At 34.6% G+C, this 72,089-nt stretch overlaps 4 protein-coding genes across 4 annotated transcripts in view; 1 reads left to right on the forward strand and 3 right to left on the reverse strand.

The window, feature by feature from the left end:
* The window catches only part of LOC145130969 (DEA(D/H)-box RNA helicase family protein), a 7,720-nt gene extending 207 nt beyond the window's left edge, over positions 1–7,513 (reverse strand). Inside the window, exons 1-20 of the mRNA XM_079065716.1 lie at positions 7,355–7,513; positions 6,234–6,586; positions 5,968–6,156; positions 5,815–5,883; positions 5,623–5,729; positions 5,370–5,451; positions 5,119–5,292; positions 4,894–5,042; positions 4,506–4,601; positions 3,923–4,025; positions 3,774–3,836; positions 3,599–3,660; positions 3,145–3,241; positions 2,941–3,059; positions 2,811–2,853; positions 2,286–2,387; positions 2,117–2,206; positions 1,937–2,011; positions 920–1,209; positions 1–14 (exon numbers count right to left, since the gene is read on the reverse strand). The exon at positions 1–14 is cut by the window's left edge and continues 207 nt beyond it. Coding sequence (XP_078921842.1) covers positions 1–14; positions 920–1,209; positions 1,937–2,011; positions 2,117–2,206; positions 2,286–2,387; positions 2,811–2,853; positions 2,941–3,059; positions 3,145–3,241; positions 3,599–3,660; positions 3,774–3,836; positions 3,923–4,025; positions 4,506–4,601; positions 4,894–5,042; positions 5,119–5,292; positions 5,370–5,451; positions 5,623–5,729; positions 5,815–5,883; positions 5,968–6,156; positions 6,234–6,560 — 2,251 coding nt within the window. The 5' untranslated portion in view covers positions 6,561–6,586; positions 7,355–7,513. The remainder of the gene's footprint in view (positions 15–919; positions 1,210–1,936; positions 2,012–2,116; positions 2,207–2,285; positions 2,388–2,810; positions 2,854–2,940; positions 3,060–3,144; positions 3,242–3,598; positions 3,661–3,773; positions 3,837–3,922; positions 4,026–4,505; positions 4,602–4,893; positions 5,043–5,118; positions 5,293–5,369; positions 5,452–5,622; positions 5,730–5,814; positions 5,884–5,967; positions 6,157–6,233; positions 6,587–7,354) is intronic.
* A 14,729-nt stretch (positions 7,514–22,242) lies between these two features.
* LOC145130230 (uncharacterized) lies at positions 22,243–35,951 on the reverse strand. Its single transcript, XM_079065065.1, has 7 exons — positions 35,780–35,951; positions 24,322–24,367; positions 24,180–24,242; positions 23,818–24,092; positions 23,516–23,737; positions 23,226–23,420; positions 22,243–22,698 (listed from the first exon to the last, which is right to left on the reverse strand). The coding sequence occupies exons 4-7, from the start codon at positions 24,001–24,003 to the stop codon at positions 22,243–22,245; spliced, it is 1,059 nt and encodes a 352-aa protein (XP_078921191.1). The 5' UTR covers positions 24,004–24,092; positions 24,180–24,242; positions 24,322–24,367; positions 35,780–35,951.
* On the forward strand, positions 26,773–27,514 carry LOC145130231 (uncharacterized). Its single transcript, XM_079065066.1, has 2 exons — positions 26,773–27,019; positions 27,102–27,514. Exons 1-2 carry the CDS (start codon positions 26,773–26,775, stop codon positions 27,512–27,514), a joined length of 660 nt encoding a protein of 219 aa, XP_078921192.1.
* Positions 28,492–30,378, reverse strand: LOC145130232 (uncharacterized). Its single transcript, XM_079065067.1, has 2 exons — positions 28,854–30,378; positions 28,492–28,694 (listed from the first exon to the last, which is right to left on the reverse strand). The coding sequence occupies exons 1-2, from the start codon at positions 30,376–30,378 to the stop codon at positions 28,492–28,494; spliced, it is 1,728 nt and encodes a 575-aa protein (XP_078921193.1).
* Positions 35,952–72,089: the final 36,138 nt, after the last annotated feature.

Here is a 72,089-nt window from a genome sequence, read left to right on the forward strand (position 1 = left end):
ACCTCCTCTTGTACCTATACCACAACATTTTTATAACATTACTAATAATAATAAAAACAAAAAACAATAACATATAGAATATACTTGATAGTTTTTTTGATTCTTATATTCATGAGTAAACTACATTTTTTTTTTTTCCGTGATATAGCTGATATTACAATTTTGGTCTTTGTTCCAAGTAAAATGACAATTTTTGGTCCCTGAGTAAAAGCTATTTTACTTCGAACAAGGACTAAAAAAACGTTACAAAAACTTTGAATATTGACTCAAAGTGCAAGAAAAACTTTTTGGAACCAAAATTGAAAAATCAGCTATGCTCAGGGACCAAAAATGTAATTTACTCTAGATTCATATTACACTTTAGTAACATAATTCTTGACATATTAATATTAGTCTTACAATATTATAAAACCATTTTGTTGCGTGAACTACAATACTATAAGCCTATAAGCACCTTAAACGACTTGCTAATAGTTCTTTTGGAGCTTAAATTCATAGAACACTTAAAAAATAGTAAAATTTGTCCTTGCATTTTTTACAATAGAGTAAATTACATTTTTAGATTATGAGTTTAGCTTATTAAAGTTGTCTTATAATTTTGGTCCTTTTTGGGTTCTTGTAACATTTTTTGTCCATATTCCAAGTAAAATGAGTATTTTTGGCCCCTGAGTAGAGCAAATATTTGCAACTTTGGTCCCAAAAAAAAGACCAAAGTTGAAAATTCAGCTAGTTATACTCTGGGGACCAAAAAGTAAATTACTCTTATCTTAATGATATTAAAGTTAGTCTAGCTCTTTTGAAAATCTTTATTTTGTGAACTACTACTACTACAAACACAGTAAAAGAGTGGCAACCAATATCTCAAAACTATGAAAAGACGAAAATGCCCTTGTTATGAAAAACAGAAAGTGGGAAGTACCTTGACTTGCTCTTAAATGATGATGACTTTTTCCCACCTCCATGTGCGCTTCTTTTTTGCTTCTTTTCACTCATTTCACTTTGGAAAAGTTCCTTCATTTCTTCAGGTCTTGATTTATTTAAATGTGAAGAAGAAGAAGAAGACTTCTTGTTATTTGGTTTTTTATTTGTTCTGACAACTTTCCCATTATCTGCTGCCTTTTTAGCACCTTTTGCTGCTTTTGCACGTCTATAAGCCAAATCAACAAGTGAAATTCCAGGTTTCTCTTTGTTGTTGTTTCTACCATTTCCCTGAAAATTATAAGGTCTTATTACTAAATTCTCACAAGAGGGTATTTTGGTCTTTTAGGAAGAATGAAAGAATTGTAGTTTGTCCATTTGGCAACCAAACACCCCCATGGAATGGAATCAAGAATTCCTACTCCACCGATTCCATAGATATTATTATTTACAAAAATAAAATTTTAACATAGCAAAAGCTAGTTAGAATCTAAATAAGATCATGATAGAAAAATTTAGGGTTAATCTAAAAAAAAAATAAAAAACAAAACCCTTATATTTTGTGTTTTTTTTGGATTAAACCTTCAATTTATTTTTTGCCTGAAAAAGACCTTGTATTTTTTTATTTTTTCCGAAAAAGCCCTCAACTTTGTATTTTTTTCAAAAAAAAACCTTCAAACTTCTAAATTCTTCCAAATAAACCCACAACTTTTAGTTTTTCACGAAAAACCCTCACATTTTACAATTTTTTTGGCAAAAAATGACTAAAAAGGACAAATCCGAAAAAATGAAAAAATACATGGCAAAAAACAAATTTGAGGTTTAATCCGGAAAAAACACAAAATATAAGGTTTTTTGTGAGATTAACCCAAAAATATAAATTACTTATTTTTCTTTAGAGAAGAAAATAATAATTTAATTAAAATTATTAAATTACTAAAGGGATATGTTTTATTGAAAATTAGTTATATCAAAAAAATCCATTCCATTCTTTCTCCAATTCCATCAATCCACATACCCCATTTTCCGCTTCATCCTCCAGCATCTCTCTAGATGCTTCAAGCTTCCTTCTTTTCTTTCTAGGAAGATTTTTCTGCCAACAAAAGTGGTTAAAAATTGTCAGTATAATAATTCAATTTCTCAAGATATTTTTTTCATATTAAAAAAATCAAAAGGGGAAAAATAATTAAATAAGAACCTCATATTCGCGCTTTTTCTTTGCTTTCTGCTTACGCTCTTCAGCTTCTTCAGCACTCATGACCTTCTTTTTAGAACCTTTTTCTTTTTCCTGAAGTCCAAAATACAAGATTACATTTGACTATTAATTTATGGAAAAATTAAATATAAATGGAAATATTAAATATTACCTTTCCAGCATTAGCAACAAGTTTTTTCTCTTTTTCTGTAACAAACCAAGTCCTCTTTGGCCTAGAAAATATCTCATCCCTGTGTGTAATCAAATTCTCTGCCTGCAAATCATAAATACAAAAATTACAAAAAAATAAAATTCTTTGGTCCGGAATCGGAATCCAATTCCATTCCGGTGTGTGGTTGCAATGACCATGGAATCTAACTCCAAACATCCCTCAATTGTATTTTCATTTTATTTATTAAGGCATTGTATTTTAAAAATCTACTCAAATGTAGCATTTGTAAGTCTATTTTTTCTTGCTGACATTTTACTTTTACAAAAATACTCAATTGTAGCAATTATTTTCAACTTTTTTATTATAAAAAATTCTACTTTATTATTTTAGTACTTGTATCAAAAAACAATTTACCTAAAAACAGTGTTTAAATAGTTATGTGAATGAAAATTTTAGGTAGGAGTAATTTAAATAATTAAATTAATATAATTGAAAAGATTAATGAAATTGAATTCATGTCAATACCTTGTCTGCTTCCATTTCAGCCTTTCTTAGTGCCATTTCTTCCCTGGACAATGAACACATTAATAATTAATTCTATTACCAAAATAGAAATAATAAAAATAAATAAACTAAATTGAAAGATAATATAAACCTCTCCTCTCTAAGAATTGAAGCTACTTGATCCTCCATTTTCTCAATCATATCACACCATTTATTTATCGATTGCTCTGCAACAATACGACTCTTCAGCTTTGATCCAGCTCTTTTCACCTGTGTCATAGAACAAGTAAAGTCACATTTACATTTGTTGAGGGTAATTTGGTCTTTTTTATGTTACAAGTAGAAGTGTACTCACAATGGCTTTGAGGAGAGATCGGTCATTATCCGTGACAAAAGTAACAGCATACCCTTCTCTCCCAGCTCTAGCAGTTCTACCGACTCGATGAACATAGCTATATATATATATATATATACAAACATAAACATAAATAACTGAATAAGTTTTTTAAATTTCTATTTGTATTTAGTAGTTTCTTGTTTATTGTGTATATATATAATCAAACTTGTTGAGTTTATTTACTGTAAATTACATTTTTACCCCTGGGGTTTGTTTGTTTATACGGATATGGTCTGGTTTTTTAACTTTTTTCATAAATGAAAAGTATTTTTGTTGAGCTTTTATAGTCCTTCAAATGTATGTCATTAAGCCAATAATAAAAGACATCCACTTCAGAGACTGAAAGCATGACAAAAGTACTTTTCATGAAGTTTAAAAAAAAGAGAGAGAAAAAAAAAAAAAAAAAGCTTGCCTAGTGAGATCACGTGGGCACTCAAAGTTAATAACTGTTTTGACTCCAATAATATCAAGCCCCTATAAAACCATTAAAAAGATTTACAAATTTAACTCCTTTATGTCACACATATACAACCCAACAAATTCAAACTATTAAAAAAAAAAAAAAAAAAAAAAAAGTGGAAACTTACACGAGCAGCAACGTTAGTTGCTATCAAGAAATCCACTTCTTGCCTTCTAAAAAGTTCCAAAGCCTGTAGGGGCAACAAGGTAATTTACACCAAATACAAGCTGCATGAATTATTTTTCTTTTTTTATTTATTTTAAAGGGTGAACTTACATCTAGACGTTGTGCCTGAGTGAGATTTCCATGAAGCTCAGCAGCTTTAAAGCCAGCTAAACCAAACAAAATCTTCAACCTATGTGCAGCTTGTTTTGTTCCACTATCATTGGGAAAACTAAATATTAGTATAAAGAATCATATGCCCAAAAGATTTACTTTCATAAACAACAATATAGGAAAAAGGCAAAATGTAAGATTTTTCAAGAGTAAATCGCAAAAAAGATTGCCAGAAAAAGACCTTGTATTTTTTCCGAAAAACCCTCAACTTTGTATTTTTTTCCCGAAAAAGAACCCTCAACCTTCTAAATGCTTCCAAATGAACCCTCAACTTTTTTAGTTTTTCTGGAAAAAAACCCTCGCATTTTACAATTTTTTTGACTAAAAGGGCCAGATCAGAAAAATGAAAAAATACAAGGTCTTTTTTATGAAAAAATAAAGTTGAGGTTTAATCTGGAAAAAACATAAAATATAAGGTGTTTCCATTTTTCAAAGTAGAAAGTTGTGAAACATAGAAATGAAAGCAAACCAATAAAAGTATAAAAAAATATAATACTATTTCTTTAATTTAACCCATTGTTACCTGAATATGATGACTTTGGATGTAAATGTCTTGGAACACAATGCAAGAAGAACAGCTTCTTGATTTCCTTCCCTCATCCTCCGAATCCTTACAACCCTGTAAATAACAAAAACTCAAAAAATAAGCAAAAATCTTTGTTATAAAAACTAGTAGCTCTATGATAAGCCCAAACTAATCCTAGATAGAGTGCTTTCATTTGATTTGCTTTACTAGAGTTATTTTGTTATCTTTTTGGCTTTAGGGGTAGAATGGTCTTTTGGTATTATGGTTGTTTTGTTAGGTTAGGTTAGGAGCACTATCCCCTGAGTCCTGTTTAATATTTATTTCCCTTTTAAGGTTTTTGTTAGATAGCTAAGAAATATTAACAAGTGAAGATTGTTGCACTTACTCTTCAGTCAAAGTAGCTGGACGTTTTGTAGTGGGGTCAGCTGAGAGTCTCAAGGGTTTGTTCAACAATAGTTTGATAAGCTCATCAACTTGCTCAGTCATAGTAGCTGAAAACAGCATTGTTTGTCTACGTTTAGGACAAAGTCTCACCTGCAAAAGAAAACCAAAACCAAAAAGAATGAGAAACTTTATAACATTAAATTCAAGAACTTAATTAACATTTTACCAGTTCACGAATCTCAGCATCAAATCCAAGCTCAAGAAGACGATCTGCTTCATCAAGAATTAGAACTGCAAGATCATCCAAATCTACAGACATTGAATTGCGTAAATGATCTATCATTCGTCCAGGGGTAGCCACCACTATATCTGGTAGGGATCTCAATGCTGCTTCTTGAGCCTGACATGTATATTTAAAATCATTTTAATAAAAAAAAAAAAAAAAATTCAAATGTGTTCAAAAATCAAATTGCACACCTTTGTTGAAAGCCCACCAAGAACAAGGCAACATCTGATATCTGTAATAAACTGTGCAAGTTTTCCAATCATGCTATGAATCCTGTATAATCAAAACACATTTTTTATAAAAATCAAAAAGGAAAGGTTACATCACTTTAGTTAAAAACTATCTTAGATACATTAGATATATAAGGTCTTTTATGATATTAACCCTAGATATTGCAAACAATATAAATTAACATAGAAAAAAGATTTTAGATTTAAGACTTACTGAACTGCTAACTCTCTTGTAGGAGTAAGAATGAGAACTCTTATTGCAGGCCTATGTTTTGGACGAAACAACAATCTCTCTAATGTTGGCAATGCAAAAGCAGCTGTCTGCAAATATTTAAGCCAAAAATCTGTTAAGAATATAAAATATTCTAAAGTTTTAGAAATGATGAAAGATTTATTTATAAAATACCTTCCCAGATCCAGTAATTGCACTACCACATATGTCACGTCCAGTTAATGCCAATGGTATACAAGCTGCCTATAAATAGAATTCAAACCTCAAAAACATTTAGAAAATATGAAAGAAGAAAAATGAAAAGGTTTAAAGTAAAATGATTATAACCTGAATAGGTGTTGGCTTGTTGTACCCCAAGGCTTCACAAGCTCTGAGCAATGGCCTTGAAAGATGAAGATCCATGAATGAATTCGCATGAAAAGAAACACCATCTGCTTTTGCAAAGAACTGTTTGTTATCTCCACCACCACTTGCTGTGGTGGGAATCTCATCTTCTTCTTCAGGTTTAAAATCTTCCTAAAAAGTGTAGTGTAGTGAGTTGGTTAAAAATTGGCTCTTTCAACACTCTAAATAGAAAAAATTAGACAACTTACCTGGCGATCTGGTTCAGAATCAGTAGGATCATCTTCATCCATCTCTTCTTCTTCTTCTTCTGGTATTGAATCTGAAGGATTACGTTGCTGCTGGATGAACTTTGAGATTTTATCATCAATGGAGGTTGTGCTTCTTCGGGCATGTTCCTCTGCAACTGATTCAGTGTATGAAGAAAAGTCCCATGGAGATTGTGTTTTTTTGTTATGATTTTTTCCTTTTTCTTCTACATCACTGTTTTCATCATCCTTCTCTTCATCACTGTTGAGATCTTCATAGTCATATTCCTCATCGCTTGGAGGTTCAAATGCAAACTCTGAATCCACCATTGTTAGCTTGTATTGAGAGCGGAAACCTGGAATTTGAATTCTGATGTCAATATAGTATAGCATAATCCCAAATTACATTACAACTATGTAGAATCAATGAAACTAACATAAATTCTGTTTTATTCAGATAGCAGGAAGATTAAACACTATAATTTCACTCCAGCCAATTATAAACATATGATTTTCAAGGAAACAAGGGAAAGTTACTTTCAAGAAACTATAAGCTGATAAGTCATTTTTAGTGTTTGGCAAAAAAAACTGCTTATATGTGTAAAATTACCAAAAAGGGTTTCCTTCTATATTAGTATGACTTAGTTTTCTTATTATCCCTAATTTAATTCTAGTAACCATTAGTAGCACAAATCAGTTCTCATGTCAGCACAAAAAACTCAGCAGCACAGTGAAGCACATGAACACACAAAGCACAAAATACTCAACAGCAACACAGTAAACTCGATGGCAGCACAAAAAACTCAGACAGCAGCACAATGAAATCGACATCAGCACAAAAAGCATAATATTCCATGAACACACAAAGCAATCGTTCACATTCTTTATTCACAATCACAATTCAAATTAAGGAAATTAGTTCAACTGGGGAAGAAGTAATGAAATATGGAAAGCTACAATGGAAGGCGAAGGACGAAAATCCAATGAAATCGACATCAGCCCCAAAAAAATCCACAATTCTTTGAGTTCCAATAAAATCGACAGCCACACAATTTGCACAAATAAAATCGAACCAGAAAACGAAGGGAAAAGAAGGAAGAAAGAACGCAGAAGCAGGAACAAACCTGTGGGGTCGAAAACCGGGGTTGCTGTGGGCTGTGACGATCTCCGACCGGTGGGGAGGAGCTGGCTAACGGCGGTGGCTTCACAGGGGACGGCTTGAGAGGCAACTCGACAGAACAGCAATATGGAGGCGTATGTTTTGTGCGTCGATGTATAATTTAGGTTAAGGGTATATCTGTCAATTTCTTTGAATGCAGCAATAAGGAGTTCTTGTAATTTTAAGGGTACGTTGCTTATCAAAAATTGACTATTGGAGGTTCCAACATGCGGTTTCTAAAAAACTTTTTATTCAAACACTTTTTGCCAAACACCCTCTTACGATGTTAGGGTTTTCGTTTCTACCACCGCTCTTTTTCAAATAATATATTGCAATTAAAATAAATAAATAAAGATTTTTATGGTTTTACTCTAGATTTTATTTTACTTAATGATTTTTGTATGTTTATATATTTAAAAAATGGGTGTTCAAAAATATCAGTATCTAAAAACCAATTCGAAAACCCGAAATTCGAATTAAAATTACCTAAAATCTCAAATATTCGAAATTTCGTATATCTGATTTTTCGGATTCGGATACGGATATTGATTTTAAAGAATTTTGGATATCCGAAAATCTGAAAATATATAAATAATATTTTTTATTTTTTATATAATATAATTTTGCTTTTTCGTTTTGTGATTAGATGGCTTAGGATTAGTTTCTCATTTGCCCTTTACTTGAATGGTATCTAAAATCTAAAGCGTGAAACATTAAACCCTTTTTTCAAAGATTATCCTTTTTAATATACATTAATCCTCAAAACTTAAAAAAAAAAAGGATTCATCAATTATGTACTTATTTTATATTTTTTACACCAATGTTTCATTGTTTCTTGATGTTATTCTGTTTCTAAATACTAGAGATTGAGTCATTTATTTTTCTTATTTGAGGCCAACGTCAATTGATGTACATGGGTGGTGTATAATTCCAACATTTAAAAAGAATTTTGAAGTTTTTTCAAACCATGAACATTGACGGTGAATATATACACATCAATATGAACATTTTCCAATTGGTGATATTTTGTTTGGCTACTTTATGCAATGTATACAATACTTTTAGAAGTTATTTTTTGTAAGTCCAACATTTTTGGATATCCGAATATCCGAATTTGTATCCGAAATTTTGGATATCTGAAATTTCGGATACGGAGACGAATATTAGTATCTAGCTATTTGAATTTTTGGATATCCGATTTTGAACACTCATATATTTAAACTATGTAATAACTTTTGTTCAACATGGTTGACAAAATAAATTAATCTAGAGACTACAAAAAAAACGTAGTCATTAATAAAAAACAATTGTAAATAATATTTTATTGAGCCTATCCTCATTATTTTTAATTAATATCTAAAATCATTTCAAAACATCATCGATACTTTTTAGCTCAAGATTAATAACAAATTTATCATGTTGTACAATGAAATATAAATTTTAATAAAAAAAAAAAACAAGATTAATATACTTTGTTTGTTTACATGATAAGATTGAGTGATTTTTTATACTTTGCGATTATTTTTCCTTCGATTATAAATAAATTCATACGAAAGAAAGTGTGAAATGATAAATTACATAATAAGTTACATAAAATAAGATCCTTATTTTTAAACATCTAAAGCAAATTAAAAACGCTAGATACATATTGATCAAATTTGTTTAGGCCATAATCAAGATAAACCACTTAGAAAAAATATAAATGTGGAATGGGAATTTACCTATATATATATATATATATATATATATATATATATATATATATATATATATATATATATATATATATATATATATATATATATATATATATATATATATATATATATATTAAGATTTATGGAGTCTTGAATAAATTGACAAGTTCCTAAGAATTCAAGGGCCATAAATGAAACCTGTAAATTAAAACAATTGAATATTGAATTGGACGCAGTATCAATTGTTTAATAATATTGAAGTGGACGGCGGCTCTATTTTGGACGGCTAAAGAAATCAACGCATTCTTTTTTTCAAACTTTACGGCATATATATATTCTAGTCAAATATAGCGGCAATTTGTGTAAACAAAAGAAAAAGGCTTACGGCTCTCTCCTATATATATATATATATATATATATATATATATATATATATATATATATATATATATATATATATATATATATATATATATATATGAATTGTAAGAAGAGCGATGTAGCGTAGAACAACAAAAGTGCTGAGTGATATTACCATTTGTAATCTTATAGTGAGTTAATATAAAATCTAGTTGCGCCCGTGGACGTAGGATTTACACCGAATCTGAACCACGTAAAATCTTTGTGTTCCTTCTTGCTTTATTTCCTTCGTGTGTTTGTGTGTGTGATAGTATGTTTCCGCTGCGTGTACCCGGTCCGATTCCTAACAACTGGTATCAGAGCCTGGTTAGCGAGGTTTGGAGGGTACGATCGTTTTTTTATCACGCACGAGTGTACCTGATTTGTATCTTGTTTGTCGTAATGGCTGAAGACAAGATTATAATCGAAAGGTTCAATGGTTCTGATTTTAGCTGGTGGAAAATGCAATTAGAAGCATTGCTATGTCAGAAAGACTTGGACATGGTACTCGGAGACAAACCGGAGAAAATGGAAAAAGCTGCTGAAGATGCGTGGAACTCAAAGGACAAGAAAGCCAAGGCGGTTATTACATTGTCGTTGACGAAGAACGTTGCTTTCAACATCATGAATGAAACCACGGCACGTGGTATGATGGAGGCTCTGTCAAATATGTATGAGAAACCATCGGCGGCTAACAAGGTGTTCTTGATGAAGGAGTTGTTCACTACAAGGATGAATGAGGAAGGCTCAGTTACGGTTCACATTAACAATCTAAATTCAATTCTGTCCAGATTATCATCTGTGGGAATTAAATTTGATAACGAGACTCAAGCATCACTGCTACTAGCTTCTCTACCTGATAGCTGGTCCGGAACAGTTACTGCTGTTACGAGTTCCGTGGGGACCAGTGGTATGACTTTTGAAGGGGTTAGAGATTTGGTTCTTGGCGAAGATATCAGACGCAAGAATCAAGGTGGATCTTCCTCTTCTGATTTATTAAATGTCGGAAGAGGTAGAGGGAATAGCAGGAATAGTGGAAGCAGTGGGAGTCGGGGAAGAAGTTCATCTAGAACTAAGAAGAATGTGAAGTGCTGGAACTGCCAGGAGGTGGGACATGTTAAGAGTCAATGTCCAAAGAAAGAATTGAACATTACCGGTGCTGAGAGTGTGTCTGAGGATGATGCATTGATACTCAGTATGGAAAGTTCTGTAGACTCTTGGGTCATGGATTCAGGGGCTTCGTTTCATGCCATGGACAACGGGGAAACGATGGTGAATCTAAAAGAATGAGATTTTGGAAAGGTACGTTTGGCAAATGACGAGATGCTTCAGGTAACGGGCATGGGAGATATTGATTTGGTTACTTCATTGGGAACTACATAGAGCCTGAAGGATGTCAGGGTGATTCCGGAGCTGAAGAAGAAATTGATTTCTGTTGGTCAGCTGGATAAACAAGGACTGGAAGTAAGGTTTGGTAGTGGTAAATGGAGGGTAGTCAATGGTGATCTGGTGATTGCTCGTGGTATGAAGTGTGGGTCATTGTATATGGTTGAGGTACCTGCTGAGGGAAGTATGACCGTCCCTGTTAAACAAGACAAAATCTGGTTCGCTAAATCTACGGCTAAGAGAGTTCATTTTGCAAACATGAATTCTGGAGCCAAAGAGATGTTAGCTGAACGAGTTGGAAAGTCTAAACCATTCAGGGGATTCTGTGACAGTGGGAGCACGGGACGTGTTTCGGGTACAGTTACAAAGAGTCGTTGGGTTTTGAAGACTAAGACTGAAAAATTCTCTCCTGTTGAATGTTTGCAAAGTTGGGAGAGTGTTAGTGGTCCTCGGTGTATCTCTGGATCTGGTGGAGTGTCCAAACCGGTTGAGACAGAGGATGAGTTGGTGGCGGGATTAGCCACGGCTGAGTTGGAGCTAGTGGGAGCTTCAACTGGCCCTTCTAGTAATTGATGATGAGGGGCGGCTGCAACTAGAGAAATCAGACTAAGTTTTAGCTTGTTCTTTGGAACTGGAAGCCTAAAAGGACTTGGTTGTTTTTTTAAGATTACTGGAGTAATTGAGAGTTGAATGGCGGAGAAAAGCTAAAGTTGTTCAAGCCTCCAAGTGGGAGATTGTTAAGATTTATGGAGTCTTGAATAAATTGACAAGTTCCTAAGAATTCAAGGGCCATAAATGAAATTTGTAAATTAAAACAATTGAATATTGAATTGGACGCACTATCAATTGTTTAATAATATTGAAGTGGACGGCGGCTCTATTTTGGACGGCTAAAGAAATCAACGCATTCTTTTTTTCAAACTTTGCGGCATATATATATTCTAGTCAAATATAGCGGCAATTTGTGTAAACAAAAGAAAAAGGCATACGGCTCTCTCCTATATATATATATATATATATATATATATATATATATATATATATATATATATATATATGAATTGTAAGAAGAGCGATGTAGCGTAGAACAACAAAAGTGCTGAGTGATATTACCATTTGTAATCTTATAGTGAGTTAATATAAAATCTAGTTGCGCCCGTGGACGTAGGATTTACACCGAATCCGAACCACGTAAAATCTTTGTGTTCCTTCTTGCTTTATTTCCTTCGTGTGTTTGTGTGTGTGATAGTGTGTTTCCGTTGCGTGTAACCGGTCCGATTCCTAACAATATATATATATATATATATATATATATATATATATATATATATATATATATATATATATATATATATATATATATGGGGTTAAGTTCTATAGAAAACTAAAAAAACTAAAAAAAAACCTTAAAAATAAAAAAAAAATGCATAAAAAAATACTTAGACATCACAAAACTTTTTTTTTGAATTTTTTTATAAAAAATCGCAGCTTTTTCTTAAAATTCGCTAAAAAAAAATAATAAACCAAATTTTTTTATTTATAAAAAAAATTCAAAATTTTTTTCAGCGAATTTGTATAGAAAGTTGCGATTTTTTATAAAAAAAATTCTAAAAAAAGTTTTGTGATCTCTAAGTATTTTATTTATGCATTTTTATGATTTTTAGGGTTTTTTTTAAGATTTTTTGTTTTCCAAATAACCCTTCCCTATATATATATATATATATATATATATATATATATATATATATATATATATACTAGATTATTCCCCGTGCGTTGCGCAATAATATATTTATATAGTTTTTTTAACGGCAAACACACACACCCAGACAATTATTTAATCATTCTCCTAATTCTATAAATTGTGATTTAATATTTATAAATGAAAAAACAATGTTAATAAATGTATATAAAACATGTATTGATTTCTATATATAACGAATAATAAATAATATAAAAAATAAATATTTGATGGTTTTATTGACCATTTTAAGGTTTGTAAATTGTATGTTAATTTATGTATTTAATGAATAACAAATATATGAAAAACATAAATACTACAACTTTTAATAACATAAAAACATTACAATGTCTACTATAACATTTGTAACAAAAAAAACCTTATTAAACACTGATAAATAATAAAAAAATATATATATAATACACATACTATATATATATATATATATATATACACACACACACACAAAGACACATACATAAATACATACACGCTATTAAAATAATCATATCACTATTATTAACTTTGAAATAATTATATTTATACGAAGTTGATATAAAAACTCATTATAGCATGTTTGATGCCTTTAAGACATACAACAAAAAATTATTAATAACATTAAACTAATTATGAAAGAATACTTATTGTTCCAAGAAAATTTCGCATAGTAATAACCATGATGCGACAAAAAAAAAATTTCAACTCTTCATATTTTAATTAAAAATATCTTAAAACTCGTGATTGTTTGTGAGAAAATTTATTTATATATTACTAACTAGGTGTGAGACTCATGTATTATATGGGTTTATTTAAAAGAAAACTTAAATGTAAAATTCAAAATATTTGAGAAGATTAAATTTATAAGAAAAGTGAGGAAAATATTGAATTATATAAATTAAAGTGTTTTTTTCTCTTTTAAATTTAAACAAATTATTTAGATAAATAAATAAAAGAATTAATGAAACTTTGATTTATTAATTTTGAAATTATAATGAAAGTTCATTAATGACATTGATTTGCATTTATTATTAGATTTAAATAATATGTGAGATTTAATAAAATAGAAAAACCATAAAATGACATGTGAAATAAAAATTAATTTAAAATAACCATAAAATTACATGTGACAAAATGAATAAAAATATGACATGTGACAAAATGATCTTTATTTATTAGAGTAGATTATTATTAGATTTAAATAATATGTGAAATTTAATGAAATAGAAAAAACCATAAAATGACATGTGGAATAAAAATTAATTTAAAATAACCATAAAACTAAATGTGGCAAAATGAGTAAGAATATGACATGTGGCAAAAAGATCTTTATTTATTAGAGTAGATACGAATACAATGTATATAAATGAGAGGAAAATAAAAAGTCACTACCAATTACTAACCATAAGTTACAAAAACTTTTGAGTTGTAGTGATTAATAACTTTATATTTGAAATCATAAGTATACACAAATTAGAAAACTTTTTTTGTTGTTGTGAAAATTTCAAATGAATTTGATTTAATTAAATTTTCTGCGTTGCGCATAATAGAATTATATATATATATATATATATATATATATATATATATATATATATATATACACACACACACACACAGAGAGAGAGATAGAGAGAGAGACACACATACATACACGCTATTAAAATAATCATATCGTTATTATTAATTTTGAAATAATTATATTTATACGAAGTTGATATAAAAACTCATTATGACATGTTTGTTGTCTTTTAAGGCATACAATAAAAAATTATTAATAACATTAAACTAATTATGAAAGAAACTTTGTTAAGCTTGTAAACTTGTCATTTTATGCCACTTCATATAATATTTGTACAACTTGCTATAACGATGGACTTGAAATTAAGCTTTTATGATACAAATTATGGAGCATATAAATATAGTTAACATGTATTGTTTTAATCAATTACAATATATGGTTCAAACAACCTTTTATACATGTACAAATGTAAATATAAAAGGAAACAAAAATCTAAGAAAAAACAAAGCATATTGAAATATTCATAACAAAAACGAAGAGATAAATACAAATAGGCTAATGATGATGTTATCACATGTAACTTCGAAAATTGCAAACCATAACTCGAATTGCACATCACTACTGGAAAAAAATATAACACGGTCAAACTATGAGTAAAAAATAATACATTCATCCACAACCTTGACTTGTAGAGCTCTTTTAGGGATTTCATCACTGCTAATACATTCTAAAAGAATTGTGTCTATTGAAATTTTTTCTTTTCATTTTCTTATGAAATCTTTCTTACATGTAAGAGTTTATATAACATGTTTGGTGTTTAATGCTAAATTAATTACTTAGAAAACATTTGAAAAATTATTTGAGAATATGAAAGACAATGGAGTTTCAAATCAATGTGGTGCTTAGAAATATAGTCATTTGAGAATATGAAAAGACAAAAGAGTTTCAAATCAATGTGGTGCTTAGAAAAATGCTTCTATTATAAGATACTAGGCGAATATCTGCGCGTTGCGCAGAATACCACAATATATTTAAAATCTTTACAAATATATGTTTTTTTTAAATATATCAATGACGTTGTTGTTAACTCTTGTATAATAAATCTTATAATAAGTTGGTATAAACATTGTTTGTTTTGAATTATATGATAATGTAGACATCTTTTAAAATTCTATAATCTTAATTGTTTCAATGATCTCTACCTGCAGTTTACTCATTAATAAAATTAAATATAATATATGTTTTAATGATATCTATAGTTGTTATGATTAATTAATACTAAAAAATTTATTTGCTTAAGATTTTAATTTCTATCATTATAATTATTTAACACATCAAACAATGTTTTTTGTTTTTAAAGGTAACAATAAAATTTTTGTATATAATGTTACTTTTAACTATTGTTGTTGTAAGTTATTTAAAATAATATATTTGGAAACTCTTGATTATTTTAATTTGATTTCAGAAAATTAACTTTTTTAAAATGTATTTGATGAATATTGTTAGTTTATTTGATTGTAATTATTTAAAATAACAAACATTGTTTTTGTTTTAAAAGATAACATTAAAATTTTATATAATATTACTTTTAACTATTCTTATTGTATGTTATTTTTAAACTATTTATTTGAAAATTTTTAATGATTATAAAAAATAGATTCATGTTTTTTTTATTAATTTAGGATTACAATTTAGGTTTAACACTATAATTTATCATTTTTAACTATTTACAAAGTAGTCTCTTGAATTTTTTCAAGTTTAATTGAAATTTTGATTTATGTTAACATTTAACATTATAGTGAAATTAATAATTTACCTATTTTGCATAAAATCATAAATTATATAAAAGTTCTAAATTTAAAATGACAATTTCTCACATACGATAATATATTTAAATTAATAAGTTAACTATAATATGTTCAAAATTTAAAGTCATAAATTTATAAATAAAAGTAAAATATGATATTTTAATATTGTGGTTTAGTTAATTTATGATTTGATTAGTTTTTACATTAATTTAACATTATTAACCAATTTATAATAATTGTTAGAAGGAAATTAAACAGTCATGGAGGTTTCAAATGCATGTGGTGCAAGTAATAATGTCTCTTTTACCCGCGTGTTGCGCAAAAACACATATATAGTTGAAATCTTTACAAATATTTGTTTTTTTTAAATATAACAGTAATGTTGTTGTTAAATTTTGATATAATAATTCGTATATTAAATTGATATAATATATTGATTATTTTGAATGACTTCTACTCGTGAGTTACTCATGAAAAAAAAATATAATATATGGTTTAATGTTATTTATAGTTGTTGTTATTGTTAATTACTTTTTTAAAATTTACTTGCTTAAGGTTTTAATTTCTATAATTATAATTATTTAAAACATCAAACATTGTTTTTTTGATTTCAAACATTGTAGCACCTGGTTCTTGGTACGTATTCTTTCATTAAGTCTTTAAAATGTTTTGCAATTTTGGCTTTGGACTCAGCGAGTTGAAGGACCAACTCGCCGAGTAAAAGCGGGAGGAGACGCGGGGTTTAAGCAGTGGACTCGACGAGTCGGGTCCCGGACTCGGCGAGTAGGCCCTGTCTGAACAAAAACCCTAACCCGAGGGTTTGCACCCTATTTAAACACCTTAACTCGGCCTCCTTCGTCCCATTTACTCCCAGAAGACCCCCATAGCAAACCCTAGCCGTTATTGAAGCAATCTAAGGCATTTGGAGTGATTTTGGTGCTTTTGTGACCCAAGGAAGGAAGTAAAAGCTTGAAGGATCAAGAGGAGGCTAGAAGGATCCGATTTTGAGCATCATTTGCAGTCTACAGAAGGTATAAAGTCTATACCTTGCTTGTTCTTTTGATAGATCCCATTTCATGGAGTTTTAGGGCTTTTCTAAGCCATTTTGGTCACCAACCATGATTGCAAGCATGGTTTGGGGTTGATGTTTCGGATCTAGGTCCTTAGAGGGGTTACAAGGCAGAAAGGAGTGGCTTTTGCACTCAAAGAAGGCCCCATGCATTGTAAGAGCTTGTTTTAGGACCTTTTGAGCTCAAAGTCCCATGCAAGCACGTAAAGGTTGTAACTTTACGTGCTAGATCGCTTGTAGAAGCATAGATCTATCTTTTGATCAAGGGTTGTACATTAGAAATCGAAGATTTAGTGAGAGGATGTGACCAACTCGACGAGTCCATTCTTGGACTCGGCGAGTCCTAGGGTTCTGTCCCATATCAGTTGAGGGTCAAAAGGACCCAGTTGAGTGTGGAAAGGTTTTAGGGAGTCCCGGGGAGTGACCCAACGTTCTGGACTAAGCTATGGTCCTGGAATTCATGGGACTCGACGAGTGCATGAACAGACTCGGCGAGTCCAAGGCAATCTTCTTAAGGATGAAGATGAACTCGACGAGTTGTTCATCAACTCGGCGAGTCATGGACAGAACTTGTTCATCAGATGAAGGTGAACTCGGCGAGTCGGATGAAGATTCAGTCGATGTTCAATTAGAAGGAAAACTCGTCGAGTCATCGCCTAACTCGACGAGTAGAGACGGGTATAAGGACAAATAGAAGGATAGGGACTCGGCGAGTTGGCGAGCCAACTCGGCGAGTCAGGTCAACTGGAAGTTGACTTTGACTTTGACTTGGTCAGGGGTAAAATGGTCATTTTACCCTAAGAACAGTTAGCAGTGTATGACTAAGTGTTTTGTGGGAATTATAGCCGGAGGATTTCCGGAGCAGCAGCGGCAGCAGTCAGAGGATTCCCGCACAGATCAGCAGCTACTACGAGGTGAGTTACCTTCCAGTAGCGGTGGGTCTACGGCCACAATGCCGGCCCACCAGTAGGGATCGTATGATAGATGTTTGTCTTTGTGATATTCATCTGTGTTGCTACTACCTGATATGTTATATGCTAGCGTGGTGTGATATGTGATAGTGATAGAGTTCGGTTGTTAGGACCGAAGGGTAGGTTAGGCACCCCAGATATGCCTAACAATATGTTATGATATGTTTAGCTGCTAGCATAATATGTTATATGAGATAGAGGTAGTGGGAGGGGGAATAGTCCCCGCGATTCGGTTGTTAGGACCGAAGGGTAGGTCAGACACCCCAGATATGTCTGACAGTAGATTATGCTATAATGTATGCGGTAGTAGTAGTAGGGGTGAAATAGTCCCCGAGGTTCGGTTGTTAGGACCGAAGGGTAGTCAGCACCCCAGAATGGCTTGACATGGGTAGGTCAGCACCCCAGAATGGCTTGACACGGGTAGGACGGCACCCCAGAATGGCCGCATGGGTAGGTCGGCACCCCAGAATGGCCGTACGGGTAGGTCGGCACCCCAGAATGGTCGTACCGGGTAGGTCAGGCACCCCAGAAATGCTTGGCAGTATGTATGCTATATGATTGTATGGTATGTGGACGATGGGGGAACTTACTAAGCTTCGTGCTTACATTTTACAGTTTTGCTTTCAGGTACCTCTTCAGCGAAGGGGAAGGAGCTGGCGCGGTAGCGGCACATCATACACACACACATTGGTTTTCCGCATTATGAGATGTTCTGGGATTGTACTATGACATTATTATTATTTTTATGACTTGGTTTTCAGACACGAGATATGTTTTTATGAAATGATATGATCAGATGATGTTTTACTACAAATGTTTTGTAACCCACTTATTTTAAATGAAATTTTTGGGTGTGAATTTTGGGTTGTTACAAAAGATATTCTTTTTAATATTGAAATTTAGTTTATATATGCTTACACTTTAAGTTTGATATTTATTTAACCTTATTAAGCTACTTATAATCATTATTAGAAAGAAATTGAAAAGTCATGCGAGTTTCAAATGAATGTGGTGAAGGAAAAACGCATGGGAGTTTCAAATGAATGTGGTGAAAGGAAAAATGCTTCCTTTATAAGTATATAATGATAATGATACTAGACGAATATCCGCGCGTTACGTGGAATAAAATTATACGGTTAAATTTTTAGTAATTATACGTTATTGAAAATATTTATGTCATTTTTATTAACTATAAAATAATAATAATTACATTTAGTTGATGCAAAATTATAATTAATTTGCACAATAAATAATATAACATTTATTAAAATCAAATCATTTAATGGTCTCTGCTCATGCTTTACGTGTGTATAAAATTAATTGTGGTGACTCAGTAAGACATGTGGAAGATATGATGAATAAATTATTGACCCATATTTAAATTATTGCACCACTCCAAGACTTGATGCATAGCCTTATATTTGCATCGAGGGATTATTCGGGCATGGAACCCTCGTTAAGGAAGTTCTCTTTCCAAAAAAAAATTATAGTACTCACTATTTTTATTAACTATTGTTATAATTTATTAAATTTTAAATTTTTTTGATGATGTTTTAAGATCCATCAAAGTATCAACCACTGTTTATAATGTAACATAATTTATTTTATAATTTCATGTTATTTTTAACTATTATTATTGTTATAAATTAATTTAAAAACAACTTAATTGAATTTTAGTTATTGTATTTATCGTATTTAGTAATTTCCTTACGACTATTTAAAAAAAACATATGTTGGAATTTTATTACTTTAGTTTTTAAACTTTACATTATATTTTTAAGTTTGTTTGATATATTAATTTAGGTTATGCATTTAACACTATATTGAAGTCAACAAATTTAGTATACCATCTTGATAATTCAATAAGTTTTCAATTTATGATAATGTTTATAATTAACAACATATTTAAGTTAATAAATTAAATATATTATGTGGATGTAACATCTGGATTCCCAGGTATCTTATTTTAAGTATTTACCTTGAGTTTTAGGTAGGGACTCGGCGAGTAGGCGCTCAGACTCGCCGAGTAGGATCACGAATTCTTGTCTGGATTAATGAAGGACTCGACGAGTCTATGCGTGGACTCGACGAGTCCGCGCTGTAAAGTGAAACCCTAAATCTCAGGGCCTGAGCCCTATTTAAAGGCCTTTATGGCCTCCATTTGCGGCTACCAGTCCAGAGAGAGATACCCTTGCGATTGTGAGCGAGTTGTGAGAGAGTTTGAGCCTTTTTGATCATTTTTGGTGTGATTTTGCAAAGGAGAAAGTGTTTCCAGCAAGGGGAGGTCAAGAGGATTGCATTTCAGTGGGTTTTCGGCTTGGATCTTCAAGTTTGAGGTAGCTATTTGATCCTATCCTTCTGTTTTGCTTAAGGGCATTGAATTTAGGGTTTTCTATGCCCTTTTATGGCTTGTTTAGTTGTGTATAGTGTCCCATTGAGTGCTAAACTCTAGATCTGAACCTTTTGAGGTCTAGAGAGCCTGAACCATGCTGCTTTTTGTGGTTCTATGGAGGAAATGGACATAGGTTGCCATGTTAGAAGGGATTTCACCAAAATAAGCCTTGTGAGCATTGCATGTGTAGCAAGATTCGACCTTTACGTGTTTATTGGTCATGGGGAAGTCAGATCTATAGATTAGAGAAGCAGATCTGGCCTCAGGAGGTCTGATGAGTGTTTTCATGGGAGGAACTCGCCGAGCCCATAAGGGACTCGACGAGTCGAGTCGGGTTGCCCCGCGATTCGCGACCTATGATAACCTATTATGTGTAGGGTTGACTCAGCGAGTCGAGTAAGGACCAGGGGCGAAGAGGACACGCATGTACTCGTCGAGTCACACGAGTGCACTCGACGAGTCCGGTCAATGTTGACCATTGACTTTGTTGACTTTTAGGGTTTAGTCAGTGTTTGGGCTTATGAGCCATTAGAGGGGTAGAATGGTCTTTTACCCTTCTTAGAGAACTTATAGAGAGGGAATTAGCCTAGCCTTTAGAAGTTGTATTAATTAGAGTAATTATTTATGTGATTAGGCGGAGGCTAGTGCAGTATTTCAGAGTTCGAGGTTTACCGAGTTACCCGAGGTGAGTCTTCTCACTATACTTTACCTTGAGTGGTAAGTAGAGTTATGTGACAGAGTATCTTGTATGCTATGTATGTGACGTGTTGCACTGCATTATTTCTATGTGATTTATGATGTGTGTATTCCAGAGTTTATAGAGTTAGGACCGGAAGGTCCACAGAGTTAGGACCAGAGGGTCCACAGAGTTAGGGCCAGTGGGCCCACAGAGTTATAGCCTCGAGTGGCTAATATGTGTTATGTGTGGTATTTTGGGGAACTCACTAAGCATTTATGCTTACAATGTTTTGTGTCATGTGTTTCAGGTACCAGTGAGGATCGCAGGAAGGCGCCGACATGATCAGTACACACTATTGGAGTTTTATACATTTTGATCTTGGGATGTGTTTGTATGGATTTGAGATGTGATACATTGAGATTTGAGAATATTTGTGAATGAAATTATATTTTTAGAAGTGAAAAGTTGTTTTGAAAAATTACGGTGTTACAGTAGAAATATGAAGAGTTGGGAGTTTCAAAATAATGTGGTAAAAGAAAAAATGCTTCATGAATTATTTAAATAATCAACCACTGTTTGTACTCACTACAAGAAATTTGGCCTTTGACTCACACATATTATGTGATGGTAAAAGCCCTTTATGTGTTGGAAATTATCTTTACCTACACATAAATTAAGTGTTAACATGTGTTGGCTCATGACTGTAGATATAGATATTTACCCACACATAGGTAATGTGTGGGCATAGAATAAGCAATACCTACACATGTATGTGTGTGTAAAACTAATACTTATGTGTTGGTAAAGGTCTCGTGTGACTTTTTGGAAAGATGACGTGGACGTTCATTGATGACATGGATGTCGACGTGGCAAATTACATGGCATGCCCCAAAAAAGTGTTCATGACACGTGTTATAAAAGATGTGTTGGTAAAAGTATTTTATGTGTAGGTAAATCTTATAGATGTGTAGGTATTTGTTTTTTTTTTTGAGTTTGTAAAAAATATGGATGTGTTGGTAAAAATGTAGTTATGTGTGGGTATTAACCGCAATATATGTAGGTAATAATGATCCAATATGTACAAACAAATACAATATATATTGGTGTAATTCGAAACATATGTAGGAAAAATACTATTTTTAATTAAAAAAGTTATAACATAGTTCAAACCACAAATAAAAAAGTTCAACTACTAAACTGAAATACTTAAGCAACTAACTAAAAGACTAGTTATAATAGCTACGAGAATAATGAAAATACTAAACATTCTTGAATATTCATTCCATATGATCAAACCCATTAATATTTTCACCATGCGACTGTCCATGTGGGTAGATGTATCAAAGTCAGATGTATCACCTTCAGATAGTCCTGGTGATGTACTTGAAGGAGGAGGCATGATATTTTTCTCAATCAACAATTGTTCCATAATTGCACATCTTCTTTTCAAATTTTGAGTATCATCCACTAATTCATCATAAGTAGGGCGATTTGAATTCTTATTAGTACCCGTGGTGTTACTAATAACAACAGGATCACGCCCCCACCCAGACAAACAAACAGAGCTCCGACCAAGTACCTTCTCTAGAATAGACTTGTCGCTCATTGATTCTACTGTATGCTCGTTTCTCAGCTTCATCATTTCTTCCTGTTAGGACAAATTATAAGGATAGTACAAAAAACAAATTAATTACCAAGTACTTCACAATTAGAAGGGGATACAATGGGTAAGGTCATGTCATAATCCAATAATCGTTCAACTAAAATTAAAAAAAAAAAATACCCAAGTCCCCTGCTGAAAAAATGAACAGGTCCATATGTGAAAATTATAATGCTATTATGCAAGTACAATGTCTAATATGTCAAAATGTCCATGTATGATGTAATGTCCAAGTCTGTTGCGATTAGTTTTTCGGTTGGTATAGAACTTTTTTATAGATGAAATTATTTCCTTACAGTAAGCATTTATAAGTAATTACAATGCCTAATATGTTTATGCATTGTTAAGGACAGATGTAAGTCCAATGCTACAATGCTAAATAAATACAACGCCTAAAATGTTTATATGTTTATGCATTATCAAGGTCTGATGTAAGCACAATGCTTAACAATTTACAATTACAAAGTTTAATCCATTTTAGTAAGTACAAATAAGAACTAAGGAAGTAAACTTACATATTTTACACCTGCATCAGTAGATCTCCACCCTTTTTTGTCGTCCCAATGTGTAAGCCTCCAAGTCTCAATTTGACCCGTTGAAGAATCCAAATCAAGTCCACGTTCGATATGATAACGTATTGTACTTTTCGAACCATTTCTATTATTCATTTTACGCTTTCCACGAGCCATAACCCTCTTTTCTGCAGTCTCCTTCAAGGATTAACAACCAAATCAATCAAACAAATATTAGATTGAATTTACTAATGATTGATAATATTATACTTCAAATATGTTTAAAACATTACCATGTATTTTGGCTCACACCACATATCACAAAGATACTCCCAATCATCTTTGCTACCCATATTTGGAGGGGGTGTAGCCTTTGCCTTTGTTGGATCAACTGGTCCTCCAATCCCTTTAAAGTAATCATGCAACTGAGATCTGTAGTTTTTCCAAGCCCTTTCCATGTGGCTGTCGATAACTTTGCGAACATTCGCATCCTCCACATCAATGTCAAAAAGTGTCTTCAAGAAACAAATATAATTAGTTGATTAGTGAATGCATATGTTTAAAACCATATACTTAATTATTAAGAAAAACTTACAGTTAGCTTGTGGCGCAATGGTAACCGAGCTTCTTCTGGTACATGACTCCACTCTTTGTACTGCAAGCTACAATTGCTACGCAAAATGTAGCCACACTCGTACATGAAAGTTGAGGCATTGTCACATACTACCTGTCTTGTTTTAAAATTGAAAGTCACTGTCAATCTCTTCTTGGCTGCTTTCATTATCTTCCGTGCACCCTTGCCACATGTTAGTCCACGTTTTGCATTTGTAGTATCAGTATCATGTTCTTGTTCAGTCTCAGAAATTGGGTCTATAAACAAGTAAAAGTAAATTTATATTTAGAACATGACAAAAAAAATTATATTTATAAAATGTAAAATTAAACATATTTTCTAACCAGGTTGTTGCTCGGTTGTTTGAGACCGCTCTAAATGAATAACCACGTTTGTTGCAGATGGGCCTATTTACAAAGCTAAAGAATTAGTAACAATCAAAACATTAGTGTAACAAATAGGAAAAAAAAAACTTGTTATTCGAACCTGATATTGGATGAGGGTTGAAAGCTTGATATTTGATGGGTTTGATCTGGTTGTAGTAATTATATTAGTAAAAAGGTGCATAAATTGTTACACCAGAAGGTAAAACTATTAATCAAAAAATACTAGTGAGGTGGTGGAATATACAAAAATTTAAAAATAGAAGGGTGTGAAGTGTAAAGATAGAAATACTTAAAGAAAAAAAAACACGAATACAAAAGGTAATATATTTACTAAAATGGCATAACATTAGTACATTTCACATTTTAACCCAACTAACCTGTACCTTAATAGGGTCAGTTTTGTTGATTTTTATATATGGAAAATAACTTACCTGTACACAACATGTAACACACACACACAGCTTGTACACAGCAAGCTTTCACAGGAAAAGGATTTTTTAATTTTGTTGATTTTTATATATGGAAATAACTTACCTGTACATGTACACATGTAACACACACACACAACTTATACACAACAAGCTTTCACAGGAAAAGGATTTTTCAGTTTTGTTGATATTTATATATGAAAATAACTTGCCTGTATATATACACAACAGGTAACACACATAGCTTGTACACAACAAGCTTTCACAGGAAAAGATTTTCAGTTTTGTTGATTTTTATATATGGAAATAACTTGCCTGTATATGTACACAACAGGTAACACACACATAGCTTGTACACAACAAGTTTTAACAGGAAAAGGATTTTGAGATGAGATGGTTTTGTGTTTGGCTATGGGATGGTTGCACCTTCTATCGAGGTTCTCAAAAGCATGCAATAGGAAACACACATAAACTATTTATTGTATTACCAAAAACCCATTCTCAGGGGTAGGACTACAACAAACCCGATCGGGTTGACCCGATAACAACCCTACACATAAATAGAAACATACATATTTAATGTAATAAAGATGATTTGAGGAAAATGGAATAAAATTTTACCTGAATTTGTTGTGTTGTAAAGCGTAGTACGTTCTCCATCTTGTCTACCTAGTCCACATCGTCTACCTCTTCCGCCCCTTTTTGACATTATGCTCTTTACAATTATAAAAAAAACATTTTATAACTCAATCGATAATACTAAATTTAACAATAAAAAGATTGCTACAAGTAAAAAAATAAACATTTTGCAACTCAATCGATAATACTAAATTTATTAATAAAAAGACTGTTACAAAAATCTAACTAATAATTATCAAGAAATTCATGCAAAAAAGTCGTCTTCATCAAGATTTGGATCATCAGAATCACCATCGGTTTCAGAATCAAGAACAGGTTCATTATCTAAAAAAATTCTACCATCATCTTCATATTCTTCATCAATATCTTCCATGTTATCCACAAGGGAATTTACATTACGTATTGCTACAACTTCATCATGTGGTAATGTTTCAGGTTCTACATCATTTCGGACAATGGGAGACGTGTCAGGTACGGTTGGTTGAAAAGGTGGCAACTCACTAGATTCCTCTTCTTGAAAAATATCATTTATTGATACTTCTTCTTCATCATGCTCCGGTATATCATAGATGTTGCGATGGTTTACTCTTTGTACCACCATCCAATTCTTCCCACGTGCCAAATCATTCAAATAAAAAACTTGTTGAGCTTGATTGGCTAATATAAATGGTTCATCTACATACCACTTGGATGTAATGTCAATTGATGTTAGATTGTGAGCAACTCCTATCCTTTTTCCCTTTGGATCAGTGTTATACCACTTGCAACGGAACATGAATACTTTTCTACCGAGTATGAAATCCAACTCCAAAACTTCAAGTAAAACACCATAATAAATCATTGCTTCATTCTCATCCCCTGCACAAACTCCACTACATTGTGTAGTGAACTTTTCATCACGCTCCTTGCAACGAAATCTTACACCATTGACGATACAACTTTTCCAACTTGTGTAACGATCATCAGGAAATTGCGACAACGCATACAAATCATCGGTTGCTCTAGGATCACCATTGACTTTAAGAAAAGCCATCTAAAAACATCTAAGATTGGTTATCAATGTACTTAAAATCAAGTACTAAAAGTAATAAAATTTTAGTTTTACCTTTTTCTTGAACCAAGTGGGAAATTCTTGTTTTTGTATAGGGAGAATTTCGTATACGCCCTTGCTAAAGGGTTAAATATCGTATTTGCCCGACCTAAATTCTACATATCGTGTTTGCCCTTCTTAATGTTTTTTAATATCATAAATACCCAAATCTATTTTTTTGATTATTTTTATTGATTTATAATCTTTTTTACCATTTTAAAATTATTAAAGCTAAAAAAACATTTGAAATAGACAATTTTGCCCTTGCTTCTAAATTCCAAAAGCATGCCCACATGAACAGATAGAAATCGCTTAAGTCCTGCTTCATGAATCGTCTTCACATGAGTTTTCTAGAAATCATGATATGATTATGTGAAGAAGAACAAAGATTGAAATGGAATTGGGAGCAGCAGCTACTTCAAAACCCCCACAAATCTCAGAAATGTTTCAGAAGTTTGCAATTGCATTCAGAGCCAAAACCTTCGAATTCTTCACTGAAGAAGAAGAATCTGCCACTAACTCCGCCGTTGTATCAGCTGCCGTCTCCGATACCGAAGATGGGTTCACTCTTCTTGACTCCACCGAAGACTTCATCACCGATCAGAAAATCATCATCATCAAACCTGATTTGAATTTAAAAAGTCAAAATCAAAGTGTTTCTGCTTCCCCACTTCGGTAACTATCTAATTTCATCTGTTTTCGTTGTGATTTCATCTTTCGAAGCTTCGTATCTTCAATTACAAACAGCCCATGTGCCGTTTGATGAAGAAGGGATTATGATTAATGATAAAGCTTTAGTGAATCAACTTCAGAAATTATATGATTTGAGGGGATTGTATATAGATTCTCGAAAGAATCCGGATTTTAATCTTGATTTCTCAACTGGGTCTTGTTTGGAAGCTCAGGTTAATGAGAATCACAACAAATTAAGAGCTTTAGAACCCATGTTTAATAGATTGCAGTCAGATATCGACGGGAAAGACGACAAGGTTTCAATGTTAAAGAAGCAATTGGCGGACATCGAGGAGTGTAATTCCAAACTATCAATCAAATTGTCGAAAAACTTAAAACCCCCAAATGGTTTTTTGCCAACAATCGCACACAATCGTGGATCAGCAAGGGAAGACGATTCATGAAGCAGGACCCAAGCGATTTCTATCTGTTCACGTGGATATGATTTTGGAATTTAGAAGCAAGGGCAAAATTGTCTATTTCAAATATTTTTTAGCTTTAATGATTTTAAAATGGTAAAAAAGATTATAAATCAATAAAAATAATCAAAAAAATAGATTTGGGTATTTATGATATTAAAAAACATTAAGAAGGGCAAACACGATATTTAGAATTTAGGTCGGGCAAATACGATATTTAACCCTTAGCAAGGGCGTATACGAAATTCTCCCTTTGTATAAGATCTATATTCTCTTGTTCTATATTTCTTGAGTATAAGACTTCTTTGTGCTCCCTAAATTGAAGAACAAATGAGTTGCGATTTTTTAATTACCCGGTAAATACAAAATTAAAGTATAGTTAAAATATGGGAAACTTATTGTAGATAAACATCAAGTTCATCTCCGCAATTATTGACGATGTACCATTGCACCACATTAAGATAGTCTCCTAGTTGTCCCAATTTTGAAGCCCCTAATGTACGAACTTTATTATTGAATAAATCCATCTCGTGTTTAGTAATTGAAACATCCCAATTGCGTTCTACACGATTAAATCTTGTCTCAATATCATTGACATAACGAGATAAAAAAGTGATAGCCTCATCGACAACATATGCTTCAGTAATAGAGCCATCTGGACGTGTTCTGACTTACGGGCCCTCCTAATAACGCCTCCTCAGGTAAATGAACACACAAGTGAACCATGATAGTAAAAAATACAGGAGGAAATATCTTCTCAAGATTGCATAATATAATAACAATCCCAGTCTTCATATCCTCAAGTTCTTTGACATATAGTCTTAGAACATATTTTTTGAAAGAATTGGCAGAACTCAATCAAAGTTTCACGGATATCCTTATTCAAAAAAGGGAGAATGGCTACTGGTAGTATTTTTTGAAGCATTACATGACAATCATGTGTTTTCATTCCTCCAAGTGTATTATGATGTCACATATCGACTGACGTTGGATGCATAACCGTCGGGTAGGCGAACAGACTTGATAAATTTGAAAAACTCGACACATTCATCTTTAGTCAATGTGAAGTCAGCATGAGGCTTCTCATATTTGCCATTTCTCTCTTTTAACCGTTGTTCCTTGCGAATTTTAAGATCCTCCAAGTCTAAACGTGCTTTTGTAGTATCTTTTTATTTCAAAGGATCATTTAACAACGTCCCAACTATATTATCATGAACATTTTTTTGTATATGCATGAGATCAAGATTGTGACGCAACAGTAGTTTGGACCAATATGGAAGTTCAAACAGGATACACTTTTTTGACCAATTCAACTCGTCAGTACCTCGCTTACGCTTCCTATCCCCATTATTGGGTACTTTTCCAGTAGTACATACAGGAATATCCTCCAATTGTTGCAAAATATAATCATTTGTGAATTGACGAGGTCGTTCCCTTTTCTCTTCCTTTCCATCAAACTCTAAGCTCTTTCGCCACCTATGTTTTTTACTTAAAAAACATCGATGCCCTACATAAGATTGTTTACCACGAATCCGGATAGAACGAGTATATTCAAGGCATACCGGACATGCCAATTTTCCCATAGTGCTCCACCCAGACAAGTAAGCATAGGCAGGGAAGTCACTGATTGTCCATATTACTGCGGCACGAAGACTAAACTGTGATTTTGAATATTCATCAAACGCTTCAACCCCATCACACCATAAAACTTTAAGCTCATCCACAAGCGGCCTTAAGAAGACATCAAAGTCTTTACCAGGAGATTTTGGACCAGGAATCAATAATGTTAAAAGGTAATTGCTCTTATGCATTATAGACCAAGGTGGCATATTATATGACATCAAAATGACTGGCCACATACAATGTGATGTTGTCATATTGCTAAAAGGGTTAAAGCCATCTGAAGCCAACCCCAATCTCACACTCCTCGGATCATCTGAAAAATCGGGATATAACTTATCAAAATGTTTACAAGCCTTTCCATCAGCAGGATGACGCAAAACTCCAGCCTCCTCCTTGCGAACTTCTTTATGCCACTGCATATCTTTGGCTTTGTGGCGTGACGCATATAAAAGCTTCAAACGAGGTGCTAGCGGAAAGAGTCGCAACTTCTTATGTGCAATTTTGTTGCGCACGTAACGACTACTTTGACAAACCGGACATGCTATAGCATCTTTGTTGTCCCCATAGAAAATAGCACAATCATATTGACAAACATCAATAAGCTCATAACCTAAACCAGCTTCACAAAGCAACATTCTAACATCATAATAGCTCTCTGGACAATTATTACTATCTGGAAGCACCTCATGTATCAACTTCAGCAACATCTCAAACGAATTATCAGACCACTTGTTCATCACTTTCAAATTCATCAACTTCACAACAAATGTCAAGGTAGAAGAATTCTTACATCCTTCATACAAAGGATTACTTAGAGCTTCATGCAGCTTCTCATAACGAGCATTTCCAATAACTGGTTGCTGATTTTCAAATAAATCATTAGTAGGGCCGATATTAAATAAATGATGACCAATTGCATCCTCTAACCCTTCTCTTAAGCCACTAAATTCATCATTAACAAAATCATCGGGTCCCGCATCTTCTTCATCGACTTCAACCTCACCGTGATGCACCCACCGTGTATATGACTTATCAATTCCTATATTAATCAAATGGGCAGCAATGATACCTATATTTTGTAGTCTCGAATTGAGACAGTTAGCACATGGGCATAAAGTTAACCAATTGGAGTTCAAAGTATGTTGGGCAATATTTAGAAATTCCTTTACCCCGTTCACATACTCGAGCGAAACCCGATCCCCATTCTTCACCCACTGATGATCCATATTAATTTTGTATCTAACAATGATTACCAGTAAAAGAACACTCAATTTACAATTTTTCCTAAGGAGGTATAGACTCAATGGCAGCAAATCATTCTTTTAGACAAAATTTTCATTCAATAATTAGTACATTTAAGTAGTTAACATATAATTTATATTATATAAAAGAATAACAACAATAAATCAATGAAAATACTCCATAGAGGTCCTATTCCCAATCTTGACCCATTGATAATCCATACGTCCTATCTTAACTATTATTACCAATAAAAATAATCAACTTAAAGTTTTTTCTATGGAGCTATAAACCGAAAATTGCATATAAATGGGTATTATTTAAATTAGGAGTAGAGTTTGTAGGGATAGAACTGAGTTCGAATACAGATTTAAAAGGGGGGAAAGCAAATATCATATTAGTTCTTAAGAATATCAAGTCTCTAGTTAAAAAGTGGTTATTAATGATCTTTGTTAAAAGTGTACCAGAGAACAAAAGAAAACAGGAAGCTACCTTAAACCTCACCATCATACAAAAAAGAAACACATTGTTTATGTAGTTTTTCAATTTGTCTACAAATAGTGAGATTTCTTTTATAAGATAGTATATATATATATATATATATATATATATATATATATATATATATATATCTTTACTATCTTATAAAAGAAATCTTACTATTTCTATAAATAGATTCAATATAATAATAATATTTTTTTAAGACGTTCAAGTCTCTAAGCTTAAAGTACAAACAGTTATGAATAAAATAATATTAAAATTTAAATTTAACTTATCTTTCCCTCTTATCTTTTCATAGCTTTGACTTCGTCCTCTTCAAAACGAAACTATCATATGAATTCTCATTTAAGTTGTTGAACTCCAGTTTCAAAAGGCGCACTATCTCTCTCTCTCTCTCTCTCACACTTGAACCCTAATCGTCTTATTTCTTATGAAATGGTGCAAGTCGACGAGCTTCACAATTGTTTACATGTCATCAAATTATCATCAACATCACCACCGGTTGCTTCCGGTACATATCCAGATTCAACACAACAATAATTAAGTTCAAATATGCAATTCAATTGGTACGTATACAACATCGACTAATGGGATTTAATTTCAAAATCCCGGTTCCCTATCTTGCTATGCTTCCCTTATATCTCCCCCAATATTGGATTCTTTTTGAACGATTTTAAAGATTAACAAAAACCCTAGCGTCGCAGATGAAGAGGCTCTCAAATGGCCATTGGTTGCCAGTTTTCTTCTAGATTTTCTTTTATAACAATCACTATGTGATCTAACCCTTGGGAATGTCAACAGATTATATCATCAACTTACATGCCATATATTTCATGCTTCAATTTCTTCAATTTTAATACTTATCATGAAAAAGTTGCAAATGCTTTCCCACCAACGGTTGACCCATCCCCCATTTTGTTTCACACCACCACCGGTCACATCCCTTTTTGTGGTTACCGACTTCCTGACCTATGGGCACTCTAACTGCCGTGATTAGAGATGTGCCGATTTCCTAATCAGTAACTTTCATGTCTTCGATTGTTTTCATTTATATTTTTCGTATTATATATATATTAATTACCAAAGTTGGTATGTGAGGAGTTTTACTATTCATTTCAACTTTTCATTCGTAGCCGTTCGATTTCCTTTTGCTTCTCAATTCTTTCTTCTTTCTTTTTCTTAACCAACGGTTGTACTCACTGTCTTTGCTTTTACTAATGTCAGATCAAAACCAACTAAGTCCATATCAAATTACAACTCTTACAGAATATAATATAAGTTCTAAAATAAACATTTTCCTAAAAATAACAAATTTGCTTCTGGTAATAAAAGATTCTTACATTTACATTTTCTACCCTAAAATAATTTTGATTGAACACATTTTATCCTTTGTAATTTTAAACTTAAATTATTGGTAATTTTAAGTTACGTTTTTGGTTCCTTACATAATTGTTTTTATAGTTTTCATTTTTACTAATATTATGTTTTTATTTAAAGGTTAGTTAATACGTTTAAAATACATTTTTAAATTTTATTTTGTATGCCTCATCCATACATAATTGTTTGCTTTTAAACCTTATTTTATATTTTTATGATTCACTTTGAAAAGAAGTTCTCCGCCGCAATATGCAGAAATTTCTCCGAAAAACCTTATCCATGTTGAATTGCGTTTTTAACATACTAGGTATCCACAGCATCGCGCGGACGGTCCAAACCTAGTTTGTTTTTATTATAAACTTTTATCTTTCGATCTGCACATTGTTGCTTTCAAGAATTAGGTTAATTTCATTTATTTTTTAATTTTGGATGTGGTTATATTGAATTTATAGCTTGATGCTTTAAATCAAACTAGCTTTATACTAGGGTTTATTTTCTCTGATCTATAATCACTTGAATTGCCTATAAGCTATTGATTTTCAATGCACAGGAAGAACCGCAAAAAGAAGAAATATCTACAACAAAGTGTGACACATAGCACTTATAGATAATCATTTATCGTTACTTTATTATCAAATCTAATGGTGTTGGTCACCTCTTATGGTATGCGGTTCTTTCTTTTATCCTTCTTCAAACAACAAGGTTTTGTTAGGGAGAAAATATCCCTCTATCATGCTTTTCAAAGAGATCATCAAGATATGACTATTTCTGAATGGGATATTATTTTCTTTGTATCCTCTTAACTTTATCCATCTTTTTAGTTTTGGGGTTTTTAGATGGTTATCTGATTTTTTAATTTTATTTTTTTGTCTTGCAGCTAAAAGAGATAGGGTTAGAGCTTTCACTGGACCACTTAAAAGCTCTTGCTAAATTCACCTTTTGTATGAGTTTAACTCAAGTAAGAATTTCAAATTTGGACATTTTCACAACCTTTAGATTATCATCAACTCTTAACTACTTAAACAAATGTAGCTTGTGTATTAATTAACTGATTATTTTAACAATTTATTTCAAGGGTTCTTTTGTCTACACTTGCATTCACAACATTTGAAATCCCACCTAATGGGTCTACTAGAACATAAATTATGGAGTTCCTTTTTCACTTGAGTTTCGATATGTTTTTGTTTATATATGTGTTGGAAAATTAAAGGAAAGGAACTGATCAATATTATTGTTGATATGTTTTTCTGTTGATGCTACAACATGTAAGGGAGCCAAGGTAAATATTATGGTAATCTTTGGAGAATTTTGAGGCAAATATAAAGGTAACGTATTCTTGCTCAACTCATTCATGTATAATTCTTTTAAATTGCATTATTTTGGATACTAATTGTTCTATAGTAAAAAAAATGGGTTCATAACAGGTGCATTTGGCATATGAGGTATTGCTTACGAACTGTTAATAAATTGAATTAAGTTGCTTATTAATTGTTCTTAAATTGCATTATTTTACTTACTAATTGTTCTTAAATTGCATTATTTTGCTTACTAATTGTCCAGACGAGTAGAAACTAAGGATTGCTCTTTTATATTTTTAATATATATAGTAATCTTCATGAACAAATATCTCAAGTAGATTTTTATCATTTTCCTAATTAATAAACGATAAATGTCACTTACCATATTTTGTTGAATTTGGGTTTGTTTGGCAGTAGGATGAAAGCTTAAAGGTTAAAGTCATTTTGAAATTTCAAAAAAAAAAAAAAAAAAAAAGATTATCCAAAGTAATAAACGTGTAGTATTGGACAAAATCCATCAATTACCTGAATGTTGTGAAATAGAGGCACAAAAATGATACCATTAGCCTTTTAAGCGTGTAAATAACACTTCACTTGAGTTTTAGTCGCTCAATATTGGTTACAACATGTTTGTGTTGTGAAGATTTTGAAGAAGGCTTATGTAAATTTGTTTTAGGTGTTTTGAGCCTGAATGATTCAAAATTTGCTTCTGCTTAATGTACTCGAAAACATTTTCAAGATCATCTTACATCACTAAAACCTTTATGAAAGAACATTAGGTAATACTTTGGAAAACGAGGGGTATTTGTTACAAAATGGATTTTCTAATTTTTAAGGGTCATTAGTCTATCCCGTGTAAGAGGTTGGTGTGAAAGTCTAAAAGATGGTCATTTTTGGTATATTATATCGACCAGGTTGGAATTTTGATGGAGCAATTGCAAAGATTGAAAGATTATTGTCTTGATTATAAAGATAAGCACTTAAATGGTCATAAATTTTGTTTGATCTATTTTTTTTTCGAGGATTGAAATAATAAAAATTAGATTGGAGAGATGGTAAATATGTGCTAAGTTTCCAAAAAAGAGTTGATATTAGGATATTCTTTCTTCATTCAATTATGATTTGGAAAGAAAGAAAAGAAGTGTGGAATGAAAAGGCCATCGGTGTTATTTTATTCCCAAAAAAACTTAGTGAAACTCGTAAATATTATTTTATTCCCAAAAAGTAAATGTTATAATTTTACTAGACTCCAAATATTTTATAATCAATACAAAAAAACCTAGTGGTTATTTTATTGATTAAATTTACTTTGTATAAATTCCTTTAGTTTTTCTGAACGATGAGAAATTTCTACATGAAATCAATATTCTTTTAATATCAAAACAAATATTATTTTAGTTATTTATTTTAATTTTTTAAACATAAGTTGTGAGTTTTTTTTTTTTTAAGTAAAAGGTTGCATTATTTATTTTAATTATGGATTTATATTAAAATTTGTTATACTATAAATGGATCAAGATACTATCATATTATTAGATGAATCAATTTAAATTAAAAATGATAAGTATTCTGACAATATATATCTAATATGAATTAATTATTTATTATTTATAGAACAAGTCAATATATTTTAGATGTGGTTCCTTACTAAATTTTTTTTCTCCTTTTAATAATATTGGTTAGCATTGTTAAGTAACTATCAAATTATCATTTTAACCATATTAAAATATGATTTGTTGTTATTATTATTATTATTGTTGTTGTTGTTCAAATTATGCGCCCTTTGAAAAAGGATTCTAATTATCGTCTCAAAACTGACATATAACAACATGTATAATTTTGTGTTCCTTGAAATATAACATGTTTATGAATGAAACTAATTGTCGAAAGAAGCTATTCACCGCCGCCGCATTGCGCGGGTAAACGACTAGTATATATATATATATATATATATATATATATATATATATATATATATATATATATATATAACCCTATATACATTTTTACCGACAAGAATAACCATTGTGTGAGAGATTGAGTTGAAGATTTTAAACAACAAAATTTGGATTCGCCAATCAATTACTAAAGAACAGACCATATACATTGATATTCAAATAAGCTTAGAGAAAAGGCATGATGAGCAGAGAAACAATATCAGTGAAGAATGACGATGAGATGAATAAATGAAGACTGTGTGATAGTATGTTACCTGGAGTTGATCCTCAGACTTTGCCCTCGTTCTTCCGCCTTGATTTCTCGAAACTCTGTAACTAGTTTAGGGTTTTGTTGGGTTTTGGTAGGACGATCGATGGAACCGTTTTCCTCTATAAACCCCGTGATGTTCGCGGATTTCAGAAGAGATTACAGCCCAATTGCTTTTGGCGCCATCGTGAATGTAGGACGAGATAAACCCAAGTCATACGCGTGTTTAAAGTTCTTGGTTCACCATGGTTTAATTATTAAATTTTTTAATAACACCATCAAATTTTATCTCTTCTTTATTATATTTGTCAATGCTTTTATATTTACCATCGTCAAAACTATCTATTTTAATTCCAATATGTTTTTTTCAATGTTTCTGTTATATTTATCATTTTCATATACTAATCTTTTAATTTAAAAATGAAAATAAATTTATTCATATATTTCGTTTATCGATTTATCTATAAAAAGTAGATATATCCTAAATCTTTATATATGTTGGTATTTCACTTGCCAAGTAATTTTTTTTTTAAATGCAAATTATTTAATATATTTAACTATACATTCATAAACTAATAAAATACGTATCGAACAAAATTCATGAAGTAGCCGTACATCTATTCAATTTAGATATACGTGTAAGCAAATTACCTACACATAAAAAGATTACAACATGTGTGGGCATTACTTTGCCATGTCATTATACAATTTCAATTATTATTATCAATTAATTTAGTTACAAACACTAAACTTATGTGTTGGTAAAACCAAATGAATCACCCACACAACTATTTAATATATATATATATATATATATATATATATATATATATATATATATATATGTAAATTACCTACACATAAAGAAAATTCTTAACATGTGTAGGCATTTATTTTACCAAGACATTTATACAATTTCAATTATTATTATTATTTAGTTTAGTTACCAACACATCTTTAAAGTAAAACTTTTGTGGTGGTAAAACCAAATGAATCACCTACACGAGTTGCCGCAGAGAGGCCGAGTTCTGTCGGTGAGGTACCGATAGTGCGAGAGTTTCCGGATGTTTTCCCCGAGGAGTTGCCGGGTGTGCCTCCCGAGAGGCAAGTGGAGTTCCGCTTCGATTTGGTTCCGGGGGCAGCACCTATTGCCAAGGCACCCTATCGCCTTGCGCCACCGAAGATGCAGGAGTTATCCTCACAGCTTCAGGAGCTGTTGGGGAAGGGATTCATCCGACCAAGTAGCTCACCGTGGGGAGCGTCGATCCTTTTTGTCAAGAAAAAGGATGGTTCACACCGGATGTGCATTGATTACCAGGAGTTGAACAAATTAACGGTCAAGAACCGTTATCCATTACCGAGGATCGACGATCTGTTTGATCAGTTGCAGGGTGCATCTTGGTTTTCCAAGATAGACTTGAGGTCTGGATATCACCAGATGAGGGTGCGTGATGAGGATATCCAGAAGACAGCATTTAGGACTCGTTATGGGCATTACAAGTTCGTGGTGATGCCTTTTGGGCTCACCAATGCACCAGACGCGTTCATGGATCTCATGAACCGAGTATGCTGGCCGATGTTGGATCGATCGGTGATTGTGTTCATCGACGACATTCTAGTGTACTCGAGGACCAGAGAGCAGCATGAGGAGCACCTGAGGGAGATCCTTAGAGTATTGAGATCGGAGAGGCTTTATGCCAAATTCTCCAAGTGTGATTTATGGTTACGAGAGGTCCAGTTCCTGAGACATCTCGTTAATCAGAATGGGATATTGGTCGATCCGGCCAAGATTGAGGTTGTCATGAGTTGGGAGGTACCGAGATCCCCCACCGAGATTAAGAGTTTTTTGGGGTTGGCCGGCTACTATCGGAGATTTATCCGGGATTTCTCCAAGATTGTCGTTCCCCTCACCAGATTGACCCGGAAGGGCATTTCTTTTTCTTGGGGTCCAGAGCAGCAGACCTCGTTTGAGACTCTTCGCCAGAGACTATGCGAAGCCCCAGTGTTAGCCCTTCCGGAGGGAATGGAGGATTTTATGGTTTACTGTGATGCGTCCATATCAGGGTTGGGTGCGGTGCTTATGCAGAGAGGGCACGTGATAGCATACGCATCGAGGCAGCTGAAGCCTCATGAGACGAGGTATCCTACCCACGATTTGGAGCTGGGGGAAGTAGTGTTCGCCCTCAAGATATGGCGCCATTATTTGTATGGGGTTCGGTGTACTGTATACACGGACCACAAGCGTTTGAAGTATATGATGGATCAGCCCAACCTGAACATGCGTCGGAGGAGATGGTTGGATGTGGTAAAGGATTATGACTGTGAGATCCTGTACCACCCGGGAAAGGCTAACGTGGTAGCCGATGCTCTGAGCCGCAGGGCGGAGAGCGCCCCGATTCGAGATATATGCATGAGGATGACAGTGATGACTCCGGTATTAGATACCATCCGAGAGGCCCAGGCAGAGGCTGTGAGACCAGAGAACCTCAAGAGGGAGCGGGTAGTTAGGCAGGTATCCGAGTTTGTGACGGATAGCCGAGGGCTGAGGACCTTTCGAGGTCGGATATGGGTGCCTTATACGGGCGGGGCACGTAGCACTCTGATGGAGGAGGCGCATAGATCGAAATTCTCGATCCATCCCGGGGCCACTAAGATGTATTAGGACCTGAAGAGAGACTACTGGTGGCCCTGTATGAAGAGGGATGTTGCATGGGTAGTAGAGAGGTGCTTGACCTATCGTCAGGTTAAGGCCGAGCACCAGCGTCCGCATGGCAAGTTGCAACCACTAGAGGTTCCCCAGTGGAAGTGGGAACAGATTTCTATGGATTTTTGATGGGTTTTGAGCATTCTAACACTTCCTAAGTGTACATGCAACCCTAATAACCTTGGATCTATGTTTGTCTAATAATCATGCAAAGTTGAATTCCAAGGTTATATTCCTATCTAGCATACATGGGGAACATTTTTAACTTGAATGAAAGATAGAATAACTTACCTTGTTGTTGATTATGATCCTTGAAACCTTGTGAGCCTAGCACCCCAAGTGTGATGCCTCAAATGCTTCACACAACACCAAATGCAAAGGAGTAAACTTTGAGAGAATCTTACACTTGCAAAATCGGCTCTAGCCCTCTTGTTTCTTAGTGTCGCCGATTTTGGTGGAGAATGGGTTTCTTATATAGTGTTGACACATCTAGGGTTACACCATGTAAACCCTAATGTGTCATGACTCTTCATTTCCATGACCCATGGGTTTGTAACTCCCATGGAGCATCCTATGGGTGGAACCCAACTTGATAATCCATGGAGCCTCTTAGCCCACTATATAAGATATGGAAGATTTACATAATCTACCCATATATTTAATTAGTTATCTTTTGATCACTTAATTAATTCTAAATTAATTCTTGATCAAACTAATTAAATAATATTATTAATATATTAGAACTTATAATATATTAATAAACCATAAGTGTTATTTCTCTCATTTTAGTTTATCTAATTGCATGGTGTCATGCAACCCAAATGGACCATGCCGGGTCGGGTCAAGTACATACCAGAAATAGTTATGGACTTATACACCTTATCCAATAGTCTCCCACTTGGATAAGTCTAATAACTATAACTGCAATACTTCAGGAACCGATCGGCAATCGTAGCTCTTTCAAGGTCTCTCGGAACTGAGAAGATGATGATACGCCATTTAAGATAAGTGATCATATAATCCTCTGTTCTAGATATCAGCCGGACAAATACATGGAACAATGTCTTACTTATTGTCCAACAGTTTGTTTCCCGATTTCCGATTTGTTTGACAAAGAACTTAATTGAACACATCAACTTAGTTCTGACCGGGCCCGGTACATAGGTCAAAACAAAATCATCGAGGGGCCCAGATATCAGCTTCTAATCCAAGAAGGAACAGATAAACTTCGACTCATATGTTTGTTCTACAACTCATTGAATTATACACAAAAGCACGTTTTATAACATCGAGTTACCAATGCGTTAACGTACAATCAATGCATAACCAACTCATAAGTAACAAATCATATCTCTAGGTTTGAAGACTTATATGATATTACCGTCTCACGATCACTCGAGATAAATTCCATGAAGTGATTCCAGTGAGCGTGGGTTGAGTCCAATGCTCAGAACTTATGAGCACTCATGAGTGTTGTAGCCATGTCCAACAACTTAGACCTCTGCAACCAATCATGACAGTCTTGATTCATACCTACTTCCGACCTATGACCGACTGTGGAGGTTCGAATAATATGATATACCAAACATAATTATTCTGGAAGTTAAAACATGCAAAAGAAATATAGTAAACGATCGACAAGAGATAGCAACACTTTACTCATAAATAAAACACCTTTTATTCATCATCTAATGTCAATTACACTTTACAAATTTCAAGGTTATCTAACTACTAAATCTAATATCATCCTTCAGCCCTATGCTCCGAGCATGCTGGAGATGCTTAACCCGAGTCAGTCCCTTCATGAGGGGATCTGCTGGATTCTCATCCGATGATACCCTCTTTGCCACGAGGAGTCCTTCTTCTATTCGATGTCTGATGAAATGGTATTTTCTGTCGATGTGTCTGGATCTCCCGTGATCCCTTGGTTCCTTGGCTAAGGCAACTGCACTTTCACTATCACATAAATTTTCCATTGGCTCTTTAATAGCTGGTACAACTCCAAGGTCTCCAATGAAGTTCTTCAGCCATATCGCCTCCTTTGCTGCCTCGCTAGCTGCTATATACTCTGATTCGCAAGTTGAATCAGCCACTGTCTCTTGCTTGGAACTCTTCCAAGAAATTGCTCCTCTATTTAAGGTAAAGACCCAGCCTGACTGAGAGCGGAAATTATCCCTATCAGTCTGAAAGCTAGCATCACTATACCCTACAACTCTCAAGTCTTCACTCCCACCGAGGGTAAGGACCCAGTCCTTAGTCCTCCGTAGGTACTTGAGGATATTCTTTACCGCAGTCCAGTGTGCCTTGCCAGGGTTCCCCTGATACCTGCTAACCATGCTCAAAGCAAAGGCTACATTAGGTCGAGTACACGTCATAACATACATGATCGATCCTACAGCCGAAGCATAAGGTATTCGACTCATTTCTGCTATCTCAGCCTCAGTACTAGGGCTTTGTGTCTTACTCAATCTGGCATTACTCTGGATGGGTAACTCTCCTTTCTTGGAGTCCTGCATGTCGAATCTCTTCAACACCTTATCCAAGTAAGTACTCTGACTAAGTCCAATTAGTCTTTTACTCCGGTCTCTCAAGATCCTTATCCCTAGAATATAGGCAGCTTCTCCTAGGTCCTTCATAGAGAAACACTTCCCAAGCCAGGACTTAACTTCCTGCAGAGTTGGGATGTCATTTCCTATGAGTAGTATGTCATCCACATACAATACCAAAAAGCTAACTATACTCCCACTAGCCTTGACATATACACAAGATTCATCTTCACTCCTAGAAAAGCCAAATTCCTTGACTTTATCATCAAAGCAAAGATTCCATCTGCGAGGAGCTTGCTTTAACCCATAAATGGATTTCTCAAGCTTACACACTCTATTAGGGTACTCTGTGTTGACAAAACCCTCTAGCTGACTCATGTAAACATCCTCAGCCAACTTTCCATTAAGGAAAGCGGTTTTGACATCCATTTGCCATATTTCATAGTCATGAAATGCGGCTATGGCTAACAGAACCCTAATAGACTTAATCTTGGCCACTGGAGAAAAGGTCTCATCATAATCAACTCCCGGATTTTGTGAGAAACCCTTTGCAACCAGTCGTGCCTTATAAGTGTGTACATTACCATCCATGTCGGTCTTCTTCTTGAAGATCCATTTGCAATCTACAGTCTTACGACCTGGTACATTCTCAACCAAGTTCCAAACTTGATTGTCATACATGGACTGTATCTCGCTGTCCATTGCCTCTTTCCACTTGACTGACTCAGGGCCTGCCATGGCTTCCGCGTAACTGTTAGGTTCATCCAGACCTATCAATGTCTCATCACTGATAAGTGTATCACCTTCTGCAGTAATATGGAATCCATAGTAATGCTCATGTGCATTCCTAACCCTTGTGGAACGCCTCAGAGGTACAGACTTGTCAATTGGCTCAACAGAAGTTTCCTCCTCAAGTTGAGTGTTAGGGTTTGAAGTGTTGGATTAGTGTCTAAGTCCATAACTATTTTGGTATGTACTTGACCCGATGGTGCATGGTCCTTTTGGGTTGCCTTCACCAAAGCAATTTGATAGGATGAATTATGGAGAGAAAGGATTAAATATGATTTATTAATATATTATGAGAATAATATATTAAAGGAGAAATCATATTGTTTAATTAATATTAGTCAAGAATTAATTAGTAATTAGTTTTGTGACTAAAAGAGATTAATTAAACTTAAGGGACTGGTATTGTAATTATAAGATAATTGCAATTTGGGCTATGGATTGCCTTATATTAAGGAGTGGACGAATTCTATGGGGAAACCCATTAGAAATCGTCCAAGGCCCTTAAGGAAAGGAGTCTATGGGTTGCTTAGGGCTTAAGCATCCAAATTATGGTTTCCTTGTTAGATAACCCTAATAGCCTCACTATATATAGAGCCCTTATGCCTCAAAAACGTGGACAAGCTTCCTTCTAGGGTTTCCATACGTTTTTGAGAGCCTCCTTATCTTCTCCTCTTCATTCTCTTGCTCTTGGTGTTTGTGAACCATTAGAGGAGTGACACTTGTGACTCTAAGCTTTCTAAAGTCAATACAAGAAGGATTTGAGATTGTTATTGCTACATAACAATTAAGGTATGATCTAAACCCTAATTTATATGTTATATTGATTATCATATACTAGATCTAGGGTTTATAGTCTTGGATGACTTGCATGTACAATAGAGAAACCTAGATCCAAGCATTAGGGTTTGTATGAGCACATAGGATGTTCTTATGATCAAAACCCATCAGTGGTATCAGAGCCTTGATTGGTTTCTATTGTATTGATGCCTTGGTTATTTGTTCAAGCTTCAAAATCGATTTTTTGGCTCCCTGACTGATGAACTCGGCGAGTTCCAATGTGGACTCGGCGAGTTACTCCAACTCGGCGAGTCCATACAGGAACTCGGCGAGTTCGAGCGTCAGAAAGAGGGAAATTCGGGATTTCTTGCTGTTTTGCTTGAGGATACTTGCCTTAATTGTTTTGGATCTTTAATATTCGAATTTTATCTTATATTTGAGAATATCCTTTATTAAACAAAAGATAATTACCAATTGATTAGATAATAACTTCCTTATATGATTAAAGATTAATTATTTGTATTAATTGGGTAACTTATCTTGCAAGAAATTGAAATTAGGTTAAATTTAGATAATCATTAAATTAATTGTTTAATTTAAATTATTTGCTATTTGATCCTTGTGTTTTTGAAATGTTTCAAATACTTGCCCTCAAGTTTTGGAATTTAAATTTTGATCAAAAGGTTTGATTTGAAATATTTAAATTCTAAACCCTAATGTTTTGAAATGTTTCAAAACTTGCCCTCAAGTTTTGGAATTTAAAAGTTGATTAAAAGTTTAATTTAGAAATTTTAAATTCTAAAACCCTAGTATTGTTTTGAAAAGTTCAAATCACACCCTTATGGTTTTATTAATTAATTAAAGTGTATAATTAAAAGAGATTTAGTAAATCCATAAAGTTTTGTTGTACAATTTAATTAAATTAAAAGTATAATTATTAAATTAGACCACCTAGTATTTTAAAAAGTGTAAAATACACCCTATACTATATATAACATTAAAGGTCTGACATTATATATATGTATAAGTAAAAGTCAGTCTTACCGTTAGTAGACCTCATTCACGAAGCTGGTCTATAAGGGGTGTTTAAGGAAATTGCCTATAAAATGGCGATTGAATGGGTATCCACTCTTACCCACCGCACTCTTGACTAGTGGAGGGTCGTTAGCCGAACGGGTAGGATAGGACAGAAACCTTCCATTATAAGTATAATGAAGTACAAAAGTAACTAAATGCTTTTACAAAATTCTCAATCTTAGTTACTTTAGGCAAAAGTGAATTGATGCAATTCCATGAAATTACACTTTGTGCCCTTGCGAAGACGTTAGTGGAGCGTGTGTGGTTAACCGGCACACTAAATGGTTCTAAGCAAAGGTAGCAAAGGGTGACTCATTGTTTGTCATAGTTCGGTGGAGCGTGTGTGGTTAACCGGCACATCGAATAGGTGACTGTAACATTTGAGGGCACCATGTAAGTTTGCATGGTTATTCACACCCTGTTTTGTGATCCTCGGCATCCCAGTCACAAATCGAGGGGCATATCGAGATTTAAACATGCCATTGAAATGTTCAATGAATCTCAAAAGATCTAGGAATTTTCAATAGATTTAAAACTTAAATTTTTTTTTTCGTTTTTCATGGTGGAAATTAGTGAATCGTCATTCACTTACCTTCAAATGTTCTGCAATTTGGGTTACGGCATCCCTTTCCCAAGTTGTAGAGTATTGTGTTGGGTCCTAGCCTTAATATCTCATTTGGGTGATTTATTAAGGACTGAATCAATCAACTAACTTGAATTTTTTTCCCGTTTTGTAGATGTCAAAGTATGACAACTATGGTTTTCCCAAATCCCGTGGAAAAAGCTTTTCACATGAAGATGATATTCCACGATTCGATCGAGGAACACGAGATCATGCTTCACTTCCTCCACCTCCTCCTATTGTTCTCCCTAACCCACAAGTTCAAAAGATTGAAAAGTTCAAAATCACTCAAGCCCTTTTGGCAAGTAAACATGAAGAAGGAAAGTCAGTGTGTGCACACGTCCTAGAGATGAAGTCACACATTGATAGGTTAAGAATGTTGGGATCTATTGTCTGTGAGGAGCTGGATGTTGACTGGGTTCTTCAGTCACTTCCTGACTCATATAGTGAGTTCGTAAGAGAGTACTATATGATAAACCACGACGTAACCCTCATCGATCTCACCTATATGCTTATTGCTGCTGAATCAGCAATGATTTGGCGCACTAGAAAAGCAAAGTTGATTGGTGGATCTGCCTTCCAGACCTCTATGGATATAGACAATGGCAACGAAAGGCATGCCATGATCGAAAAGTTTGATCATAAGAGAAAGGCAAAGTCAGAAGTAGTTCCGTGTGTTGTTCCAAAAGAGTCAATTTGCTTTTATTGCCAAGAGAAGGGGCATTGGAGACGAAGCTGCCCTATTTACCTAAGAGATCTAAGAGATGGGAGAGTCAAAACGTATGACTTTACTTTAGGTAAAATCCATTAACTAACTCTTTTAAGATCCTATTCTAGATTCTTAATACATAATGTGATAAGATTACATTTCGATGTCTTGCAGGATCGAAGAAAAGAGAGGAATCTTAAGGGAAGAAGTGAGCGGAATCTAATCGTGAAGAAATGGATTTCGATCGCATTACTTGAAGATTAGAATCTTAAGCTACAACTTGGAGTTAGAATAGATTACTTAGGAATATTTAACAACATAGTTTTTCAATTGAATTGCATTGTAAGGACAAATTTTTCCGCAATAATATAAATTTTGATTTTATATTATTTATTTATCTTTGCAATGGCGTGTATGAAAAATTGATGTAAGTTTCTATTATTAGCAATAATGGATTTGATTCTTAATTATGTTATTTGTGGAAAGGTCAAGAATTTACCAAATAGGGAAAGTTTCTCATCGCCCAAGTTTCAATTGGACAGAAACTTGGAATCATACAACTTGGTTGCATGATGAATGAGAAATTTCATATTTGGAAATTAGACTAATTCATTGACAAAGTGTCAAGTGAAGGACTAGGAGATCGAGTACACAAGGTTGTGTGTTGATCAAGTCCACCACAAGAGTAACAAAGATATTCGTCATGATTTACTGAGGTTAAGTAAATATGATTATACTTATGAGATTAAGTGTAATTCTCAACTGATTGAAAGAGTTTCAATAAATAGCAGAACGAATAAGAAGAATCAAGTAGGCAGAAAGATAAAAGTTTCTCTATTCTAAGAAGAAGGGAGAGTACCTTTTATTATGTTTTATGATAGGTCTTAATGATTAAGAACCATATCTCAATTGATCCTCTAAGTGAGTCTTAGTGCAATTGTATGTCTGATAAGAGGAATCAAGAATTGAAGAAATGGTTAAATCAAGAAGTCAATCATACTTCGTTCCAAAACCAAGTCTTAGAGTTAAGATTGTGAATTGAGTGACAAGTCTTAAGAAGGTTTATAACATTCATCAAGTGTGAAATTTGAAAAAAGGTTTTCTTATTCTTGCACAATTGGAAAGTTGTGATGTCTTGGATAAGACAAAGACCAACTAGGTCCAATTTAGTGAAATGTTTTGTCTTGATAAAAAAACTACACTAACTCTTGAATAATTGTTTGTCGAGAAATGTTTATTGACAAAAGAATCTTATATGTCAAGGAGTCAGTGGGAGTCTTAATGGTCTTGAAAATTTTCAAGAACTAATCGAGAATAAACCTTATCGATCATCACTAGCACACGACTTGAGGTTTACAACCTATCGTGTTGACATTATTTTGTTTCTGTGCCATTCCAATTAAGTTAATTATGCATGTGAGTTCTATGAGTTCTCATTTGAACGCATAAAAGGCAAGCACCTTGATCAATGAAAAGTACGTTGATATGAAAGGGTGAGCTGCTTAACTACTTGGAAGACATGGTGGGCACTCGTGTTACCATAAGGCAAGAAATCAAGATTGAGAAAGTTCAATCCATATGACTTTGGATTTGTCGCAAACTTTGGTTTTGACAAATTCGCATGGATAGGAACACATACACCATTAAAATCTAAGTGTCATAAGATTCCCTCCTTCATGAAAATGACTGTGAGGAAATGCTTTCACTAAGAGAGATTTTAAGAAGATAGTGATTGTGAAATTGTAATCTCGAATTCTATTATGGTTACGGCATCCCTTTCCATAATTCGATTGTGAGATTTGGCAATTAGTCTGGATTGTTTAGACACACATATGAGCTATCTAAGGCAAAGGTGTATAAGTTTAAGAAGCTTAGATAAAGGATTATCAAAGCATTAGGTATTAGAAATATGAACTTCAAAAAAAAATTCAATAAGTATTGTTTTCTGGAAGTTCAGTTGTTTTCTAAAACATGTCAAAGCTAGTGGGAGCATAAGTGTTATGCTTATATGATAATAATCATCATGATAGTGGGAGCATAAATGTTGTGCTTGTATGATTATTAAGGCAAGTATTGCAAGTTAGTAATATTAATTATAGAAAACAAGAGTCATATTTTGCAAAGTCGTAAGGGTTGAATAGTTGTTTTGCTATAATTAAGGGAGAGAATATTGTACTCGTTTCAAAATCTAAAGCTTAGATTGAGAAATTTTAATAAATTTAGTCAAAGGATACATAGTGTGTTCTTAAATTTCGATTATGATTACGGCATCCCTCTTCATAGTTCGAATTATAAGAACGAGACACATAAAATATTATGGCAAAAGATGGATAAAGCATCATATCTTTATGTAAGACATTATGCATCGTGTTCCATACGCTTCGGGTATAGGATCGATTGCAAGTGCTATAATATTTGACCATTCTAAAATTTTCCAAATGTCTAACACATTTAGAGGGAAAAAGGACTAGAATCGGTTTTGACTAAAATAATTAAACAACTATCAAAGGACAATCCAAAGCTCGCTGAGGATTGGTCGCTTGTGAGTAGTTGGAAGTATGGTATTGGATGACATTAATATGAATAGATAAGATTCTATTAAGAATGAATTGTCATATGCCAAATATGGAAATATTTCCATATTGGGAGTTGGATATTAAGAATCTATGTCTAGATTAGAAACTTTTATGCAAGAAGGATGTTCAAAGGAATGTACTTTGAGTGAGAGACATCATATCTATAGAATTGTTTCTGATAGAGATTGGCCAAGTCTTGATGTTTTGACTAAAATAATTAAACAACTATCAAAGGACAATCCAAAGCTCGCTGAGGATTGGTCGCTTGTGAGTAGTTGGAAGTATGGTATTGGATGACATTAATATGAATAGATAAGATTCTATTAAGAATGAATTGTCATATGCCAAAAATTCAATAAGTATTGTTTTCTGGAAGTTCAGTTGTTTTCTAAAACATGTCAAAGCTAGTGGGAGCATAAGTGTTATGCTTATATGATAATAATCATCATGATAGTGGGAGCATAAATGTTGTGCTTGTATGATTATTAAGGCAAGTATTGCAAGTTAGTAATATTAATTATAGAAAACAAGAGTCATATTTTGCAAAGTCGTAAGGGTTGAATAGTTGTTTTGCTATAATTAAGGGAGAGAATATTGTACTCGTTTCAAAATCTAAAGCTTAGATTGAGAAATTTTAATAAATTTAGTCAAAGGATACATAGTGTGTTCTTAAATTTCGATTATGATTACGGCATCCCTCTTCATAGTTCGAATTATAAGAACGAGACACATAAAATATTATGGCAAAAGATGGATAAAGCATCATATCTTTATGTAAGACATTATGCATCGTGTTCCATACGCTTCGGGTATAGGATCGATTGCAAGTGCTATAATATTTGACCATTCTAAAATTTTCCAAATGTCTAACACATTTAGAGGGAAAAAGGACTAGAATCGGTTTTGACTAAAATAATTAAACAACTATCAAAGGACAATCCAAAGCTCGCTGAGGATTGGTCGCTTGTGAGTAGTTGGAAGTATGGTATTGGATGACATTAATATGAATAGATAAGATTCTATTAAGAATGAATTGTCATATGCCAAATATGGAAATATTTCCATATTGGGAGTTGGATATTAAGAATCTATGTCTAGATTAGAAACTTTTATGCAAGAAGGATGTTCAAAGGAATGTACTTTGAGTGAGAGACATCATATCTATAGAATTGTTTCTGATAGAGATTGGCCAAGTCTTGATGTTTTGACTAAAATAATTAAACAACTATCAAAGGACAATCCAAAGCTCGCTGAGGATTGGTCGCTTGTGAGTAGTTGGAAGTATGGTATTGGATGACATTAATATGAATAGATAAGATTCTATTAAGAATGAATTGTCATATGCCAAAAATTCAATAAGTATTGTTTTCTGGAAGTTCAGTTGTTTTCTAAAACATGTCAAAGCTAGTGGGAGCATAAGTGTTATGCTTATATGATAATAATCATCATGATAGTGGGAGCATAAATGTTGTGCTTGTATGATTATTAAGGCAAGTATTGCAAGTTAGTAATATTAATTATAGAAAACAAGAGTCATATTTTGCAAAGTCGTAAGGGTTGAATAGTTGTTTTGCTATAATTAAGGGAGAGAATATTGTACTCGTTTCAAAATCTAAAGCTTAGATTGAGAAATTTTAATAAATTTAGTCAAAGGATACATAGTGTGTTCTTAAATTTCGATTATGATTACGACATCCCTCTTCATAGTTCGAATTATAAGAACGAGACACATAAAATATTATGGCAAAAGATGGATAAAGCATCATATCTTTATGTAAGACATTATGCATCGTGTTCCATACGCTTCGGGTATAGGATCGATTGCAAGTGCTATAATATTTGACCATTCTAAAATTTTCCAAATGTCTAACACATTTAGAGGGAAAAAGGACTAGAATCGGTTTTGACTAAAATAATTAAACAACTATCAAAGGACAATCCAAAGCTCGCTGAGGATTGGTCGCTTGTGAGTAGTTGGAAGTATGGTATTGGATGACATTAATATGAATAGATAAGATTCTATTAAGAATGAATTGTCATATGCCAAATATGGAAATATTTCCATATTGGGAGTTGGATATTAAGAATCTATGTCTAGATTAGAAACTTTTATGCAAGAAGGATGTTCAAAGGAATGTACTTTGAGTGAGAGACATCATATCTATAGAATTGTTTCTGATAGAGATTGGCCAAGTCTTGATGTTTTGACTAAAATAATTAAACAACTATCAAAGGACAATCCAAAGCTCGCTGAGGATTGGTCGCTTGTGAGTAGTTGGAAGTATGGTATTGGATGACATTAATATGAATAGATAAGATTCTATTAAGAATGAATTGTCATATGCCAAATATGGAAATATTTCCATATTGGGAGTTGGATATTAAGAATCTATGTCTAGATTAGAAACTTTCATGCAAGAAGGATGTTCAAAGGAATGTACTTTGAGTGAGAGACATCATATCTATAGAATTGTTTCTGATAGAGATTGGCCAAGTCTTGATGATTTTGAGCTATGACTTTACGAAAGAATCATTGCATAAAATGTTAGAATCTAGCATAAGTAACAAGAATTTGATATTCTTATACTTATGAAAAGGATTGGAAGTTGTGAAATGAGTATGATTGGAAATGTGTTCATTTGATCTATTTCACAAAGAAATGACTGTAGGTAAACATTGTGTGCATGCTGAGGGCATGGGACAAGTGTAGTAATAATTCAAGTAAGAAGTTGATTACCCGAAACAACAAATAATGAGTAATCGATATGATGATAAATAAAAGGTGTTTTATTTATACTCAAAGGTTTGGGATCATATAGGATTAGTATTATTCTTGTGTTTCACTTTGCATGTTTTGACTTCCTGAATAATTAAATTGGTTCAGAACAATCAAATTATTCGAACGGACCACAGTCGTTCATATGTTGGAAGTAGGTATGAATGAAGACTGTCGTGAATTGGTGTGTGGATTGTCTAAAGTGTATTATACATAAGCAAATGTTTGCTGCAACGTTCATGAGTGCTTATGAATATGATTTGAGCATTGGATTAAACCCACGCTCACTTGGATCACTTCATGGATTTTATCACGAGTGATTGGTGAGACGATAATATCTTATGTTCTTGAAACCGAGATGTGTGAGTTGTATCTTACGAGTCGGTTACACATTGATAATATGTAAACGCACCAGTAACTTGGTGTTATAAAACATATTGTTGTGTGTGATTCGGTGAGTGAGTGCAAGCGAGCATTGAGTCGAAGTTTATCCGTTCCTTTTACCCTAAGTAGGATAAAAGTGATATATGTGGGCCCCTCGATGATTTAGTGATGACAAAGGAAAGTGCTCGGCCGGGCCAAGGCTAATTTGATTTGTTCAATTAGTCAGTCGTCGTAAATCAGAAATCGGGAAACAACACATAGACTGAGAGAATGATTTCAATCCATGTCTCACGTCTATACGATATCTAGAATGGAGGAATATATGATCCCTTATCTAAAGGACACGCGTATCTGATAGGATCAGAGTTGACAGCGGCTTTGGAAAGCTACGATTGCAGATCAGGATCTGAAGTCATACGCAGAATAGTTATTAGACTTATCCAAGTGGGAGACTGTTGGATTAGTGTCTAAGTCCATAACTATTTTGGTATGTACTTGACCCGATGGTGCATGGTCCTTTTGGGTTGCCTTCACCAAAGCAATTTGATAGGATGAATTATGGAGAGAAAGGATTAAATATGATTTATTAATATATTATGAGAATAATATATTAAAGGAGAAATCATATTGTTTAATTAATATTAGTCAAGAATTAATTAGTAATTAGTTTTGTGACTAAAAGAGATTAATTAAACTTAAGGGACTGGTATTGTAATTATAAGATAATTGCAATTTGGGCTATGGATTGCCTTATATTAAGGAGTGGACGAATTCTATGGGGAAACCCATTAGAAATCGTCCAAGGCCCTTAAGGAAAGGAGTCTATGGGTTGCTTAGGGCTTAAGCATCCAAATTATGGTTTCCTTGTTAGATAACCCTAATAGCCTCACTATATATAGAGCCCTTATGCCTCAAAAACGTGGACAAGCTTCCTTCTAGGGTTTCCATACGTTTTTGAGAGCCTCCTTATCTTCTCCTCTTCATTCTCTTGCTCTTGGTGTTTGTGAACCATTAGAGGAGTGACACTTGTGACTCTAAGCTTTCTAAAGTCAATACAAGAAGGATTTGAGATTGTTATTGCTACATAACAATTAAGGTATGATCTAAACCCTAATTTATATGTTATATTGATTATCATATACTAGATCTAGGGTTTATAGTCTTGGATGACTTGCATGTACAATAGAGAAACCTAGATCCAAGCATTAGGGTTTGTATGAGCACATAGGATGTTCTTATGATCAAAACCCATCATGAAGTTCCTTCACCACTTGACTCTTGAATTTCTTCAAGGTCAACTTGCCTCCCACTGTCTCCTTGGCTTATGAACTCTCTCTCTCTCTCTCTCTCGAAAGAAAGCCCTCCTAGCTACAAAGACCACATTCTCACTAGGTCTGTAGAAGAGGTAACCAAAGGATTTATGTGGGTAGCCGATGAAAATACACCTCTCACTTCGAGGTTCGAGCTTATCATGAGTCTCGCGTCTCACGAAAGCCTCGCAACCCCAAATCTTAATGTGGTCTAGTTTGGGTACTTTACCAGTCCACATCTCATGAAGAGTTTTGGCAACTTTCTTTGTGGGAACTAGATTAAGGATATGGGCGGCAGTCTCTAAGGCATACCCCCAAAATGAGATTGGTAGCGAAGCTCGACTCATCATGGAACGAACCATATCCAACAAGGTTCGATTACGCCTCTCAGCTACACCATTCAACTGTGGTGTCCTGGGAGGTGTCAATTGTGAGACAATCCCACATTCCCTAAGATAGTCGAGGAACTCTGAACTAAGATACTCACCACCTCGATCGGATCGAAACATCTTAATGTTCCTGCCCAATTGATTCTCGACTTCCTGTTTAAACTCTTTAAACCTCTCAAAAGTCTCTGACTTATGCTTGATTAAGTAGACATATTCATATCTACTGTAATCATCAGTAAAAGTCAAATAATAACGATTAGCATCCCTTGTGGCATGTTTGAAGGGCCCACACACATCCGTGTGTATAAGATCCAACAAACCTTCACCCCTTTCACAAGAACCTGTAAAGGGTGACTTTGTCATTTTTCCAAATAAGCATGATTCGCAACTATCATCTGACTTTAGGTCAAATGACTCCAATACTCCATCCTTTTGGAGTTGGCCTATGCGTTTCTTGCTTATATGTCCAAGACGACAATGCCATAATGATGCTTTATCCAAGTTATTATCATTAACAAAATCAACACACAATACATTATTTCCTAAGTTATCAACCACATATACAGTTTCATACACACCATCACAAGGTAATGCTTTAAAATAAAGAACATTATTAAAGAAAGCATTAATCGAACCAACTTCATTATCAAATGAAAAGGTGAAACCTTGTTTATACAATGCATGAAAGGAAATAATATTTCTTGCCATTTCTGGCGAATAACAACATTTATTCAAATCTAAACTAAACCCACTACTTAGCGATAAAGTATAAACTCCAATCTTGGTGACAGGTAAAGCTTTCCTATTCCCCATGATTAAGTTTATTCTTCCATGCTCCACATTCTCACTTCTTCTTAGTCCCTGCAAATCAGAACAGATATGAATACCACAACCGGTATCAAGGACCCAAGAGTTAGAATGGGGTGAGTTATTAGATAAGACAGTGTAAATACCTGCATGGTTGGGTTTAACTTTCCCATCCTTCACATCTTGCTGGTACTTTGGGCAGTTCCGCTTCCAATGTGACTTTTCATGGCAATAGAAGCATTCAGCCTCTTTAGGGTCAGAAGAAGGAGTGACAAAACCTTTCTTGGTTCCACTTGAAGAAGAGCCATCAAGGGTCCTAGCCTTGGTACCCTTCGAAGAGCTCTTCCTCTTCTTCCCTCTACCTTTCCCGATTGCCAAAACCGGGGCGGAGTTTGGAGTAGGAGTGTTAACAACCGACTTACCCTTAAGACCTGTTTCTGCGGTCTTGAGGAGTCCCTGAAGTTTGCTGAGTGTGACCTCTTCCTTATTCATGTGATATGTCATGCGGAATTGATCATAGCACGATGGTAAGGAGTGCAAAATGATATCTATTGCAAGCTCCTCATGGAAGTTCACATTAAGCTTCAGCAACCGATCCACATACCTTTGCATTTTCTGCATGTGGCTCGTGACGGATTCCCCGTCCTTCATCATGGTTGTTATGATAGAGCATATGATTTCATACCTCTCTTGTCGTGCACTTTGATGGTATCTTTCCATCAGATCTTGGTGCATTTCAAAAGGGTAGAAGTCCTCATAGGACTTTTGGAGTTCCGCTGTCATGGTGGCCAACATGATGCATGCCACTTTTGTAGCATCCCTTTCATGTGCCCGGAAGTCAGCGATCTCCTGGGGAGTTGCAGTGGTCTCATCAATCTCCTTAAGCTCCTTGTCAAGGACATATTCTTTGTCCTCGTAGCGGGTAATCATCCTGATGTTTCTGATCCATTCATTGAAGTTGGATCCATCAAAAGTGACTTTCCCACACAAGTTCATAAGGGTAAAGGAGCCATTAGGATTAGAGCCAGAAGCAGCATTGTTTGAAGACATCTGAAAGAAGAGGACAAGATTAGTTTAGATATTAAGAGAGTCCTTAATAAAACACCCAAATGTAATATTAAGGCTAGGATCCAATCACAATATATTATAACTTAGAAGAGGTATGCCGTAATCCAAGCTATAACATATTTGAAAGGTAGGTGAATGACGATTCACCAATTTCCACCATGAAAAACGAAATATAAATATTAGGTTTTTAATTGGTTATTAGAAATTCCTAGATTCTTTTGAGATTCAATGAACTTTTCAAAGGCATGTTTCAATCTCGAGTGTGCCCTCCAAGTTTTGTGACTGGGATACCGAGGATCACAAAACGAGGTGTGAAGTAACCATGCAAATCACTTGGTACCCTCAAGGTTTATCACTCAATCGATGTGCCGGTAAACCACACACGCTCCACCGATGCTATGGTAAACCTTAAGTCACCCTTTACCTACCTTGTTAAGTCCAAGTTAGTGTGCCGGTTAACCACACACGCTCCACCAACGACTTAAACAAAGTGTAAAGTGTAATTTCATGGATTAGCACCTTATTCACATTTTCCTAAAGTAACTAAGATTGGGAATTTAATAAAAGCATTTAGTTACTTTATAATATTCATCATACTTTTAATGAGAATTTATAAGTCCTTGTCTTACCCGTTCGGCTAACGACCCTCCACCGATCAAGGAAGCGGTGGGTGAGAGTGGACACCCATTAAGTTGCCATTTTATAGGCAACAACCTTATACCCCCTTATAGACCGGCTTCGTGAATGATGCGTACTAACGGTAAGACGACTTGACGTTATACATATATATATTAGTAACTTATAATATTATAAAGTATAAGGGTTGAATTTTAACTTTTAAAATTCTAAGGGTTGGAACTAAAGTTTTAATCAAGACTTTACATGTTCCAAAACTTGAGGGCAAGTTTTGTAAACTTCCAAAACTTTTCATTTCTTATAACTTATGAATTAATTGAGTAATAAAAATGAAGACTCTTCATTTTTATAACTCTTGTGTTCTTTTAATAGCTTTAATAAAAGTGAGACTTTTGGTTTTCCATAACTTGAGGACAAGTTATGGACTCCATTAAAACACATTATGATCATGAATTAAACTACCATGAAGGTTAAAAACAATTCCTATGATCATCTAATCTTCATAAGTTCAAGAACATGAATATGAACACTTTCAAGAATCAAAAATTACACTTAAAAAAAAACTTGTAATTTTAATAATTGCCATTGTAAATGGATTAGCATAAACATTACACCATCTAAAACAAGCTTTAAAACATCAAAACAGTTTAGGGTAATGTTTCTAGTCCATTTCCAGCAACAAATGTGCAAACTTTCATACGAGCAGAAAACAGAAAAACGATTTTTTTTCAAGCTGTTTGCACACAAAAAAAAAACAACAAACAAACCTAGGCTCTGACACCACTGATGGGTTTTGAGCATTCTAACACTTCCTAAGTGTACATGCAACCCTAAAAATCTTGGATCTATGTTTGTCTAATAATCATGCAAAGTTGAATTCCAAGGTTATATTCCTATCTAGCATACATGGGGAACATTTTTAACTTGAATGAAAGATAGAATAACTTACCTTGTTGTTGATTATGATCCTTGAAACCTTGTGAGCCTAGCACCCCAAGTGTGATGCCTCAAATGCTTCACACAACACCAAATGCAAAGGAGTAAACTTTGAGAGAATCTTACACTTGCAAAATCGGCTCTAGCCCTCTTGTTTCTTAGTGTCGCCGATTTTGGTGGAGAATGGGTTTCTTATATAGTGTTGACACATCTAGGGTTACACCATGTAAACCCTAATGTGCCATGACTCTTCATTTCCATGACCCATGGGTTTGTAACTCCCATGGAGCATCCTATGGGTGGAACCCAACTTGATAATCCATGGAGCCTCTTAGCCCACTATATAAGATATGGAAGATTTACATAATCTACCCATATATTTAATTAGTTATCTTTTGATCACTTAATTAATTCTAAATTAATTCTTGATCAAACTAATTAAATAATATTATTAATATATTAGAACTTATAATATATTAATAAACCATAAGTCTTATTTCTCTCATTTTAGTTTAACCAATTGCATGGTGCCATGCAACCCAAATGGACCATGCCGGGTCGGGTCAAGTACATACCAGAAATAGTTATGAACTTATACACCTTATCCAACAGTCTCCCACTTGGATAAGTCTAATAACTATAACTGCAATACTTCAGGAACCGATCGGCAATCGTAGCTCTTTCAAGGTCTCTCGGAACTGAGAAGATGATGATACGCCATTTAAGATAAGTGATCATATAATCCTCTGTTCTAGATATCAGCCGGACAAATACATGGAACAATGTCTTACTTATTGTCCAGCAGTTTGTTTCCCGATTTCCAATTTGTTTGACAAAGAACTTAATTGAACACATCAACTTAGTTCTGACCGGGCCCGGTACATAGGTCAAAACAAAATCATCGAGGGGCCCATATATCAGCTTCTAATCCAAGAAGGAACAGATAAACTTCGACTCATATGTTTGTTCTACCACTCATTGAATTATACACAAAAGCACGTTTTATAACATCGAGTTACCAATGCGTTAACGTACAATCAATGCATAACCAACTCATAAGTAACAAATCATATCTCTAGGTTTGAAGACTTATATGATATTACCGTCTCACGATCACTCGAGATAAATTCCATGAAGTGATTCCAGTGAGCGTGGGTTGAGTCCAATGCTCAGAACTTATGAGCACTCATGAGTGTTGTAGCCATGTCCAACAACTTAGACCTCTGCAACCAATCATGACAGTCTTGATTCATACCTACTTCCGACATATGACCGACTGTGGAGGTTCGAATAATATGATATACCAAACATAATTATTCTGGAAGTTAAAACATGCAAAAGAAATATAGTAAACGATCGACAAGAGATAGCAACACTTTACTCATAAATAAAACACCTTTTATTCATCATCTAATGTCAATTACACTTTACAAATTTCAAGGTTATCTAACTACTAAATCTAATATCATCCTTCAGCCCTATGCTCCGAGCATGCTGGAGATGCTTAACCCGAGTCAGTCCCTTCGTGAGGGGATCTGCTGGATTCTCATCCGATGATACCCTCTTTGCCACGAGGAGTCCTTCTTCTATTCGATGTCTGATGAAATGGTATTTTCTGTCGATGTGTCTGGATCTCCCGTGATCCCTTGGTTCCTTGGCTAAGGCAACTGCACTTTCACTATCACATAAATTTTCCATTGGCTCTTTAATAGCTGGTACAACTCCAAGGTCTCCAATGAAGTTCTTCAGCCATATCGCCTCCTTTGCTGCCTCGCTAGCTGCTATATACTCTGATTCGCAAGTTGAATCAGCCACTGTCTCTTGCTTGGAACTTTTCCAAGAAATTGCTCCTCCATTTAAGGTAAAGACCCAGCCTGACTGAGAGCGGAAATTATCCCTATCAGTCTGAAAGCTAGCATCACTATACCCTACAACTCTCAAGTCTTCACTCCCACCGAGGGTAAGGACCCAGTCCTTAGTCCTCCGTAGGTACTTGAGGATATTCTTTACCGCAATCCAGTGTGCCTTGCCAGGGTTCCCCTGATACCTGCTAACCATGCTCAAAGCAAAGGCTACATCAGGTCGAGTACACGTCATAGCATACATGATCGATCCTACAGCCGAAGCATAAGGTATTCGACTCATTTCTGCTATCTCAGCCTCAGTACTAGGGCTTTGTGTCTTACTCAATCTGGCATTACTCTGGATGGGTAACTCTCCTTTCTTGGAGTCCTGCATGCCGAATATCTTCAACACCTTATCCAAGTAAGTACTCTGACTAAGTCCAATTAGTCTTTTACTCCGGTCTCTCAAGATCCTTATCCCTAGAATATAGGCAGCTTCTCCTAGGTCCTTCATAGAGAAACACTTCCCAAGCCAGGACTTAACTTCCTGCAGAGTTGGGATGTCATTTCCTATGAGTAGTATGTCATCCACATACAATACCAAAAAGCTAACTATACTCCCACTAGCCTTGACATATACACAAGATTCATCTTCACTCCTAGAAAAGCCAAATTCCTTGACTTTCTCATCAAAGCAAAGATTCCATCTGCGAGGAGCTTGCTTTAACCCATAAATGGGTTTCTCAAGCTTACACACTCTATTAGGGTACTCTGTGTTAACAAAACCCTCTGGCTGACTCATGTAAACATCCTCAGCCAACTTTCCATTAAGGAAAGCGGTTTTGACATCCATTTGCCATATTTCATAGTCATGAAATGCGGCTATGGCTAACAGAACCCTAATAGACTTAATCTTGGCCACTGGAGAAAAGGTCTCATCATAATCAACTCCCGGAGTTTGTGAGAAACCCTTTGCAACCAGTCGTGCCTTATAAGTGTGTACATTACCATCCATGTCGGTCTTCTTCTTGAAGATCCATTTGCACCCTACAGTCTTACGACCTGGTACATTCTCAACCAAGTTCCAAACTTAATTGTCATACATGGACAGTATCTCGTTGTCCATTGCCTCTTTCCACTTGGCTGACTCCGGGCCTGCCATGGCTTCCGCGTAACTGTTAGGTTCATCCAGACCTATCAGTGTCTCATCACTGATAAGTGTATCACCTTCTGCAGTAATATGGAATCCATAGTAATGCTCAGGTGCATTCCTAACCCTTGTGGAACGCCTCAGAGGTACAGACTTGTCAATTGGCTCAACAGAAGTTTCCTCCTCAAGTTGAGTGCTAGGGTTTGAAGTTCCTTCACCACTTAACTCTTGAATTTCTTCAAGGTCAACTTGCCTCCCACTGTCTCCTTGGCTTATGAACTCTCTCTCTCTCTCTCTCGAAAGAAAGCCCTCCTAGCTACAAAGACCACATTCTCACTAGGTCTGTAGAAGAGGTAACCAAAGGATTTATGTGGGTAGCCGATGAAAATACACCTCTCACTTCGAGGTTCGAGCTTATCATGAGTCTCGCGTCTCACGAAAGCCTCACAACCCCAAATCTTAATGTGGTCTAGTTTAGGTACTTTACCAGTCCACATCTCATGAGGAGTTTTGGCAACTTTCTTTGTGGGAACTAGATTAAGGATATGGGCGGCAGTCTCTAAGGCATACCCCCAAAATGAGATTGGTAGCGAAGCTCGACTCATCATGGAACGAACCATATCCAACAAGGTTCGATTACGCCTCTCAGCTACACCATTCAACTGTGGTGTCCTGGGAGGTGTCAATTGCATCCCACATTCCCTAAGATAGTCGAGGAACTCTGAACTAAGATACTCACCACCTCGATCGGATCGAAGCATCTTAATGTTCCTGCCCAATTGATTCTCGACTTCCTGTTTAAACTCTTTAAACCTCTCAAAAGTCTCTGACTTATGGTTGATTAAGTAGACATATCCATATCTACTGTAATCATCAGTAAAAGTCAAATAATAACGATTAGCATCCCTTGTGGCATGTTTGAAGGGCCCACACACATCCGTGTGTATAAGATCCAACAAACCTTCACCCCTCTCACAAGAACCTGTGAAGGGTGACTTTGTCATTTTTCCAAATAAGCATGATTCACAACTATCATCTGACTTTAGGTCAAATGACTCCAATACTCCATCCTTTTGGAGTTGGCCTATGCGTTTCTTGCTTATATGTCCAAGACGACAATGCCATAATGATGCTTTATCCAAGTTATTATCATTAACAGAATCAATACACAATACATTATTTCCTAAGTTATCAACCACAGATACAGTTTCATACACACCATCACAAGGTAATGCTTTAAAATAAAGAACATTATTAAAGAAAGCATTAATCGAACCAACTTCATTATCAAATGAAAAGGTGAAACCTTGTTTATACAATGCATGAAAGGAAATAATATTTCTTGCCATTTCTGGCGAATAACAACATTTATTCAAATCTAAACTAAACCCACTACTTAGCGATAAAGTATAAACTCCAATCTTGGTGACAGGTAAAGCTTTCCTATTCCCCATGATTAAGTTTATTCTTCCATGCTCCACATTCTCACTTCTTCTTAGTCCCTGCAAATCAGAACAGATATGAATACCACAACCGGTATCAAGGACCCAAGAGTTAGAATGGGGTGAGTTATTAGATAAGACAGTGTAAATACCTGCATGGTTGGGTTTAACTTTCCCATCCTTCACATCTTGCTGGTACTTTGGGCAGTTCCGCTTCCAATGTGACTTTTCATGGCAATAGAAGCATTCAGCCTCTTTAGGGTCAGAAGAAGGAGTGACAAAACCTTTCTTGGTTCCACTTGAAGAAGAGCCATCAAGGGTCCTAGCCTTGGTACCCTTCGAAGAGCTCTTCCTCTTCTTCCCTCTACCTTTCCCGATTGCCAAAACCGGGGCGGAGTTTGGAGTAGGAGTGTTAACAACCGACTTACCCTTAAGACCTGTTTCTGCGGTCTTGAGGAGTCCCTGAAGTTTGCTGAGTGTGACCTCTTCCTTATTCATGTGATATGTCATGCGGAATTGATCATAGCACGATGGTAAGGAGTGCAAAATGATATCTATTGCAAGCTCCTCATGGAAGTTCACATTAAGCTTCAGCAACCGATCCACATACCTTTGCATTTTCTGCATGTGGCTCGTGACGGATTCCCCGTCCTTCATCATGGTTGTTATGATAGAGCATATGATTTCATACCTCTCTTGTCGTGCACTTTGATGGTATCTTTCCATCAGATCTTGGTGCATTTCAAAAGGGTAGAAGTCCTCATAGGACTTTTGGAGTTCCGCTGTCATGGTGGCCAACATGATGCATGCCACTTTTGTAGCATCCCTTTCATGTGCCCGGAAGTCAGCGATCTCCTGGGGAGTTGCAGTGGTCTCATCAATCTCCTTAAGCTCCTTGTCAAGGACATATTCTTTGTCCTCGTAGCGGGTAATCATCCTGATGTTTCTGATCCATTCATTGAAGTTGGATCCATCAAAAGTGACTTTCCCACACAAGTTCATAAGGGTAAAGGAGCCATTAGGATTAGAGCCAGAAGCAGCATTGTTTGAAGACATCTGAAAGAAGAGGACAAGATTAGTTTAGATATTAAGAGAGTCCTTAATAAAACACCCAAATGTAATATTAAGGCTAGGATCCAATCACAATATATTATAACTTAGAAGAGGTATGCCGTAATCCAAGCTATAACATATTTGAAAGGTAGGTGAATGACGATTCACCAATTTCCACCATGAAAAACGAAATATAAATATTAGGTTTTTAATTGGTTATTAGAAATTCCTAGATTCTTTTGAGATTCAATGAACTTTTCAAAGGCATGTTTCAATCTCGAGTGTGCCCTCCAAGTTTTGTGACTGGGATACCGAGGATCACAAAACGAGGTGTGAAGTAACCATGCAAATCACTTGGTACCCTCAAGGTTTATCACTCAATCGATGTGCCGGTAAACCACACACGCTCCACCGATGCTATGGTAAACCTTAAGTCACCCTTTACCTACCTTGTTAAGTCCAAGTTAGTGTGCCGGTTAACCACACACGCTCCACCAACGACTTAAACAAAGTGTAAAGTGTAATTTCATGGATTAGCACCTTATTCACATTTTCCTAAAGTAACTAAGATTGGGAATTTAATAAAAGCATTTAGTTACTTTATAATATTCATCATACTTTTAATGAGAATTTATAAGTCCTTGTCTTACCCGTTCGGCTAACGACCCTCCACCGATCAAGGAAGCGGTGGGTGAGAGTGGACACCCATTAAGTTGCCATTTTATAGGCAACAACCTTATACCCCCTTATAGACCGGCTTCGTGAATGATGCGTACTAACGGTAAGACGACTTGACGTTATACATATATATATTAGTAACTTATAATATTATAAAGTATAAGGGTTGAATTTTAACTTTTAAAATTCTAAGGGTTGGAACTAAAGTTTTAATCAAGACTTTACATGTTCCAAAACTTGAGGGCAAGTTTTGTAAACTTCCAAAACTTTTCATTTCTTATAACTTATGAATTAATTGAGTAATAAAAATGAAGACTCTTCATTTTTATAACTCTTGTGTTCTTTTAATAGCTTTAATAAAAGTGAGACTTTTGGTTTTCCATAACTTGAGGACAAGTTATGGACTCCATTAAAACACATTATGATCATGAATTAAACTACCATGAAGGTTAAAAACAATTCCTATGATCATCTAATCTTCATAAGTTCAAGAACATGAATATGAACACTTTCAAGAATCAAAAATTACACTTAAAAAAAAACTTGTAATTTTAATAATTGCCATTGTAAATGGATTAGCATAAACATTACACCATCTAAAACAAGCTTTAAAACATCAAAACAGTTTAGGGTAATGTTTCTAGTCCATTTCCAGCAACAAATGTGCAAACTTTCATACGAGCAGAAAACAGAAAAACGATTTTTTTTCAAGCTGTTTGCACACAAAAAAAAAACAACAAACAAACCTAGGCTCTGACACCACTGATGGGTTTTGAGCATTCTAACACTTCCTAAGTGTACATGCAACCCTAAAAATCTTGGATCTATGTTTGTCTAATAATCATGCAAAGTTGAATTCCAAGGTTATATTCCTATCTAGCATACATGGGGAACATTTTTAACTTGAATGAAAGATAGAATAACTTACCTTGTTGTTGATTATGATCCTTGAAACCTTGTGAGCCTAGCACCCCAAGTGTGATGCCTCAAATGCTTCACACAACACCAAATGCAAAGGAGTAAACTTTGAGAGAATCTTACACTTGCAAAATCGGCTCTAGCCCTCTTGTTTCTTAGTGTCGCCGATTTTGGTGGAGAATGGGTTTCTTATATAGTGTTGACACATCTAGGGTTACACCATGTAAACCCTAATGTGCCATGACTCTTCATTTCCATGACCCATGGGTTTGTAACTCCCATGGAGCATCCTATGGGTGGAACCCAACTTGATAATCCATGGAGCCTCTTAGCCCACTATATAAGATATGGAAGATTTACATAATCTACCCATATATTTAATTAGTTATCTTTTGATCACTTAATTAATTCTAAATTAATTCTTGATCAAACTAATTAAATAATATTATTAATATATTAGAACTTATAATATATTAATAAACCATAAGTCTTATTTCTCTCATTTTAGTTTAACCAATTGCATGGTGCCATGCAACCCAAATGGACCATGCCGGGTCGGGTCAAGTACATACCAGAAATAGTTATGGACTTATACACCTTATCCAACAATTTTATCACCAAATTGCCGAGGACCGCGAGGGGTGTTGATGCAATTTGGGTGATTGTGGACCGGATGACGAAGAGCGCTCACTTCCTTTCTATCAATGAGAGCTCTTCTACGGAGAGGCTGGCAGAGATATATGTGAGGGAGGTGGTGTCGCGGCATGGAGTGTCGGTCTCGATTGTGTCAGATCGAGACGTACGTTTCACTTCCAGGTTCTGGAAGAAGTTCCATGAGGAGTTGGGTACGAGATTGCACTTCAGCACTGCTTACCACCCCAGACGGATGGACAGAGTGAACGGACGATTCAGACACTTGAGGATATGCTTTGAGCATGTGTTATGGACCTCGGTGGAAGTTGGGATACATACCTACCTTTGGTTGAGTTTGTTGGGAATTGAGCATAATATCAATCCTATGGTGTTCATGCAACCCTAATTGCTTGGATCTAGTTTTTCTACTTTGAACATGCAATAAACTTCCAAGACTTATAAACCCTAGATCTAACACACAATTAATCAAATTAACATATAAACTAGGGTTCAGATCTTACCTTGATTGTTATGTAGCAATAACAATCAATTCCTTGGCTTCAGAAAGCTTAGTGCCTCAAGTGCTGCACCTCTAATGGAGTCACAAACACCACTAAGCAACTTGGATGAAGAGGGAAGAGAGAGGAGACACCAAAAACGGCTGGAAACCCTAAAGGAAGACTTAGCCACGTTTTTGGGTCTCAAGGGTTCTTTAAATAGGTAGGCAATTAGGGTTATCTAACAAGGAAACCCTAATTTGACTGCTTAAGCCCTAAGCAGCCCATGGACCCCTTCTGGAACATGCCTTGGACGATTTCTAATGGGCTTCCCCATAGAATTCGTTCAACCTATTATTCCAAGGTGATCCATAACCCAATTGCAATTATCCTATAATTACAATTCCAGTCCCCTAAGTTTAATTAATCTCTTTTAACCACAAAATTAATTCTTAATTAATTCTTGACTAATATTAATTAAATAATATGATTTTTCCTTTAATATATTATTCTCATAATATATTAACAAATCATAATTAAACCTTTCTCTCCTTAATTCATCCTACATATTGCTATGGTGAAGGCAACCCAAAAGGACCATGCTCACAATCGGGTCAAGTACATACCAAAATAGTTATGGACTTAGACACTAATCCAACAGTCTCCCACTTGGAAAAGTCTAATAACTATTTTGCATAACTTCAGAACCTGATCAGCAATCGTAGCTTTCAAAAGCCGCTGTCAACTCTGATCTTATCAGATATGTGTGTCCTTTAGATAAGGGATTATATATTCCTCAATTCTCAAGATATCGTATAGACACGAGACATGAATTTCGATCATTCTCTCTATATTGTTTCCCGACTTCCGATTTATGACGACTGACAACAGACTATAATTGAACACATCAAGTTAGTCCCGGCTTAGCCAAGCACTTAGGGTGTCATCACTAAATCATCGAGAGGCCCACAAATATTGCTTTTATCCCACTTTGGGTAAAAGAAATGGATAAACTTCGACTCAAATGCTCGCTTGCATTTACTCGTCAAATCACACACAACAATAAGTTTTATAACACCAAGTTACTGGTGCGTTTACTTATCATCAATGTGCAACCGACCAACAAATAACAACTCACACGTCTCGGTTTCAAGAATATACAATATTATCGACTCACAATCACTCGCGATATAATCCATGAAGTGATTCATGTGAGCGTGGGTTTAATCCAATACTCTAATCTTATCAAAGTACTCATGAACTTTGCAGCAAACTTGTGCTATGTCTAAACACTCTAGACAATCTACAGACATATTCATGATAGTCTTCCTTCATACCTACTTCCAACATATGACCGACTGTGGAGGTTTGAATAACCCAGTTATTCTGGAAGTCAAAACATGCAAAGTGAAACACAATAATAATATTAATCCTATATGGCCCCAAAGCTTTTGAGCGTAAATAAAACACTTTTATTTAAACACCATATTGATTACTCATTATTCATTGCATACTGTTTCAGAAAATCAACTTATTACTCGAATTATAACCACAATTGTCCCATGCTCCAAGCATGCACACTTTGGTTTCCTATGGTCCATACTTTGTGAAATAGATCAATTGAAAAACTTTTCCAATGAAAATCATTTCACAATCCCCAATCCTTATTATTAGTATAAGAATACCAAATTCTTGCCACTTTTAGAATATGTCAGATTCTAACATTTTATGCAATGATTCTTTTGTAATGTCATAGCACAAAAGTCATAAAGACTCGGCCAATGAAATCACAAGGTACTCTATCAGAAATTGTTACAAAACAATTATATAGATGTGATGTCTCTCACTCAAAGTACATTCCTTTGAACATCCTTTTTGAATAAAATTTTCTAATCTCGACATAAATTCTTAATTTCCAACTCCCAATTATGGAAACATTTCCATGTTTGCTATATGACAACTCATTCTTAATAGAATCTTATCTATTCATAATAATGTCAATATAGTCCATCCAGTACTATACTTCCAACTACTCACAAGCGACAAATCCTCAGTGAACCGCAGATTGTCCTTTGATAGTTGTTTAATTATTTTAGTCAAAACCGATTCTAGTCCCTTTTTCCCTCTTAATGCCCTAGGCATTTGGAAAATTTTAGAATGGTCAAATATTATAGCATATGTAATCGATCCTATACTCGAAGCGTATTGGACACGATGCATAATGTCTCACATAAAGACGTGATACTTTATCATCCTTCTGCCATAATATTTTATGTGCCATGTTCCCACAATTCGAACTATGAAGAGGGATGCCGTAATCATAATCGAATTTTGAGAATGCACTATGTATCCTTGACTAAATTTATTAACATTTCTCGATCTAAGCTTTAGAATTTTGAAACGAAGTATAATATTCTCTCCCTTAATTATAGCAAAACAACTTTTCAACCTTTGCAACTTTGCAAAGTGAATCTTTGTTTTCTATAATTAATATTGCTAACTTGCAATACTTACCATAATAATCATGCTCCCACTAACATGATGATTATTTTCTTACCAGCATAACACTTATGCTCCCACTAGCTTTGACATGTATTCAGAAAACAATTGAACTTCCAGAAAACAATGCTTATTGAATTCCTTAAGTTCATATTTCTAATACCTAATGCTTTGATAAGCCCTTATCTAAGCTTTTTAAGCTCATACACCTTTGCCTTAGATAGCTCACATGTGTGTCTAAACAATTCAGAATTTATGTTACTAAGTCCCAAATGTTCAGACCAATTGCCAAATCTCACAATTCGAGCTATGAAAAGGGATGTCGTAATCATAATCGAATTTGAGAATACAATTTTTTTTTCACAATTGCTATCTTCTTAAAATCTCTCTTAGTGAAAGCATTTCCTCACAATCATTTTCATGAAGGAGGGAAACCTTATGACACTTAGATTTTATGATGTATGTGTTCCTATCCATGTGAATTTGTCAAAACGAAGGTTTGCGACAAATCCAAAACCATATGGACTGAACTTGTTCAATCTTGATTTCTTGCCTCATGGTAACACGAGTGCCCACCATGTCTTCCAAGCAACTCACCCCTACATATCAATGTACTTTCCATTGATCAAGGTGCTTTGTCTTTGTGCATTCAAATGAGAACTCATAGAACTCACATGCACAATTAACTCAACTGGAATGGTACAGAAACAAGATAACGTCAACACGATAGGTTATATACCTCAAGTCGTGTGCTAGTGATGATCAATTAGGTTTATTCTTGATTTGTTCTTGAAACCTTTCAAGACCATTAAGACTCCCACTGACTCCTTGACATATAAGATTCTCTTGTCAAGAAACATTCCTTGACAAAACAAATATTCAAGAGTTAGTGTAGTTTTATCAAGACTATCACTTCACACAATTGGTTCTAGTTGGTCTTTGTCTTATCCAAGACATCACAACTTACCAATCTCAAATGTGCAGGAATAAGAAGACTTTTTCCAATTCCACATTTGTTGAGTGTTATAAACCTACTAAAGACGTGTCACTCAAGTCATAATCTTGGAGTATGACTCTTAAGACTTGATATTGGAACGAAGTATGATTGACTTATTGATTTAACTATTTCCATAATTCTCGATTCCTCTTCTTAGACATGCAAATGCACTAAGACTCACTTAGAGGACCAATTGAGAAATAGTTCTTAATCATTATGACCTATCATAAAACACAATAAAAGGTACTCTCCCTTCTTCTTAGAATAGAGAAACTTTTATCTTTCTGCTTACTTGATTCTTCTTATTCGTTCTGCTATTGATTGAAACTCTTTCAATCAACTCAGAATTATACTTAATCTTATAAGTATAACCATATTTACCAAACTTGAGTAAATCATGACGAATATCTTTATCACTCTTGTGGTGGACTTGATCAAAGCAACCTAGTGTACTTGATCTCTCAGTCCTTCTCTTGACACTTTGTCAAAATAGTCTCACTTCCAAATATGAAGTTTCTCATTCATCACACAACCTAGTTGCATGATTCCAAGTTTCTGTCCAATTGAAACTTGGGCGATGAGAATCTTCCCTTATTTGGCAAATTCTCGGCATTTCCACAAATAACATAATTAAGAATCAAATCCATTATTGCTAATAATAGAAACAATTAAACATCAATTTTTCATACACACCATTGCAAGGATAAATACATAAAACAAAATCAAAATTTATTTCATTGCGGAAAAATTTGTCCTTACAATGCAATTCAACTGAAAAACTACGCTATTTCATATTTCTTATCATTTTATCCTAACTCTAGATTAGCAGCTTAAAAATCTGATCTTTGAATCCATGCGATTGAAATCCATTTCTTCATGATCAGATTCAGCACGCTTCTTCCTTAAGCTTCCTCTCTTTTCTTCGATCCTGCAAAACATCAAAATGTAATCTTATCACATCATGTATCAAGAATCAAAGAATAGGAACTTACAGAGTTAGATAATGGATTTTACCTGAAGTATAGCCATATTCCTTGACTCTCCCATCTCTTAGATCTCTCAGGTAGTTTGGGCAGCTTCGTCTCCAATGCCCCTTCTCTAGGCAATAAAAGCAAATGGACTCATTTGGCACAACACATGGTACAATCTCATGCTTGGTCCTTTCTGGACTTCCAATGTTGCCAGTGTCCATTGAAGTTTGGGATTTTGATTCACCAGACAAATTTGCTTGACTAGCACGCCAAATCATTGTTGATTCAGCAGCTATAAGCAAATAGGTGAGATCAATGAGGGTCACGTCGTGTTCCATCATATAGTACTCTCTTACGAACTCACTATATGATTCAGGAAGTGACTGAAGAACCCAGTCAACAGCCAACTCACCTGAAATCTCGACACCCAACATCCTTAACCTGTCAATGTGTGACTTTATCTTCAAGACGTGTGCACACACAGGTTTCCCATCTTCGTGTTTACTTGCCAATAGGGCTTGAGTGAGCTTAAACTTTTCAAGCCTTTGAACTTGTGGGTTAGGGAGAATAATTGGAGGAGGTGGAGGAAGCGAAGTATGACTCTCATTTCCTTGATCGTATCGTGGAACGTCATCTTCATTTGGAAAGCTTGTTCCAAGGGACTTGGGAAGACCATTGTAAGATTTAGACATCTACAAAACGGGAGAAAATTCAAGTTAGTTGATAAGAATCCTTGAAGTAACACCCAAAAGAAACATCAAGGCTAGGATCCAACACAATACTCTACAACCAATAAGAGGGATGCCGTAATCTAGTTGCAGAATATTTGAAGGTAGGTAAATGACGATTTACCAATTCCCACCATGAAAAACAAAAATGAAGTTTAAGTTTTAAATGAATTGAAACTCCTAGATCTTTTGAGATTCATTGAACTTTTCAATGGCATGTTTAATCTCGATTATGCCCTTCTATTTGTGACTGGGATGCCGAGGATCACAAATAAGGTGTGAATAACCATACGAATCTACGTGATGCACTCAATGATACTATCACCTAATCAATGTGTCGGTTAACCACACACGCTCCATTGATCTATGATAAACATCGAGCCACCCTTCACTACCAATGTCAACCCCAAATTAGTGTGCCGGTTAACCACACACGCTCCACTAACGTTTGACAAGGGTACGAAGCGTAATTCCATGGATTAGCATACAATTTCACATTTTGCCTAAAGTAACTAGAATTTGGGAATTTGTAAAGTATGTAGTTACTTGGTACTTCATTATACTTATAATGGAAGGTTTCGTCCTATCCTACCCGTTCGGTTAACGACCCTCCACCAGTCAAGAGTGCGGTGGGTAAGAGTGGATACCCATTCAATCGCCATTTTATAGGCAATTTCCTTAAACACCCCTTATAGACCAGCTTCGTGAATGAGGCCTACTAACGGTAAGACTGGCTGTTTACTCATACATATATATAATATTAGACTTTTAATATTATATATAGTATAGGGTGTATTTTACACTTTTAAAATACTAGGTGGTCTAATTTAATAAGTTATACTTTTAATTTAATTAAATGTAAACCAAAACTTTATGGATTTATTAACTCTCTTTTAATTATACACTTTAATTAATTAACAAAACCATAAGGGTGTACTTTGAACTTTTCAAAATGCGAGGGTTTTAGAATTTAACATTTCAAAATTAATCTTTTAATCAACTTTTAAATTCCAAAACTTGAGGGCAATTTTTGAACTTTTCAAAACATTAGGGTTTAGAATTTAAATATTTCAAAAAATAACTTTTAATCAAAATTTAAATTCCAAAACTTGAGGACAAGTTTTGAAACCTTTCAAAACATTAGGGTTTAACTATTTAAATTTCAAAACAAAACTATTAAGTTTAAATTTAAACTATAAAACCTAAAGGTTGTAAATAGAAACTTTTCAAACTTACTAGGTCAAATATTTATCTTATAATAATCCTATATTATCCATATTTAACCAAATCCATCTATTTTGATAAGTATAATCATTCCAAACATAAAAAATCGATTTTAGGCAATAAAAACGAGTTTTGGTAATTATCCACATCAAAATCTGACAAAAAATTCGAAAAACCCGACAAATGAACAGCCAACTCGTCGAGTCCTCTTTGGAACTCGTCGAGTTCAAGCTACTCGTCGAGTTCTAAGAGCAACTCGGCGAGTTCATAAGGCAGACAACAAGAAATTTCGATTTTCAGGTCTTTGGCAGTTCAATTATGCATCTATTCAATAGAAAAAACGACCTAGGCTCTGATACCACTGTTGGGAATTGAGCATAACATCAATCCTATGATGTTCATGCAACCCTAATTGCTTGGATCTAGTTTTTCTACTTTGAACATGCAATAAACTTCCAAGACTTATAAACCCTAGATCTAGCACACAATTAATCAAATTAACATATAAACTAGGGTTCAGATCTTACCTTGATTGTTATGTAGCAATAACAATCAATTCCTTGGGTTCAGAAAGCTTAGTGCCTCAAGTGATGCACCTCTAATGGAGTCACAAACACCACTAAGCAACTTGGATGAAGAGGGAAGAGAGAGGAGACACCAAAAACGGCTGGAAACCCTAAAGGAAGACTTAGCCACGTTTTTGGGTCTCAAGGGTTCTTTAAATAGGTAGGCAATTAGGGTTATCTAACAAGGAAACCCTAATTTGACTGCTTAAGCCCTAAGCAGCCCATGGACCCCTTCTGGAACATGCCTTGGACGATTTCTAATGGGCTTCCCCATAGAATTCGTTCAACCTATTATTCCAAGGTGATCCATAGCCCAATTGCAATTATCCTATAATTACAATTCTAGTCCCCTAAGTTTAATTTTAACCACAAAATTAATTCTTAATTAATTCTTGACTAATATTAATTAAATAATATGATTTTTCCTTTAATATATTATTCTCATAATATATTAACAAATCATAATTAAACCTTTCCCTCCTTAATTCATCCTACATATTGCTATGGTGAAGGCAACCCAAAAGGACCATGCTCACAATCGGGTCAAGTACATACCAAAATAGTTATGGACTTAGACACTAATCCAACAGAGTTTTCCTACAACAACAGCCACCATTCAAGTATTGGTATGCCTCCCATTCGAGCTTTTGTATGGGAGGAGGTGTCGGACTCCCATCTGTTGGGGAGAGGTAGGACAGCGAGTGATGGGTAGCACTGAGATAGTGCTTAAGACGACTGAGCAGATACAGCAGGTCAGGCAAAGGTTGCTGACAATCCAGAGCCATCAGAAGAGTGATGCGGATAGACGACGATCCGAGCTCGAGTTCCAGGTTGGAGATTTCGTACTCCTGAAGGTATCTCCTTGGAAAGGAGTGATCCGATTCAGGAAGAAGGGCAAGCTGGGGCCCCGATACATTGGTCCGTTCACGGTGACCGCGAGGGTGGGTAAGGTAGCATACCATCTGGAGCTACCCGAGGAGTTGGGTCAGATCCATGATACCTTCCATGTAT

Source organism: Lactuca virosa, chromosome 8 (assembly GCF_052849685.1).
Source record: "Lactuca virosa cultivar CGN04683 chromosome 8, Lactuca_virosa_CGN04683_v6, whole genome shotgun sequence".
Taxonomy (NCBI): domain Eukaryota; kingdom Viridiplantae; phylum Streptophyta; class Magnoliopsida; order Asterales; family Asteraceae; genus Lactuca; species Lactuca virosa.

Coding starts and splice junctions, on each gene's coding strand:
- LOC145130230 (XM_079065065.1), bottom strand. CDS start 24,003: ATGAAAGCAGCCAAGAAGAGATTGACAGTGACTTTCAATTTTAAAACA. Junction 23,421..23,515: donor GGTGTGAGCCAAAATACATG/GTAATGTTTTAA, acceptor TAATCCTTGAAG/GAGACTGCAGAAAAGAGGGT. Junction 22,699..23,225: donor CTGATGCAGGTGTAAAATAT/GTAAGTTTACTT, acceptor TTGTCCTAACAG/GAAGAAATGATGAAGCTGAG.
- LOC145130232 (XM_079065067.1), bottom strand. CDS start 30,378: ATGGATCATCAGTGGGTGAAGAATGGGGATCGGGTTTCGCTCGAGTAT. Junction 28,695..28,853: donor GGATAGGAAGCGTAAGCGAG/GTACTGACGAGT, acceptor TGAAATAAAAAG/ATACTACAAAAGCACGTTTA.
- LOC145130231 (XM_079065066.1), top strand. CDS start 26,773: ATGGAATTGGGAGCAGCAGCTACTTCAAAACCCCCACAAATCTCAGAA. Junction 27,020..27,101: donor ACCTGATTTGAATTTAAAAA/GTCAAAATCAAA, acceptor CATCTTTCGAAG/CTTCGTATCTTCAATTACAA.